The sequence below is a fragment of the Rhinichthys klamathensis genome, unplaced genomic scaffold (assembly GCF_029890125.1).
Source record: "Rhinichthys klamathensis goyatoka isolate OS25496 unplaced genomic scaffold, OSU_Roscu_1.1 h1tg000365l_1, whole genome shotgun sequence".
Classification (NCBI taxonomy): domain Eukaryota; kingdom Metazoa; phylum Chordata; class Actinopteri; order Cypriniformes; family Leuciscidae; genus Rhinichthys; species Rhinichthys klamathensis.
Window position 1 is genome coordinate 307,228 of NW_026606874.1, and position 72,089 is coordinate 379,316.

Consider the following 72,089-nt stretch of genomic DNA (forward strand, 5'->3'; position numbering starts at 1 on the left):
TCTAAGACTTGTATACAAAAGGCCTATTTCTCTCAAATATTGTCCACAAATCTGTCTAAATCTGTGTTAGTGAGCACTTCTCCTTTGCCGAGATAATCCATCCACCTCACAGGTGTGGCATATCAAGATGCGGATTAGACAGTATGATTATTGCACAGGTGTGTCTTAGGCTGGCCACAATAAAAGGCATCTCTGTATTTGGAAAAAAGAAAAAGGTTGTTGATTGTGGCCTGTGGAATGTTGGTCCACTCCACTTCAATGGCTGTGCGAAGTTGCTGGATGTTGGCAGTGTAGTGATTTTTAGCTCAAATAAAGGGAATATAATTTTAATAAATGGTCATGAATATGTCCAGTAATCGCATACATAGATTTAAAATTACCCGTAAAGGGAATAAGTTACCAATGGTCTGTATGGACAACTGAATACAACGAATTACAATCAGTTCTCCATACAGGTAGGCAAAATTAGATCAATTGTACTATCAATAATCAATCACAACAAATTATAATTAAATATTAATACGTCAATTGTCTAAAATAGATCGATTGTCAGGATAACCTTTCATGGGGTCAATTTATTATCGAATAATCTGCTTTTTCCAGCAAAACTGATCGTCCGATCTTCATCAAACCTCATGTAAGTTATTATAGACGTTCAAGAGAAGCTATTCCTCTGGCCATGAGGATAATAATAATCATACATTTTATTTGTATTGCACTTTACACGTGAAGGACACATCTCAAAGTGCTACAGGTGCACAGATAAAAACAGTAAAAACATAAAAACAGTCAAAGGCAGCAATAAATACAAATATATTAAGAAAATGCAATAATAAATTAATGGGTCTTTAATTTGTTTTTAAAAGCCTCTAAGGGCTGTAGCGACTACGAGAATGAACCAAACACAATTGAAGCTTTTAGGTGATTGTTCATACATAATCACACAAAAGAGGCTTCACATTCCAGATTCAAATCACCAAACCCAGAGCCATAAATCACCCCTAGGCTCCAGAGAGTCTGTAACCAAAAATACTTTTATTGTTTAACTAAAGGAAGAACGTTGTCAACGTTTTATAATTTGGCAAGACAGATCTGTTCAGAAATGGTGAAACAAGAGGCCCTAACAAGAGGTCACCTGACCCCTGTGACTAACAGACTACGTCTTTCTTAAGGACCAAGGTCCCATGAGAGATGAACAAAACAGACTTCAGCAGGAACTATCCCTGACCTCAGACTGGAATGGCTTGAACCCCATAAACTTTACACACTAACACACTTTACATATCAAAATCCATAAAACTCATCCCAGAACAATTCTCGATGGACTTATAATCAAACATCATGCAACTACATAATTCTATGTTGTTTCTACAATATATGTGTGTGTCTAATATGCTTAGATGCCATACAATTCATAATTGTTATAAATATTAGGTGTGTGAATGAAAGTGTGTCGCGCTTCCTGTCGGCAGGATCGTATGTTCTTCTTGGCTTGATTGAAATCTGGGTAAAATGTTTTGTATTCTTATAATAGTAATAATGGCTAAACTGTGGCCTCTTGTTCTCTCTGCTAGTGCTGGAGAGCAAGGAGATCACAGATAACGCATGATTTACGATAAGAAGAAAATAGAGCCACCTCCTAAATTAAGCCAGTGTCTAATTGGCCAGAACTCATCCTGGAGGTTGGACAAACTTTGAGTTTAAAATCTTAGACCCGAACACAGAAGCGTTCTCTCTTTTGCCCTCTCTCGCGCTCTCTCTCTCGGAAAAAGTCTCGGCAGAACAAGTCGGGTGGAGCAGACGATGGTCATAGTAACCATGTAGACGCATAGAGACAAATGACCCAAATCAAGATCAGGGTTTAAAACGGCTTCATTCAAGCCATCTAACTCGTCTCACTTTCCTTTCTTTTCTTTTCCGTTAAAAGTCTCGGTTCCAAGTTAAGTTTTGCTGCAAAGTTTCGTTTAAACGTTTTGACTGCAACGTGCTTCCAACTTCAAAGACTTTCATCCATCCGCCAACACACCACGTGATTGGCTGCCCAAGATCTAGCAGGCACGAGGAGACCGCCAGCCAAGCAACGGACCCGGGAAACCCCTTTACACCGACAAAAGGGAATCCCCAAAGCAAACCGAAGACAAGCAAGTAGCCTTCAGACTCTTAACTGAACTGGTGCATTAATATAAAATTGAATAACCTGCCTAAGAAACGATAGAAGGGTTAAATCGATGATTGATGGTTCGTTCAGGTCATGTCTTTTAAGTGCATATAGAAACTTGGGATCTCACCAACTGACTCCTAAAACTCATTCTAGGAGTGTGTGTGTGTGTGTTAGATATTAGTTTTATGTGTTAGTCATAGGCTTATAATCAATAAAGTATTGTTTGTATTTGAAAAGAGAAGCATTACTTGTGTTATGTGCTTACGAATTTATTGTCTTGAACTGCGATCTAAGCTACCTATGCTTGTACCCTTGAATTATTTCTTAATTTAGCTGTTAGCTGGGAATTAGTCTTTCTTGGCCAGGAAGATATTATATTTCCTAGAATTAATAATGTTTATGCTTTCCGTTCATTGGATAAACTGATAAAATGATCATACTATTGATTCTGCTACAGTAAGTTCTGAAAATAATTAAATTATGAATTATTGATCATAATTCGTTATGAATAATAATTAGTTATATTTATACGGGCGTATAAACGCTACAGGGCTGTGGCACCCTCAGGTGGTTAGGGAGGGCATTCCACGGTCGAGGCGCAGCCGCCTGGAAGGCCCTATCTCCCATAGTGCATAGTTTGGACTTGGGGACCTGGAGTTTTTTCTTAATATCCAGTTCTCCTGTTGCTCTGTTTACCATTTGTCAAGTAAGTAGGGCTATTTTCGATTCTTTGCTTCTTTGTCATTTTTATCTTCACTAAATATCTTTATTTTAATTAGTCGCGTTCCTATTTTGAATATCTGCCGTCTTAAGGGTTGTAGTGTGTTTGGTATTGTAGCACTTAAGTATTGCTGTTCATAACAGCTAGTTTCGATTTGGGCCATTGTCGGGATATTTGCTTTCGCTGTGCTAATTGCAAGGGCTGTTAAAGCAGATATAAATTAGAAGTAAATTCAGGTGAAAACCAGGACAAGCAGTCACTCGGCGAGAACGTCAAGAGCGCGTAAGTTGTTTTTTCTTAATATCCAGTTCTCCTGTTGCTCTGTTTACCATTTGTCAAGTAAGTAGGGCTATTTTCGATTCTTTGCTTCTTTGTAATTTTTATCTTCACTAAATATCTTTATTTTAATTAGTCCCGTTCCTATTTTGAAGATCTGCCGTCTTAAGGGTTGTAGTGTGTTTGTTATTGTAGCACTTAAGTATTGCTGTTCATAACAGCTAGTTTCGATTTGGGCCATTGTCGGGATATTTGCTTTCGCTGTGCTAATTGCAAGGACTACCACAGCTGTCCTCACTCAGACGATTGATAGCATTATTTCTATGTAGTGTGCGCGCTGTCGCGGAAGCGTCAGCGGAAGCATTCAGCTCTCGTGTTCAGCCTCCTCGTGTTAAGACCGACTCGGGTAAAGACCTGCGACTCTACCTGCGCGACTCCACCGAGCAAGGACACCTGCAAGGCACTTAAAGTATCTTCTACACCCTTCCCTTTCCTACCTTTATCTTATTTCCCATTATCATTATGTGCTTTCAACACATTCCTGTTGTCTCTCGACAACGCTCTCTCACCACGCACAGAAGGCAGCGCAATACTGCTTATCTGCGCCCTTTTCTCTCATCCTCACACTCACCTCTCACTCTTTCTATGGGTCTATGGAATTGTCAATCAGCAGTCAATAAAGCTGACTTCATTCCAGCCTTTGCATCTCATTCTACTCTTAATATCTTGGGCTTGACTGAGACCTGGATCCGTCCAGAAGACTCAGCAACCCCTGCTGCTCTCTCTAACAACTTCTCTTTCTCTCACACACCTCGCCAGTCGGGCAGGGGTGGGGGCACTGGTCTTCTCATTTCTAACAATTGGAAATATTCACCTCTCTCTTCTCTATGCAATAACAACTCATTTGAATATCATGCTATTACACTTACAACTCCCATGAAGATCCATATTGTAGTTATTTATCGCCCCCCAGGTCAACTGGGAAGCTTTGTAGAAGAGCTGGATGTGTTGCTGTCCTCTTTCCCTCAGGATGGCATCCCACTTGTAGTCTTTGGCGATTTCAACATTCACCTAGCGAAGCCGTATGCAACAGACTTCATCTCTCTCCTAGCCTCTTTCGATCTCAAACGGCTCATCACCACCGGTACTCACAAGTCAGGCAACCAACTGGACCTGGTTTACACACGCAACTGTATCACAGACAACATTTTGGTGAAACCTCTCCAAGTTTCAGATCATTTCCTCATTACTTTCAATCTACAACTCACTACCCATGCTCCACCAACCTCCCCACCATTTACTTTCAGACGAAACCTGCGCTCACTTTCTCCATCCCATCTTTCCTCTGCTGTGTCATCTTCTCTTCCCTCACCCTCACATTTCTCATCTCTGGATGTGAATACTGCAACGGATACTTTATGCTCCATCCTAACCTCTTCTTTAGACAATATCTGCCCTCTCTCCTCTAGGCCAGCACGCACCACTCCCTCTAACCCCTGGTTATCTGAGGTTCTTCGTGAACACCGGACCAAGCTCAGGGCAGCGGAGAGGAAATGGCGCAAATCAAAAGACACATCTGACCTCAGTAGGTATCAATCTCTGCTCTCTGCCTTCTCTGTTGATGTTCACGCCGCAAAATCTTCATATTTCCACAACAAGATCAACAGCGCCTCTAACACACGTTCACTGTTCAAGACATTCAATTCTCTCCTCTGTCCACCTCCACCACCACCCAACTCCTCTTTAACTGCTGATGATTTTGCTAACTTCTTCACTAACAAAACTACCACTATCAGCAGTCAGTTCTCAGCACAGGAACCCAGACTAACCTCTCCCACAGCCAATAACCTTCTCTCCTCCTTCACTCCACTAACCGAGGAAGAAGTATCTAAACTTCTCCTCTCCAGTCATCCTACCACCTGCCCTCTAGACCCCATCCCCTCACACCTTCTACAAGCCATCTCTCCCACACTTCTACCAGCTCTCACACACATTATCAACTCATCTCTCCACACTGGCATTTTCCCTACAGCATTTAAGCAGGCTCGGGTAACCCCTCTGCTTAAAAAATCAACATTAAACACATCACTTCTAGAGAACTACAGACCTGTCTCTCTCCTACCATTCATTGCGAAAACACTTGAACGAGTTACTTTTAACCAAGTATCATCCTTCCTGTCTCTGAACAACCAGCTGGATGTCAACCAATCTGGCTTCAAGAAAGGACATTCAACTGAGACTGCATTGCTGTCAGTCACGGAAGCCCTGCGGGTCGCAAAAGCTGCTTCCAAATCATCAGTTCTCATTCTACTGGACCTGTCTGCTGCCTTCGACACTGTGAATCATCAGATCCTCTTGTTCGCCCTCTCATCACTGGGCATCACTGGAACCTCCCTCAACTGGTTTAAGTCCTACCTCACAGGTAGGTCCTTCAAGGTCACATGGAGAGGTGAGGTATCCAAAGCACATCAACTGACCACAGGCGTTCCTCAGGGTTCAGTTCTCGGACCGCTCCTCTTCTCCATTTACACCACATCACTGGGACCTATCATACAGGCACATGGTTTCTCTTACCATTGCTATGCTGATGACACCCAGCTCTACCTCTCATTTCAACCAGATGACCCCACAGTAGCTGTACGGATCTCAAGCTGTCTGGCGGACATCTCTGCATGGATGAAGGAACATCACCTGCAGCTCAACCTGGCAAAGACTGAGCTTCTCGTCCTCCCTGCCAATCCGTCTCTACAGCACGACCTCACTATCCAGCTAGATTCATCCTCAATCACCCCATCAAGGTCGGTCAGAAATCTTGGAGTAATCTTTGATGATCAGCTGACCTTCACAGACCACATTACAAAGACAGCTCGATCATGCAGGTTTGCTATGCACAACATCAGGAAGATCAGGCCTTTCCTAACTGAGCATGCAACACAACTTCTCGTCCAGGCCCTGGTCATTTCTAGGCTTGATTACTGCAATGCTCTTCTGGCTGGACTTCCATCATGTGCAACTAAACCTCTACAAATGATCCAGAATGCTGCAGCTCGTCTGGTCTTCAACGAGCCCAAAAGGGCCCACGTCACTCCTCTGTTCATCTCTCTGCACTGGCTACCACTCGCTGCTCGCATCAAGTTCAAGGCTTTGACGCTTGCTTACAGATTGACCACAGGTTCAGCTCCCTCCTACTTCCACTCACTACTACAAGTCTACATCCCTACCAGAAGCCTACGATCGGTCTATGAGCGACGGCTCGTGTTACCATCACAGCGGGGCACAAAATCACTCTCCAGAACATTCTCATTCACAGTTCCATGCTGGTGGAATGATCTCCCCACCCTCATCCGGAATGCAGAATCCCTGACAACATTCAAAAGACAACTGAAAACTCATCTTTTCCGGGAGCACTTAACATAAAAAAAAAAAAAAATCCTTTCCTCTAAATCCTCGCTTGCCTGGCTTATGCTACTCCGAGCTATGTCTGAACTTTGTATTTTGAGCACTTCTTGCGTTGCTTTTGCCTCTTCACGATGACTCGCTTGGTTTAGTCCTCAGTTGTAAGTCGCTTTGGATAAAAGCGTCTGCTAAATGACTAAATGTCTGCTAAAAAATGACTAAATGAGTTTATGGCTGTCAGAGGAACGGAGATGGCGGGTTGGGTTATGCCTATTTAAGAGTTCTTTGAGGTACAGAGGTGTGTTGCCGTAAAGAAACACTGATAGGTCAGGAGACAGATCTTATAATCAATCCTGAACCTAACAGGAAGCCAGTGAAGTTTATGGAGGATGGGTGTGATATGTTCTGATTTGCGCACCCCCATCAGGCAATTCTGAATGTACTGCAGTCTCCTGCCAGGGATCCCGATGAGGAGTGAATTGCAGTAATCGAGCCTGGAGGAGACAAAGGCATGGACCAACTTCTCTGCATCAGAAAGAGAGAGGGAGGGACGCAGTTTGGAAATATTCCGGAGATGAAAGAATGCAGTCTTACAGATAAGTTGGATGTGGGTGTTAAATGATAAGTGCGGGTCAAATCGAACCCCTAAGTTTGTTATGGAAGATGTCAGAGGAATGTCATAGCCTGCAAATGAATAGACAGTCAGGGGGGAGGATCGGAGTTGGTGTGGGGTCCCAATGAGGAGACATTCAGTTTTAGAGCTGTTTAATTGAAGGAAGTTATCAGTCATCCATGCCCTTGTCTCCTCCAGGCAGGCAGTTAGAGTGGAGAGTGATGATGCGGAGGATGTGGGGTCCAACCTGACATAGAGCTGAGTATCGTCTGCATAGCAATGGAAAGCAACTCCATGCCTGCTGATGATGTGGCCCAAGGGGAGCATATAAATGGAAAAAAGAGTAGGGCCGAGAACCGAGCCCTGGGGCCCTCCACATGTAACTGTGTGGGGCCTCGACCTGGCTCCCCCCAGGGCCACATACGCAACTCTATCAGTCAGGTAGGACCGAAACCACTGAAGTGCTGTGTGTGAAATACCGATGAAGTGTTGCAGACGATGGAGTAGGATGGCGTGGTCAACAGTGTCGAAGGCGGCTGAGAGGTCCAAGAGCATGAGGAGAGATGGAGAGCCCTGGTCAGCAGCCACAAGCAGATCGTTTGTGACCCTGACCAGGGCTGTCTCTGTACTATGGCCGGATCGAAAACCAGACTGAAATTTTTCATAAAGACTGTGTGAATGAAGGTGGTTATTGATTTGGATGACAATAACTTTTTCGATGACTTTGGAGAGAAATGGGAGGTTAGAAATGGGCCGGTAATTTGATAGAATATCAGGATCAAGGGAGGGTTTTTTAAACCGAGGATTGATAAGTGCAGTTTTCAGAGAGATTGGAAAATGACCAGATTGCAGGGAGAGGTTTATGATGGTAGTGATGAAAGGGCTTAAAAAAATCGTATTTGATTTTATCAGGGCAGTGGGAAAAGGGTCCAATGAGCACGTCGAGGGTCTCATACTGTGTATGAGAGTCTCAACCTGTCTATGTGTAGGGAGAATGAAATGTGAGAATATTGGTGCTGAGGTTGGGGCGATGGATGGATTGACATTGCCGGGTATTAGGTTAGAGCGGATGGTAGTTATTTTTGTGGTGAATGAATCAAGGAATTTATTGCACTGGTCATCAGTACTGTGTTTTTGCCTCATAACAGGTGGACTCAGAAGATAATTTATTGTTTTAAAGAGCTGTTTTGAATTTCCCGAATTATTGTTAATGATGTTGGAATAGTATTGTGACCATGCCTGACTGATTAATTTGGAATATGATCTTTGGTGCTCTCTGTAAGCAGTTTTATGGACAGTCAGCCCAGAGGCAACATAGTGCCTCTCAAGGACCCTCCCAGCCGCCTTCTGTCTACGCAGCGCACCAGTGTACCACGGAGCAGAGCGTGTAAATGTTACAGTCCGTGTCTTGAGAGGCGCATGGGCGTCAAGTATCTCTTGTAGTCCAGTGTTGTAATGGTCGACGAGCACGTCAGTATCAGAGTGATGGGCGGATGTGGCCAGATTTTGTAGGTCATAAGACAGATGTTCAGGGTTAATTTCTTTTATTTTGCGAAAGCAAATTTTGTGTTTAGGCTTATTGAGTGAGGTCGAGAATGAAAAATCTAATGATATGGCATTGTGATCAGATATGCCTAAATCATGTACATGGACGAAAATTTGTTATAATAAGGTCCAATGTATGCCCTTTTGTATGGGTAGGGACAGTCACAAGTTGTCTAAGATTGAGTGTATCAAGAAGTTGTAATAGTTCTGTAGTATATAAACTTGTAGGAGAATTAACATGGATGTTAAAGGGTAACTAAACCCCTGGTCAGAGCCTGATTCCACCCTCTGGCAATATTTGAAAAATGCTGAAAAAATGGGCAGACTCCAGCGGAGATAGAGGGGACGAACCGAGGGCGGGGCTGAGCGGGGGGCGTGCACCTGAGACCCGCAGTGACAGCTGCTGTCAGACTCTAAAATGGAGAGTGACTGGAGTGACGCAAGTAGCTTTGCAACAGAGCGGTCATTTGAAGTCGAGGACCTTTCTCCCCCACCTTCACCTGAAGTGGAGGAGGGTGAATTGTCTGTGGACACAGGGACATATCAATTCGAGCCGCTGGCTCAAACTGCGGTCTTAACTCCCACATCACGATTGGCATCTGATGAGTTTTGTCGAGTTGATGTCAATAGCGCGCGCTCTCTGTAGGCATATATTCATATTAATATTTTGCCGCCATGTGAAAAAATCCATCAAAATGCGCCGGCGCGTTTGTCGACCCCAGAGGATTAACTTTAACCTAACCATAAATTGTGATTAAAATATACATGATCGCTCACATCAAGACGCCGCTGCGCGGTGGTGGAGTCCATGCAGGAGGAGCAGTGTTTGGCACTGCGTCGCTTTTCAGCGCGAGCTGTGTGGAGAAGCCCATTTCCACCTCTATTCCGTTACCATCCTGACCACTGTAGCCTACTAAATACAGATAAATCTACGTTAACTTGAAGCTATCCTAACTGTACTATGCTACTAACTAACTAACTAGGCTACACAAAATAATCGAAATAACTATATAAATGCTATGCTAAATAGATGCTAAAATACTCTACCATGATCGTTTTCAATTCTCGTAATTCCAACTCTTGACTCGCAGTGGTTTTGACGAAACAAGATGGTTTTTATACTGCCAAGGGCGTGGTGAGCTGGAACCTGCTTACGTCAGCTCTCACCGCTTACGTCAAGAAGCACCGCAAACATCCAATAGGAAAATTCAACTGCAGTAGCCACCGTTCAAACTGAAGAGGGCAGCACTCAGACGTTTTTACACCAAATATTGTAGAATTAAAACACTTTATACCCAAATGTCAAAAAAATTACTCGAATCAATGATCAGCACTAATAAAGCCCCATTCTTACAGATCATTAACAAAAAAAAGTTGGTTTAGGGTTTAGTTACCCTTTAAAGATTTCCACATTGTTTGATGTGGTACACACTGATAGAAGTAACTCGGTTAATTCTGAAATAAAACATGGGTGTGGCTTAGGTGGCCGGTATATGACAATGGTTGTAAGTGGGATGGGTTTTTTCACACACAAAAGCCAGACATTCAAATGATGACAGCTTTGGCAAGGTAACAGGGGATAGGTGAAAATCAGAACGATGAATAACCGCCAAACCCCCTCCACGTCCATTTCCCCTAGCTTTTTCCAAATATGTGTAGCCAGGGGGACACGCTTCATTAAGTGCAGAATACACTTCTAATTTGTGCCAGGTCTCAGTGAGGCACATACAATCAAGCTTCTGATCAAATATATGGTCGTGAATAAAAGATGCCTTATTGGTAAGTGATTGGCAGTTTAACAGTTCCATTTTAATTATTGAAGATGGAGTCCACTTTACCAGAGAGCGCAGCACAGTAGGGTCCACTCCGCATTTCTCAGGGCGCGCAGTGAGTAGTTCCTCCAGCAGGGGGCCTGGATGTGGTCGGTTGTAATTTGTTAGACCAGAACCACAGGTGCTCTGATGACCCATCCGGTGATGTCGTTGGTGTGCGCCGGTGCTAGCAACTGTCCACAAGCTTGGAATAGAGCTCTCGGTGAAGCTCTCGGATTAAACAAGACGCCGCCATGACCCTCTATGGACGTAGCGGGGTCGGCGAAGAATGCCCAGTTTCTTTAGAGCAGAGATGTTTAATGGGGCGAGGCGAGTATTAAGTTCCAAAAATTGGTTCGGCAGGTAACGGAGCATGGTGGATGTAGGAGTCGTTGTAATGCTACAATTAGCAGCTATCCATGGATCCGGCAAACGTGGATGAATGATGACTATGTACACCAGGACAAGTGGTAGTGCTCGTAAGGACCCAGGGGACAAGTGTGGCATACACTGGAGGTGAGGGAAGCCCATGTGGATTGCAGAAAACTTGGTTTCCAGGCAGTATCTGGTGGTAGCAGCCGATTAGACTAGCCGCGGGCCAGCGCAGCCTCGACGAGCGAGAAAGCTTCAGCTAACCACAGCAATGCAGCTGTCCGAGGATCAACACCAACGATGTGTTCGATTTGCTGGAAGCAGTCAGGTCGGCAAAATTCCCATATCCCAGGGCGACAAAACAGCTCCAGACCACTCACAACTCCAGCAACAAGGGCAGCTTCAAGTAAGAAATATCCGAGCCTAGATGTTTTAGTATCCAGCAAAGCTGGATAACGGGCTCAATATCTGCTATCCGTTGAACAGATCAGTAAAGCAGATACACAGAATAGTTGTAGCAGTTTTAGCAGGCTGAGAAGCGGCGAAACATACAACGCCAGTGTCCTCTCAACCCGCACTGTATATGTTTGAGAATCGGATTAACTTTCCTTTCTATAAAAATACCATTTAAGTATCGACAAGTTTGTAAAGCTCGTAGCTTGATCGAACATTTAAGGGACTTCGCAATATGAGCAACAGGCAGAGTCAATCAAATGAACATAATGTATTTAATAAAGGAAACTGCGTACCGGTGACTACAATTACATGGAATAAAATGACACAATCAAGCAACAAACAATGAGAGAAAATGAGAGATAGAAGAGGTAGAAAGTGGTCAACAGTATGGCAAAATCACAGACAAAGGAACCCTGAGAGAGAGACACCAAGATATCAAATCACCCTAAATGGGGTAAACAAATCTTAAACGCTTTGAAAGCTCGATAAAATGAATACTTGCACATATGGTTCTCTTGTGTGGCTGAATAAAGAAGGCGCGTGGGTGTCGTTCCTTCAGAGCGTTACGCGTTCTCCGTGGCTCTTTCGGGTGTATGGAGGCGCGGCAGATTTAAAGGTCCCTTGAAGGTGAAGTTACTCAAAGAAAAATAATTCAGGCTCTTCCACTCATCTGTGGAAATGAACAAAGTAGAATACGAAACGGGAAAACAAATGTAAAGTATTTGGGCCATTGGGGAATATGTATTCAATATTTAGTAATTACAAATTAATAACTATTGATACGGGTTTGACCCAGATAACAATACATGTTAAAAATCACCCGGCAAAGGGGTTACGTTGCCAATCTGTTATGAACGACCGAATATAATGGATGTATAATCAATTATTCATACAGATCGGCAAGATAGATCAATTGTATTTATCAATAATCAAATCATAACAAATTATAATTCAATATTCATATACAAATCGTCTGGAATATATAGATTCTCAGGATACTCCTCAATGGAATTAATTATTATCGAATAATCTGTTTGTCCAGCAAACTGGTCATGGATCTTCATCAATTTCCACAGAGAAATTACCTTTAAGAGACTCGCAGGAAGAGACGATCTTTACGGCCGTAAAAGATAGCTTTCCTGTTTTGTCACAATACTATTTAAAGTATTATACCATTTCAAAGCTTGTAGCTGATCGAAACATTTAAGTGATTTGAAGTATGAGCACAGGCAGAATCAATCAATGAATATATGTATTTAATAAAGGTGATTACGTATACGGTTAATAAACGTTACAAGGAATAAATGTATTTACAAACACAATAAAACATCGAGGAAGGAGAATGCATATAGAAAGAGAGAGAGAGAGAGCTGGTGAGTTTGGCAAAATTCATCAGACACAGAACCGTTAAGAGAGACAACTAGTCAAATCGTACCCTAATTAGGGCAGGCAATCTTAGCAGTATTTAGATCTCGGTAGGAAAACGAATACTTGCTGATCTCTCGTGTACGTGTGTGTGTGTTCCGAACCCGGTCAGAGGTCCTTTCCGGCGCGCCCGTGTGGCGGGATGTTCAAATCGTCCGTTGAAGGTGTTGCCAAAGAAATGATTCAAACTAAGTTCATTTCACTCGCCGGTGAGAATGAACAAAGGAGAATACAAAAAGGAAAATAAAACTGAACTAGACAAACAAAGGAAAGATGGGTCATCGCATGAACACGAGGTCCCGATGGACCAAGGAGTCACATGATGAAGGAAGGGAGAGTCCAGAGTATGAGCGAGCGAGAGAGTCAAGCGCGCGTCACATGTTGGAGGAAGAGCAGTCCAGGGTACCAGCCAGAGAGGGAAGAGAGAGCCAGGAAGAGCGAGTCCAGTTCTCTTTAAAGGAACTGGAGTCCACACCTCTGAGGTGCGAACTGGCCAATGACATTCAACGAAACTCTTGGCGGCAAAATTCTCTTTGTCTTGTCAAAGCTAAATTATGGCCGCATTCACAGGTTTTACGATCAGTCAGAATTTGTTCAGAATCATTTAAAAGATGGTAAAACATAGTAAAATACATTTTATGGCTTGTTCAATTACATAAATGACCTTGTCAGCTCACTAGGATCCTGGACATAGGAAGAAAGACATTTAAGGAGAGTTATATTGCAAAGTTACATTAAAAGCATAATTAACTGCCCTTTTTAGTTTGTTTTAAACTAACACACACTCATAGATCCCTTCATAGGACCTGGGCAATCGACAAACATAACAACATATCAAATATACCTCAGTAAATGTCTTTAAATGAGGAGAGTAGTAACAGTTCATATGTGTGTGTGTGTTTGTATCTGCGTGCATTGAGCACCCAACAGGGGGAGGGTTCTCTGGAATTCCTTTGAAGCTTGGACTAGTGAGTGGGAGAATGCAGGGTTAGTCTCTGGTGAGTGTCCCAGGGTCGTAAAAGTGTTAGGAGCAGACTTGTTGGCACCAAAGTCCAGTAATTTTCATTAATCCTAAAAACTTTGGGTTTTAGGAAGAATGTGCTTTATTTGCGTTCAGGACAGAGTCAATGATTTACCCCAGATACCTTACACAAAGAAAACAAAACTAAACTAACGGACTGAAGAGAAGATCTTGAAGAGGAAGTTGAGGAGAGTTGAAGAGAGGAGTTGAAGAGAGGGATGAAGAGGATGGATGAAGAGAGGAAGAGAGGGATGAAGAGGATGGATGAAGAGAGGGAGGAACTGGCGTTCCATCCTTTTGAGGACAATGGAGTTCACACCTCCTTTGGGGTGAACGGCCAATAACCTTCGAGAGTTGTGAGCGGGAAGATGTTCCTTTGTCCTGTCAAAGCGGCTCATCTGCATAGTTTACGGCCTTGTTAAAAGATGCAATTTCTAACCAGAAAGCTGTTGCACATAGAATCATACATTTTACTTTAATTTCCTGTATGTGTCTAACTCCGTGAGGCCGAGAGTATCAAGACGGTACCAAATAAGGCATATACGAATAATAGGAATACCAAGATACATCTCAATGCATAATTACAAGCACTTATAAGTCATTTAATACTATGATAACATCACAGATACCCCACTATGGCGTGGGCATGCAGGCAAGCCTAAAAACATATTGAATATATCTTAGTAATGTCTTATAGGATGAAGTTAAAGGACCGTCCGTGTATGTGTGTGTCTGACTCTGTGACATGCAGTGTCTGTATCCTCCTAGGAGGGCCGATTAAGATCTCTTTGAAGCTTGGGACCCAGAGCTGGGGGAAGGTGTGGGATGTTCTGGTATTGCTCTGAGGAGGACCCATGAAAAGTGTCAAAAAGGCAATCTACTCCAGACTTTCTGGTGTTGAGCTGGTGAATTATTAGACACCGGTCAATGGTTAGAACGGTTCCCAGTGTTGGAATGCATGAAACACCCTGACGCGGCCCAGATACGCTACAGCAGGAATTGGAACACGCTGTCGTATACGCCGATCCAGAGCATCCCAAACACATTCATTCATGCTGACTGCAAGAATGTCCACCAGAGCTGTTGCCCGTGAATTGAATGTTCATTTCTCTACCATAAGCCGTCTCCAAAGGCGTTTCAGAGAATTTGGCAGAACATCCGCAGACCACATGTAACCACACCAGCCCAGGACCTCCACATCCAGCATCTTCACCTCCAAGATCGCCTGAGACCAGCCACCCGGACAGCTGCTGCAACAATCGGTTTGCATAAACAAAGAATTTATGCACAAACTGTCAGAAACCGTCTCAGGGAAGGTCATCTGCATGCTCGTCGTCCTCATTGGGGTCTCGACCTGACTGCAGTTCGTCGTCGTAACCGACTTGAGTGGGCAAATTCTCACATTCAATGGCGTCTGGCACTTTGGAGAGGTGTTCTCTTCACAGATGAATCCCGGTTTTCACTGTACAGGGCAGATGGCAGAAAGCGTGTATGGCAATGTGTGGGTGAGCGGTTTGCTGATGCAGCGTTTTGGAGATATGTCACATTATTCATACTTAAAGTAGAAAAAAACAATGGCCAGTTCTTTTAGGGGACGTCCCATACTATATGCATACCTCATGTGAATACTTTATACACATACAAAAACCTCATTTCTAATAAGTAGAAAAATCTAATGGTCAGTTTTTATAGGGGACGTCCCATACAGTATGCACACATCATATCAAACCATTTTACTGCAGCATTTTGGAGAAATGTCACATTTTACTACTTCAGAGGCCCATAACAACCTAATTTCTAATAAGTAAAAAGTAATAGTCAGTTTCAATAGGGGACGTCCCATATAGTATGCACAACTCATATCAAACCATTTTACTGCAGCTTTTTGGATATGTCATATTGTTCTACTTCAGAGGCCTATAAAGACCTAATTTTTAATAAGTAGAAAAAAACGAATGGTCAGTTTTTATAGGGGACGTCCCATACAGTATGATCAACTCATATAAAACCATTTTACTGCAGCATTTTGGAGATATGTACGTCACATTTTACTGCGTCAGAGGCCTGAAAGAACAATGTGTAAGAACAATACTGTTTTAAATTAAAAAATGCTTCTAGCATGTCATTTGCACATTCATAAGAGCGTTGCAAGCATTACATTACCATGTTGCAAAGATCATACGAGAAGTAAGGGAAGCAGAGGACCACCATGTCATGTGCAAGCTTGACAACTTGTTGACGTTTATGTCAAGCGTGAACTCATGAACGTGCTTATGAAAGTTGGCCAGAAAAAAAATGGTTTATAGTTACAGAAGTTTAAAATATTATTTTCATCACACACTGATTGTTTTGCTTCAGAAGACATGAATTCATCCACTAGTGGTATGACTTACCATCATGATTGCTTTTAGTGGTTTCTGAAGCGACAACCTTTGAGTTACAATATCCACTTGCATTATATGGACTGACAGAGATGGGCTAATTTTCTGGAAAAAAAAAGTAATTTCTGAATAAAGTCATATATGAGAATTTTTATTTTGGGATGGATTATCTCTTTAAGACCAAAATTGTGTTAACAGGTTTATAGCGTATTTTCAACACATTTTCTCTACTCTTACATGGAAGACAGTGACAAATATGATTTCAAAAACAAGTTACCGGTTTTATTTTAGCAATGATGACTGTATGGCATTGTAAAGGAAAGATGTTTTTTTGTAAGGATCTAAGACACAATGGGTAACTTCATTTTACAGTGACCTTGTTACATGTTACATGTTCTTGCTGTATTAATAATAAATTGTGCATAATTACATGCAACTAACCCTAAACCAACCCCTTTTTCTAACTAATTAATATTACTCAGAACTTAAATGTATAATTACACTGTAACAAGGATACCTTAATATAAAGCGTAACCCAAAATTGCAAGTGTTAATGAAATTTGAATTTCCATTTTCAACATTTATCATTGAATCCTTTCATACAATATTGACTGCCTGATTGCATGTGCATGAAAGAAGGTTAAAGTCTGATTTTGTACAAATTTCTACAACTTTTTTTTGTGCAATTGCACATTACACAGCTTGAAAAGGACTAAATTCAGATAGGTATATTAAAAATAACTGTTATTACAATTTTCTTTTTTTTTAAACTTTATTTAAAACAATGCTAAAATGACACTAAAAATAATACATGCTATATTTGCTATATATGGGTTATATATAGAGGTTAATTGTAAAAAAAAAAAAAAAAAAAATACAAAATGATTTCTCCCTGCTGGATCAGATTAGGGGACAATACTGATGACGCCAAGACTACACAAATGCCTTCTCTAACGTTCTCATCTTTGCAGGATGCAGGTGGCACAATATATTCTCATGTATGCACATCCTAGTTGAACTGATTTTCCTCAGCAACGTCAATTGTCATCAGGCTCTCTGTGATGATGCTTGGCTGGAAACACCAGGGCCTTTGTCTGTGATAACAAAATAATTCCTTCCCCTCTGAGTGATGGCAGACAACAGCGGAGTGACAGGACCTTCAGCCATGCCTGCCAAAATAAATATTAAATAAATACTTTATTGATTGCAGTGAAGGAGAAAACAAGTAACTAGGTTCTAAAGTTTGTGTATGACTGAGAAGCATGGGCAATGCCAGACAATGCTTGTAACTACACCTTGGTGATGGACAATTTTCAAGTAACAGCTCGAAACGACTATCAAATGAGTTTTATGTTTATATTCTCCCTGTCCTCAAGAGACTTGATTTTGACTTCAGTCAAAGGAAAGGGTTTTGATTCCTCACCTGAAGCAACACAGTGGCGCAAGGACTCTAACAGACTGCTGCTTGAGAACCTGACCACCCCTCTGAAGAACTCCTCTTTGTCACTGAGGGTGTAGTTGCCATTTCCTTTGTACCTTGTCTCAAGCTGAGAGAAAACAGAGGATTCATGTACTAAAGCACATTTATAAATGTCAAAAAGCTTGTTTAGGTGTACATGTGGTTAAAGGTGCAGTAAGCGATTTCTGAAAAACGCTGTTGAAAGTGGATCAGACCGAGCACCAAAGGCACCACTTGTAGCCAATCAGCAGTTAGGGGGGTATACACTCATTAGAGGGGAGGTGCCTGTATTGCATAGCGTGTTTGTGAATTTGGGGGGCGGAGCTATGAAGATAGGGGTGTGTGTTTTGGTGATTTCAAATATCAACACCCTTTCTCAAAGGAATCGCTTACTGCACCTTTAATTTAAATGAAATATATGTAATTATATGATACAAACAACTGATATTCAATCTAAAGGTGGTTATGTGAGATCAGAGGTTTACACACTCACTCTATACACAGCGGTTTCTAGCTTTGGTGTAGCGCCGTGTCCAAACGCCTCACAGGCCATCTGATGTCTTATCTCTTCATGGTCCTTGTGTTCCTTTCCAATACAGGGGTCTGTAAAAAGACCAGCAAAAAAAATAACAAAACGGCATATAGATTATTTATAATTAAGTTGAAGGATATATCATGCTTATTCACTAGGGATGTGACAGTGAGAAAATGTTCAGCTTTTAACTGAAGTAAATGATTTTTTATTACTATTAAAAAAATCAAAACGATGGTGGGGGGCTGTGCCGCGGTGGGCAAGTAAGTCTACTATTCACCCATTGTACATATTTTACAACAGCATAGCATAGAACTGTTATGAATTCAAATGAAAATGTTTGCAACTCAACATTAAGAACACTACTGAAGTCGTAGGTGGTGGAAAAAAATTTGGGATGGGAGAATAAAAAATAAAACTTTTGCGTTCCCCCAAAAAACGTTTGCGTTCCCTCGCAAAACGTTTGTGTTCCCACGGAAAGACTGTTGTGAGCTCGGACAGACACTTCCTGTTTAATGTCGCTCAGTGGTGCACGTCACGATATATCGGCCGCTGATATAAAATAAATTTTTTACACATCGGTATCGTTCCTATGTCAAAATAGGGCCGATGTGAACAGGCCGATAATCATTCCTGTGTATTTGACGTGTGTGTAGATGTAAGTGTGGTGGCGGGGATGTTTGTTGTTTTTGCATGAGCGCATACATTACGAGCACAAGTCCTGTCAGTTTAAACATCAAGCGCAAAAAGACTGGAACTTGCGCGCTGTTTTCTGTCAGCCTTAAGGCTCGTACACACCGTGACGAATATCGGCGCGCGTTATTCGGCAGCGTTTTTCAACGCGTTTTTTGTGTTCACACCCAAGCGATTTTCGCTGACGATGAGCCGAGTGAACATGCAAATTCATTCCCTGACATTAGATGGCGCCCATTTGCTCTGCAATACCACTCCATAACATTCTCTTTTATCAAGATTTTTGTAGTCGCTGTCGCGTTTGTCATATAGTTCTTTATGTTCCGACACCAACAAGACCAGCAGCTCTACATTCATCTTGCCTTGCATCTTCCTCGTCTTATTTCTTCCCGGCAGTGTAGACGCTACTTGGCGTATATCTTCTTCGCCGTTACGTATGTGTGCTCGGCAAGACCGTTTTGTGTTTGAGCGCCCCCAAGTTGTGTTTTACTGTAACTTCAGAAGCTCCAGACACGTGAGCAAAAGCGCCAATCTCATTGGTCGGATAGTTTTTGACGCGGCGCGTCAAACTAAAAAAACGAACCCGAGGCGTTTTTAAAAAAATGACGCTTTTACACGTGGCGTTTTTCGTGTCGGTGTGCACACTCACATTGGCGCCCTTTGTTTAGTCACGAGGCGTTAAACGTCGGCGAATATCGCGCGCGAAATTCGTCCCGGTTTGAACAGGCCTTTAGGCATATTTTTGTCCCGCCAAAGCCTTATTTGACCGGTGAGTGATGTAGATGACTGACTGCTGCGCTTGTTTAACTGAGAGAACGAGCAGAGAGAGTGAAAGCCCTGGTCACGCGCCCGCACACTCTCACCGTCTTCAAACTTTTTTGCTCTCTCCCTCCCTCGCGCATATTAATGAATTGAGTTGACTGAATATCTTTTAGAATACACGATGGTAAAAGGTCGGAAGACCGAAGTTTTTTTTTTTTCTGAACTACCACTGGTTGTGAATTGTGTTAAAATAAAGGCAACGTTATTTTAGCACAATTCACAACTCTGAAAAGCTTTTCACACATTCAGATGACAAACCACACTTTCAATGAACAAAAAAAAAATCTATTTAGTGATGAAATGTTTTCTGCGTTGAGACAAATCTTGTGCGATGTCCTAAATTGCCTGGATAATCACACAACGTGTGCCGTGGTCCGTTAATGACACCTCCGATTCGCGAACTAATGACTCCTTTGAACCGATTCACTTTAATGAATGGTTAAAACAACTGATCTGTCCAACACTGAACTCAAGAGACATAAATCAGAAACACTTTGCAATAAGGTTCCATTTATTAAAGTCTAGTTAACTACATTAGTTAACATTCTATTAATATTAGTTTCTATGCAGATTTACTCAATGACAAAACCACCCCAGTCATTCTAGAATGATTCATTCTTTCCAAATAGAGCTATTCAAGTCATCTGGTGAAATTGTTTTTATATTGCAATATGTATCGATATCGACATCGGTAAATATCGGTATCGGCCATAACAGCAATATTAATATCGGTTATCAGTATCGCCCACAATTTTCACATCGGTACATCACTAGTCGCTGGCAGTGTTTCAGACTGCTCTGTATTCTAGGGCTGCAACTAACGATTATTTCGATAATCGATTAATCGGACGATTATTTTTTCGATTAATCGGATAAAAATTCAATTCGATTTTTTGTTTATTATAACTAAATAAAACCCTAAATCAGGGTTGTGGCGAGCAGGACGAGGCCGAGGGACGTGAGAGATGCGAGACCGGTGCGTCTCACAGGTGTCGTTCATTATCACTCACGCCACCGGCCTCGCGCCGTTCTCTCACGTCCCTCGGCCTCGTCCTGCTTGCCACAAGGGTATTTATGTGTAAAAGTGTACTTTAAAAAGTGCAAAAGCCACACATTGAGTTTTACTATTATCAATATTTGCTTTGTTTTTAATAATAATTGCTGATGGCAAGTTGACATCCATGATTAATGTAAAATTAATTAAAAATTATATCCAACATATGTTTTAACACAATTTTTGTTAAAACAAATTTACACAGACATGTTGTTCAGATGTGAAGATATAAACCAAAAACATCTCAAATATATAATTCATTTATTTTTTATTTAAAATTAATTGAATTTTAAGGATAATTGATAAAATATAGAAAGACTGAAAACAAACAGGCTTGATTAAAAGGACAGGAAAAATGATGCATTAGTGCACAAGCATTCGCTGAAAACCACTGAGTACAGTGACTAAAAAACAATCTTTTACTGCTGCTGTTATTAACTGCCTTTATATTTAGTGCTTCACTTTGTAAACACCGTTTTAATTTAAAGGGTTAGTTCACCCAAAAATGAAAATTAAGTAATTAATTACTCACCCCAATGCTGTACCAACCCCATAAGACCTTCGTTCATCTTCGGAACACAAATGAAGATATTTTTGATTAAATCTGAGAGGTGGATCACTGCTACATAGGCTGCCCAAGGGAATGAAACTTGACGGCCCAGAAAGTCATTAAAGAAAATGTTTAAATATTCCATGTGCCTACAGTGGCTCAACTATAAGTTTATCAAGCGACGAGACTACTTTTTGTGCGAAAAAACCCCCATAAATAACGACTTTATTCGACTATTCCATTACTTCCTTGTGGGCCTGAGACGAGAGTTCAAGAGATTTCCACGACGCATGCGCGAGAACTGAACAAGAAGTAGTAGAAGAAGAACGTCCTCTTCTCAGTTCTCGCGCATGCGTTCTGGAAATCTCTTCAACTCTCGTCTCAGGCCCACAAGGAAGTAATGGAATAGTCGAATAAAGTCGTTATTTATGTTTTTTTTTCGCACAAAAAGTAGTCTCGTCGCTTGATAAACTTATAGTTGAGCCACTGTAGGCACATGGAATATTTAAACATTTTCTTTAATGACTTTCTGGGCCGTCAAGTTTCATTCCCTTAGGCAGCCTATGTAGCAGTGATCCACCTCTCAGATTTAATAAAAAATATCTTCATTTGTGTTCCGAAGATGAACGAAGGTCTTACTGGTGTGTAAAATTAAAGTTAATGACTACTTTTGTAGTCAAGTTTTTTGGGCTATATTGCACTTTGCAGACGGTCGCTTCGGACTTGTCTCTAAGCCGCCTACTCATAGAGATCAATTTATATTATAAAGCTCGTTTTTAGGAAAATTGGGTTGCAGCTCATTGTCTGCATTACTATGATTGTAAATATGTGTCATTTGTGTTTTAACAACGTTTAGCTCACGAGTTATTGATCCGGGAAGTTCGAATCTGTGAATATATTGTCAACTTTACTGAACTCCTTGAAGCACTCTGACTGCATTTCTTTTGAGTCCAAGTTCAAACACTACGAAACGCTCCATTGTTAACATACACTCATGTCTGAAACACTGCCAGCGACATTAAACAGGAAGTGTCTGTCCGAGCTCACAACAGTTTTTGTGTGGGAACGCAAATATCTTTGTGAGGGAACTCAAAAGTTTTGCAGGGGAACGCAAAGTTTCTCGGGGGAATGCAAAAGTTTTGCGAGGGAAAGCAAAAGATTTTAAAAATATTAATAATCCTCCCATCCCAAATTGTTTCCACCACCACGTCCCTTTAGAGGCTCCGTACAAAACAGAGACTGAATTCATTCAGATTTAGCTACGGATTGATTGTATAGTCTCGCTGTTGTACATCTCACTAATGTAATTTTACATCTAATTTACATCGTCACACGCATCACACACATGACCAGCGTCAGCCAATAGTGAGCCTACGTGTGATGTACAACACAGAAGCGCTGCGCTGTTACACTACGTGAACTAACTCGAGGCCAACAGAGAAGGAAATTCATAGTTGAATAAAGTCGCTATTTTTTTATTTTTTTTTTGCGCACAAAAAGTATTCTCATCGCTTGATAAACATAAGATTGAGCCACTGTAGTCTTTTGGACTATTTTAACGATGTCTTTAAAAACTTTTCTGGGCTGGCAAGTTTCAATTCCTTAGAAGCCTATGGAGGAGTGATCCAGCTCTCACATTTAATCAAAAATATCTTAATTTGTGTTCCGAAGATGAACGAAAGTCTTACGGGGTTGGAACAACATGAGAGTGAGTAATTACTGACAGAATTTTCATTTTGGGGTGAACTATCCCTTTAATATGGATCATCAAGAAAATTAAAAAATGTAAGATTTAGATCTTTGACTAGATTATTACATTCTGGTTATAAACTAGTGTGCTTTTGGTGTATGCCTTGGTTCAATATCCTGTTAAGGTGAATCCTAAAGATCTCATTGCAAATTGCTGCATGTTTTCCCTAGCATTTTTGTTGATATCTCAATTCGTTGTTGCCTCGTCTCCAAAAAGCTCTACTGACCTGTAGGGAAGATGCCCATTTCTGGTCAGATAAAGCAAGGATGTCCCTATACACATTACTTTTTAATTTAGCAAAATATTTGGAATTCACAATTAAATGTTTTTTAAAAAGCACTGTCATTTATTTAACCTTGGCAAAACATAACATAAGTAACAAAACTGTATACATTGCCAGAGATTGTACATATGTATTGTTCTGATTTTTGTGCATGTAAAAGAAATAAACATAAAAACATGTACATACGTGATGGGAGAGTTTTTCTTTCTTGTAGGAGCCTTGAATGAGCATTTGGAAAAACCTATAAGTGTAAAAACAACAACAAAAATCAGTACTTATCAAATAAGTTTAGTCTTTATGTAAAAAAATATCACTCTTCAATCTGTAAGAAATGTCAATCTTACTTTGAAAAATCAAAAACAATATGATTCAAAATGTTTCATTTCAATTTGAGAACAAAATCCAATAGTGACATAATTGTTGTGTCCACCAGACAATGATATTGAGTGAGAGGGTCTCTTGATCCGAATGTAAATAGCATAGGAGGCACATGGTTATGCCAGGTGTGAATGCTGTCAGAGCTGCCCACTTATGATCGGAAACTATCACCCTCCATATGCATGCATGTGGTTAGAGCAGCACGATTCTGGATAATTTGAGAATCACCATTTTTTTGTTTCAAATAGAGATCATGATACTTAAACAAAATAACAATTTACTAGAGGTTCTGAAAATTTTTTTATTGCTGAAGTCTATTTAAAAATGAATGAATTTGAATGATTTTTATTTTATTTTTTAAATCAGTGAATGAATGATTGAATGACTCATTAAGACTTCACTTGTTTCATTGCTGGATGAACCTTTTTGAACTAATCTCTTGAATGATTTAATGACAAATAAATATTTTAAAAAGTCACTTGGTACCACCTAGTGATGTAACGATGTAATTCATACAAATCTATTTTGAAGCGCCAAGTTACTTTCAAAAGGTGATTTGCTCTTTTTTGATCACTACCGTAGATATCAGTGTTTATATCCGAACTATGAACTTTTATCCCAGTATTTATTTGATAATCACATGAGTTTTGAGCAGAGAATGCTCAGATTATATCGGATAATGCCTGATAAATCTAATCAATCTTTCAGAAAGACTGATATGCTGAATTTGCCCACAAGCTGCCAGTCGATAGGTTACCTGCTGATAACGTCTCAGAAGCAAGTCCCTCATTGCAGTGAGACTCTTGGTGCTCAGGAGGCCATCCTTTATAGAGCCATGTTTTGTGGCTATTACTAATGCCTAGGAAAATAAATAAACACAATTGAGATTTGACTTTTTTTTGGGTGGGAAAATTATAATTATCAAATCTTTCAAGTATCAAGTTGCATCGGCATCTGGTTATACACTATAAATTAAAATAAGTTATCCTAAAACAGTATCTCACACCAAATAAGACAGTAAAGGAAGCAAAATGGAGATAGATCAAAAGTCACCTGACATAGAAGGATCTTGTGTTTGGCCATGAGGTTGGATATAAACACATAGGAAGTGTGTAGGTGGTGCACAACATAAGTTGGCTTAAGGTGGTTGGGTTTGCTGAAGTTGTCTCCCCAGGCAATCCGAATCCATATAGCCTCATCCTCATGTTTCTTCATCTTAATGGAAATCTTGAAAAGTAAAATCAAAAGATTTTAGTCAATACGACTACTGAGTGTTATGTCATTTTGAATTGTTAAACTGAAAAAGTTGAGTTGGATTTGAAAGCTTAAATGCCAAGTGAAGTTGTGTAATTACATGTCGAATGACCCCATGCAAATGTGCTTTAAACTGCTCTTTAAACTGTGTCAGCTCTACACAAACTGCATCATCTGTAGAGAAAAGTAAGAGGAACTATTTCAGACAATGATTTATATATCTAAAGTAGTCAAAACAACCATATACTTAACATGTACCAAACTGGGCTCATTGTGCATTCCTTCAAAATCAAATCAATTTAACTACTTGGTCGGAAAGCGGCTAATGAAATGCATACATAAACCCCCCTTACCTTGTGCCTCAGTAAGCTGACATGCGTGCCAGATGCCTTGATCAGGATTTTCTATACGATCTAATGAGGGAATTCAAATTCAGATATGGGGCCTGGGATTATTTACATTTAAATTTTAATACACGTTTAAAGAAAACAAATAAAATAGGGCATTCCACTCACAGATCATTTCCAAATTAGTGACGTGCTTCAGGCTAAGTCTGCTCTCCTACGAGAGAGAGAGAGAGAGAGAGAGAGAGAGAGAGAGAGAGAGAGAGAGAGAGAGAGAGAGAGAGAGAGAGAGAGAGAGAGATTTACACAATCATTTATTTACGCTGATGTAAATCTACCTCTACGTTCTGTCCCAACAAGCCATATTTAATTAGAAACATAGTCCAAAGTGTTGTTGCATATCGCCCCCCCCCTCTTTCATTTTTTAATTCATGACAAGTTTCAAAATACCGTTATGCAAATTCTATAGTCTGCTGGATGACTATTTACCACTTACTAAATCCTTAACGTTACTATGCTGGATATTGAAAAAAACACACCTTTCTGGCCTTTATGATAAAACATTTGACCTAACTCAAACGCAGTAACTTAACGTAAGACAGATTTTATGAAAGGTGTAAATTACAGCTTTCATCAAATCTGTCTAAACGTTACTGCGTTTGGGTTAACTGTTGTTAGGTCAAATGGGTTACTTTGACATTTTAATCTTGAATCGTTGTTTTCTTCAAGTATGGAAAAATAAAGACGGTAACGGTAGTATCCCATTTAATGATTTTGAAATAAAATGTTTTAAATAATAAATTATTATTTAATGTTAATGATGTATCTCACCTCACAGAAGCTAATGACATGTTCCACTATCATCCATTTGGGTCTCGTGTAATCCAGAGCGCGCAGCTGATCTGCTGATAAACAATTCCATCTCTTCAGAAGGTTTTCTATATTTCTGTTTGGTATTCTCCGGATTATCCGATATAAAACAGATCTGGCTTGTGCGTCCATTGTGTGGACAAAAGTTTTTTTTTCCGTTAAAAGTTAATATAACTTATCATCATATATTTTGCGTTTTTAGACGTTCAAAACAAACCGCCAGAAATCAAACTGATATCTGAACCGGAAGTTCCGGTCAACAGCGGGCGGGTAGTGACATACAAGCATAGACAGTAAAGGCATAAAAGTCATGTGCAACAAAACTACGGAGTGCGTTCAAGTCATGTCTTAATGATCGTATTTACGAGTAATTGCGAATATTGACGAGACAGTTTAATTTGTGCGCATTTAGTGTTATGTTCAGAAAGAACAACGCTGAAGCTTGTCAGAAAACACTTTTTGTTTAACCAGATGATAGTGGAACATGTCATTAGCTTCTGTGAGGTGAGATACATCATTAACATTAAATAATAATTTATTATTTAAAACATTTTATTTCAAAATCATTAAATGGGATACTACCATTACCGTCTTTATTGTGCAACTAAACTAACGTTACATGTCCCGTCATTCTCTGCGGCACTACTAAAATATGAATGCATTTTGAACAGATAAAGCATAAGTTACATTATTTGGCTCATCGTTATGTTGCATTAACTGTTTTTGTTGGTAGGTTAAAATTTTAAATAAATATAAAATTGTCCACAGGTTATCGTTCTGATCAAACTGCCTAACAATTCATAGATTTGTTATTGAAGCAGTCTAAACGTTCAGATTTGTATTATTGACATTAGAAAGCATTTAAATATGTTAGTAATATTATTTTTATTGTAGCATTATCATTATTGTATCATTATATTGTATAGTTATATTATACAATAATTATATTTCTTAAAAACAATATATATATATATATATATATATATATATATATATATATATATATATATATATATATATAAATAAAAAACATTAACATTCATATATATATATATATATATATATATATATATATATATATATATATATATATATATATATGAATGTTAATGTTTTTTTATTTAAGACAAACATAGGTATGTTTGTATTAAGCTCATTACAACTTGGCAGCAGAGGTCGTGAGATTTTGGATTTTGCGCGTCCGCAAGGAAATAAAAGTCTTTTAGTTACTATTTATTTTGATTGGTCGGCAGGGATGAGAACGAAGTGCTTGATTGGTTTCCATGGCTGTAAGTCAAAATACTTTTTCCGGAGTAGGGAACGCAATGCAATGCATAACATAGGGCACCACATATATAACATAATGATTAGTTGAAAAGTGAGGGTTTTAAGGGTGTTTATTGCATTATCAAGTAAATATCTGACATCTCCGTGAGACCGCTGAGCAAAAAAATACATATCTGATTCTTTGTTATTTGAGTGTCGATCAATGTCACTGTAAACACTTGAACTGTGCTGCCCTTCACGATCTACAAACAACTGAATCGAAGTCATCATTGATTTGCAGAGCTATCAATTCAGCTTCTGTTGTCAGATGAACCGTCTGTAAGGCTATTGGTGAGTTTATATTATTTAATAATATTGTGTACACTGTTAGACAGTCAATTACTACAACGTGTAGGCTAGCTAACTGACTGTCTGCTTCTACCCATGTAGCGTTAACTAGTTGGCTCTTTTTTTTTTTAAATAACGGGGAACAATACAGAAAAACACATATGTAAAGATAACACCGTAAAGCACCAGGTATAAAAGTATAAAGTGAAACAACATTAAACAAAATAATTTAAAATGATGACTGTGTAAACTTTAATTAGCCTAACGTTACACTTCCCTTACGTTATTAGTTATCCCGATAAGAAAATGTATAAGACAACAATGTATACATGTATTATTATATGTACTGTATATTATAATATTATATTCTTATATGTATAAGTATAGGACAATGTCCACACCTTTTCCAGTCAAAAAGTTATCCCAATACAATAATGTACGACATATGTAATTGTTACAAGAGACCTAGAGGATTCAGGTGTTCAGATCCTTTTTCACGTTTTTTTTTGTTGCAGCCTTGTGCTACAGTGCTTTAAATTATTTATTTTCACATCAATCTATACACCATGCACCATCCGGATTTGTGAATTTAAAAATATTTTAAATAGCTTAAAGGCTATATAACATAGCAACACAATGTGAAAAAAGGAAGAGGTCTGAATACTTTCTGAATCAACTGTAACGCCAATGTTATTAAGGATGAGATAAAAATTGACTGGGATTTCAAACAGATCTAAAGGAACAGGTGAAGGTTTTGGTGTTTTAATAGTGTCCTGTAGAAGTATTACAAGCTCCCCTAAGAATAACATCTATAACAGTGGAGAATTCTTTGGGAGTTACAAGGAAACTGAAGTAGTGAAAAAAAAACCCAAACCAACTGGTAATAATAATGAAAAATAATAATAATTATTTTTATATAAAATGTTTTTGTTGTTCCAATGTACAGATGAGGAGAAAGTTGTTTAAAAATGTAACTTTATGAAAATTAGATATTTTATAAAAGATTTTAGCAGTATATAGTTACAAAACAATAGAACGGGCATCTGTGGCCATCTTGTGGTCATAATGATGAATAGCACGTCACAAACTGTTGTGTCCCATTACAGCCTCTTGCAGGGTTTTCCTGCATTGAAAATATTATGAATATGAAAATGAATGCATTTTGTCCCACCAAAGCTTTATTTGATAATTTAATGTGATTTCTGAGATGACTGCTGTGCTTATGGGAAATTAAAACTGAATTTAAGGAAATTAAAACTGATTAAAAATCCCTTATTTCTATGATCTAACTTCACATTCTTTGCCTTTGTATCAAATGCCCTTCCAATGAAGAAACATTCCAGTGATCTTAGTTTCAAAATTAGTAATAAAACATAATCGCTTATGGCAACAGGTGCTTAACCCTATATGGGACTAATTATGAAATCACACAGCTAGAAAAAATAAATGACTTTATATTTTACATATATTTAAGGCCAAAATTACTTTAGGGCTTCCGTTTGAAATGTGTTGTTGTTCAGAGCTTCTGTCGAACATGGCAGAAAGTGTAAAGTTTTAGTAACCAATGGTCCTGTGTATGCCACTTTTATCTTTTATTTTTATAATAAATGTAAAAAGAGTGTATAAAATAAACAAAAAGACTATTAAGTGGATTAATACTAATACATTGTTTCTCTTCTGTTGCAGGTAAGTGTCCCAGATTTCAGAGGATTTTAGAATGAGTGATGGGATGGGATGGGGAGGCTTTAGTATCCTTAATGTCATGTCAAATTGCTTTTCTGTTTTGATTTTATTTTATTTTATAATCAACCTATATACTATTTTTAGTGTATCAGCATTCGCAGATAACTGAGCCAGTTTGACTGATTTACAGAAGTTTGTCAGTTTTAGCCTTGTTAATGGATAATGCACAATACACATTTTCTGTTTTCAAATATGTTTGAGTGAATTTGGATTAATGGGATAACTCACCCAAAAAGACAAATTCTGTCAACTACTTGCATTCATGTTCTAAAACCCACATGATTTCCATTCAACTACAGAACACAAATGAGGATATATTTAATTTTCTCTGATCATTTTTGTCCGTCCATTGAAAGTCCATGCAACCAAAACGTTTACACATCAAAATGTACAAAGACATTGTAAAAGTTATCCGTATAAATTTAACTGATTAATCCAAGTCTTCTGAATTCATTTTGGGGGGAACTATTCTTTACATTTTGTTTGTATAGGCTAGTACTGTGAAAAAGTCTTAAAGGGAAAGTTCATCCAAAAATTAAAATGAGCCCATGATTTACTCACGAAGTGAAAGCGATGCGCTCGTGCAAGAAAAATATCCATATTTAAAACTTTATCGACTAAAATAACTAGCTTCCGGCAGGCGGCCTACTCAAGTCGACTTACGCCAAAAGAGTAACACTTGACGATGTATGACGTAGGAGTAGCGTAAGCTTTGACGCCTCTCGTGGTTCAAACAAACAGGGATGGGCAACAAACTCAAGCTCCTCCGACATTTCTCTTTAAAAATTGTCGTGATTCGTGACTGCTGTTTTGTTTTGCTCTATCCTCTGCGCTTCCGCATTCGTCATTACGTTGTGCGTCAGGTCAAGTGTTATTACTCTTGCTGTAAATCGATGCGTACGGCCGTCTGCCGGAAGCTAGTTATTTTAGTCGATAAAGTTTCAAATATGGATATTTTTCTTACACGAACGCATCGCTTCACTTCAGAAGGTCTTTATTAACCCACCAAAGCCATGTGGAGCACTTTTATCATGGATGGATGTGCTTTGATGGACTTCAAAAAATATAAAGCCATTCACTGCCATTATAGAGCTTGGAAGAGCCAGGACATTTTATATATAACTCCAATTGTATTCGTCTGAAAGAAGAATGTCATATACACCTAGGATGACTTGAGGGTGAGTAAATCATGGGCTAATTTTTGGGTGAACTATCCCTTGACCATTAGTCCCCACACCATCATAGAATCTGGGATTACATGAATGGACAGCATAAATCCATAGAAGGACTATGAAGAACTATGAGAACTTCTCCAAAATGCTTGAAATGCTTTAAATGCAGTACTGTGAAACGTTTTAGGCATTTACTCTTTATTTTTTCCTGTTCTTCACGGTGGCCTTGCTTTAACCATGATAGTCACCCACAGGGCAAGTGGTGTCACAGTTTAAGACATACAGCCTTAACTCAGGATGCATCCGGACCTGTCACCCCATCTGCATACTGACGAGTGCAATCAGTTTATAACACTTCTCAAACAGTGCCACAAAGAGGTTTGGAAATCTACTCATGCAAACATGCCTTTTCCTCAAATGTACAATCCACAGATGATTCAGTGATTAACTGTCATTTGAATAATAATTTTGTGAATGCAGACAACCAAAAAAAAAAGAAAAGAAATCTGTCATCATTTACCTTTAACCTCTTATCATTCCAAACCTGTATGATTTTCTTCTGTGGACTGAAAAAGGAGGACATCTGAAGAATTTCAACACCATAATAACTCCTTTTGTGTTCTTTGGAAGAAAGTCATACAGGTAAGATATGAGGGTAAGTAAACAATAGCATACCGGTAATATTGTTTTTTGTTGTTGTTGAGTAAACTACTTTTTTAAACCTGTATTATACTTTAAAAACACTTTTGCAAGTACACTTTAAACATTTAACATGTCTGTATGCATTTGTGGATTGTACCATTTATTCTGGGTATATCTCATGTTTTCTGTCTTCAGATAATCTGTTATAAAACCTGTGTACTAATTTAAAAAAAAGTCCAAAACATCTTTTTTTATTTGAAAACAGGCATGCAAGTAATTAATAAATTTCTCTGCCTTCAGCATAACGTCCTCAGGTTCTTTGGCACATGTAATGATATGGACCGTGCAATGCGTGATTGTCTCAAGAAAGAGGTGAGGACAGCATTGTGTTCATTATGAGTTCCTGTTGCTTTATTGTTTGAGCATAGATCATTGGTTTGAGAACACATACTGAAAACCTTCTATACACTAAAAATCACTTTAGATAAAATACCTCATTTACACCAGGTAATACACTGCATTACTAATTGCTAACAAAAATTAATTAATGAATGCGTTTCTATGTTTAGATGAGTGAATGTGTGTTAATCCTACCTCTTATGAAATTGTTTAGTCTGTATTGTTTACTGTATATTTTAGGTGATTTAAAAAGAGTTGAGTGAAAACTGAAAATTGTCTTCAATTATCATCATGCCGTCCTAAACTGGTTTTCTTTCTTCTGCAAAACACAAAAGAATATATTTGAAGAAAGAAACAGCTGTTTTTGTCAATAAGGTCAACAAGACACAAAAATGTCAAGCTCCAAAAAGGACATAAAGGCTTTGAAAAGACATCAAAATATAATCTTCTGATATGATCAGTTTGTGTGATGACCAGATCGCTATTTATGCCTTTATTCACATTCAAACTAACCAAAATCATTGATCAGTGCACGCATACAGACTAGATAAAATACGGTGACACAAACCTCTTGACACTACAGTCAAAGCAACCAAGATATTGCTTGGAGGTCTCCATCAAATGGCGGCTTCAAGCAATTCTTTGTTTTAAATGATTCAGTAAATCGTAATGTCAAGTGCCAAATTTTATGCAGAATGCACAAATGTACTGCAAATAGGAACAACACTGCAATAAATGTTGAAAATCGATTTTAATTAGCACTGTAATAGTTTTTTTTAGATGATTTTGTGGGGGCCCCAAAGGGTGGTTTTGCTTAGGGCCCCAAAATAAAAGCTTGTTTGGTAACACTTTACTTGAAGGGGTATGCATAAGACTGACATGACACCTTCATAATCATGACATGACACATGTCATGAATATGAAGGAGGGTTTATGCATGTTTATGACAACTGTCATTAAGTGTCATTCGCTCAATTATGACATTTTGAATGCAAATATGACATTGTTTGAGATGTCTTTGCTATGACAACTTGACATAAACCAATACATCATAACCTGTCAGTGTCTTGGTCATGACAACTTGACTTTACCAAGACAACATAAATTGTCATAAATATGTCATAAAAATGACCTTTCAGATTAATTATCAAACTTAAGAAACCACTTAGCTTTATGGGTTAACATTACATTAAACTGTCATGTGGTTGGATTTGACATTGGCTGTCATGAGGCTATTATAACTGTGTCGTGAATATTTTTCTTGACCTCAACTACAGTGGTAAATTGAATTTGTCATTAAAATGTTATAATGTCCTCATGACAGCCAATGTCAAAACCAACTACCGGACAATTTAATGTAATGTTAACCCATAAAGCTAAGTGGCTTATTAAGTTTGATAATTAATCTGCTATGTCATGTTTATGACATATTTATGACAGGTTGTGTTGTCTTAGTAATGTCAAGTTGTCTTGACAAAGAAACTGACAGGTTATGATGTATTGGTTTATGTCAAGGTGTCATTACCAAGACATCTCAAACAATGTCATATTTGCATTAAAAATGTCATAATTGAGCGAATGACGCTCAATAACAGTTGTCATAAACATGCATGAAACCTCCTTTATATTTATGACATGTCATGTCATGATTATGAAGGTGTCATGTCAGTCTTATGCACACCCCTTCAAGTAAAGTGTTACCGTTCGGGTATACATAATATATGTGTGTACTGTGTAGACTGTGTATAATTACTTTGTATATATAATTACACACATATGCATGTATATTTAAGAAATATTTCCATGTATACTGTATATATATTTGTATATGATTTATATTATATATACATATTTTATATATAAATAACACTTTTTTTTCTTAAATATGTATGCATGTTTGTGTATTCATATATACAAAATAATTATACAAAGTCTACACACATATTATGTAAAAACAAACTTTTATTTTGGATGCGATTAATCCCGATTAATCGTTTCACAGCCCTACAATATATTTATTTGTTTAAAAGCAGAGGCTTTTTTTTTTTATATGGACTTTACATTATAAACCCATACATAAATGGGTTTACATATTCACAAAATATTTGATGGGCCATGAATGTCTTGTGAAAATGATCAAAAATGCTGGTTCCGGCTTAGTCTGGGTTTCCCCATGCTGCCTTCCCGCAGCACGATTTTATTCACGCTGAAAGGCAGTATGGATACCATGGTCCAGATTTTCGCCTCATTTAGGGAACCAATCACAGAACGGGGAGGGAGCAGCAAGACGATGACGACCTCTATGCGAGACACCGAAGCAGTTTGTTTATACTTATGGATCCAACATGGCAGCAGACGCGAAGTTACCTTTCGATGCAGCCTGGTCGTTTCACACATAGGTTTCACACCGCAAGCGTGAGCGGCACTTGAGCAGCGCGTCAGCGTAACTACATCGTCACTGCAGCTGCACGAGAGTATTCACACTGGAAGCGTTTGTACAGTGTCACAGCAGCGGCTCCAAAGCTACATAATAAGCGAGCAATTCTTTACAAAGACAACTATACATTTGTTTTTAGAAGCTGGTCATTTTATAACATTGATAGTCTTGAAAGTTTGTAATGTTGTGGTGTACAACATTCGCATATAAGTTAAATGTTAAACAACAAAACAACTCAGAAAATGTCTCCAAACTAGTTTCACTCATACTTTCGATATGTTTACAAGACTGTAACTCCGCGGATAAAAAACAAAACACACAAATAAACCACACACTCGGGTTTGATTTGGGTTGTGCTAGCTGTAGCTGTGTTACATAAACTAAAAGAACGCTTATATATAATATTTTCTGGCTAGTTTACTTTAGTTTTTTATATATATATATATAATAGGCCTACACAACTTTCACCCAAACTGAATAATTAAAAACAAGTTTTTACCGGGTAGCCTAAATCTTCTATAAATATTTTAGAGTCTTTATTTTCTTTTATTTGCCTACTCAAGTTCTTGTTAAAACTCACTAGACATGCTTATTCTGTGCGTTTTGGGCACTTTTTGTGTGAAATCATATTTATTTTTGTCCATCAAAAGTGTGCTTTCACTTTAATTGAGCGTGGAGAAGTGCAGCAAAAACAGATTGGACGCCGAAACCCCCGCTTTACTGCTGCTCACGCGACGCTCCTGCTCAACGCTCACGCGCTCCTCCTGCTCCCGGTGTGAATGCACTCATTGATTAACATACGCACCGCTCACGGATGTGGTGTGAAACGGCCGTTAGATACACACCATCGTGTACACATAAATCTCTGACCCATCGGCCATCGTCTGCTTCATTGTCTAATTTCTGTCGCTCTGCATACGTCATCTGGTATAATTGAAACGATTGGCTATGAGCTACTGATGCGTTCAAGTCCTCCTGGGAAGTTTGTACGTACCAGGTGGGAAGTCGTGTTTACGACGGCATGCGCGTTCAAGTCACTTTCGTCGGAGTAAGATAGCGGAGTTCTTTCTCTTAATTAAAGGAGAACTCCGGCGCAAAATGAACCTTTGTTCTAATAAAACATTGGCACCTAGTCAACCGTTCTCTGAGATTTGTTTTCATGATAATCGAATGTAAAGAGTTTTATCTCTAAAAACTGTATAACGCTAGTAATGGGGGCATTTAACAAGTAAAAAGAAATCGCTAGTTAATACCACTAAAAAGGCTCAAAATAGCCCCACACGAACACAGTAACATATTTGAGGGTCCCTACATGCAAAACGAAGCATTGAGAACTTTGTAAGTGTACAGACCGTTTAATAAGAAAATAAAGATAAAGACAGTCCAATTCGTGTATACAGACAGGAGCCATCTTTGGAAAACGGTCTCGACTAATCAAACCACGAACGACGTGCTAAGTGAGCTGAACTGTATGAAGTTCAGTGAACTTCTGAACTGTATGAATGGCGTTTGTGGTTTGATTAGTTGAGACTGTTTTCCAAAGATGGCTCCTGTCTGTATACACGAAGTGGACTGTCTTTATCTTTATCTTCTTATTAAACGGTCTGTACACTTACAAAGTTCTCAATGCTTCGTTTTGCATGTAGGGACCCTCATTATGTTACTGTGTTCGTGTGGGGCTATTTTGAGCCTTGTTAGTGGTATTAACTAGCGATTTCTTTTTACTTATTATATGCCCCCATTACTAGCGTTTTACGCTAAACAGTTTTTAGAGATAAAACTCTTTACATTCGATTATCATGAAAACAAATCTCAGAGAACGGTTGACTAGGTACCAATGTTTTATTAGACCAAAGGTTCATTTTGCGCCGGAGTTCTCCTTTAATTACACAAAAATAGAGTAAGGTTCTTAAACTCTTGTTCTAGAAAATGAAGAACAAAGAAATGTGCATCAGATGTACTTTGTTTTTTAATGTTTTTAATTAATTTATGAAGCCACTGCCAACTTTATCGTTACATGTTGCATTGTTATATTATAATGCCATCATATTCTGTGCAAGCAATTAGCTTAACTGCGCTGTAAATAGAAAACCTTGACAATATCACTGCATAATATTTAAGTATTGTGGTGTTCCGCCATGTTTCTCAGTGACACGCCCACAACTCGGAAAGATCGGGGCTTAGAGAAAATCCCGAGCTCCCCACTGGTATTTACGACATTGTGGTGGCGTTCAAGTGCGTTCAACTCATAAATACGATCTATACGAGATGACTTGAACGCACCATACGTACAGGCGCATTTGATAGACATTCTTAGCACCCAATAAACGGCGCCGGGCATTCGTAAACCACGTCTCAAATACGAGAAAATGTACATGTGGTTCCCAGACCCAAGTCTCAACGAGAATTGGGTCTGGCGTTAGCCAGGCTAGTTCCGGCTAGCAACTTTAATAAAAGTAAAAAGAAATGCTGGAAGGGAAAGAGTTGATATTAGGTGTGAACAATTCAATAGGTATGCTTATCCATTCAGATCAGATTATCCATGATGGGAATGAATAAACATATGTTAATTTCCAACTGTAAATTAAACTATTTTCAGTGTACAAATAGAAATCATTTTACCTGAGGACTTAAAATCAATAGATTTGTGGAATTGTTCAAGTGAAGCTTGAAAAATGAATGCTCAGACTTATCTAGTTGTCTTGGGCTAAATAATTTGTCTTTCTATTTGTCCACACAGTATCACACAAAGAGGGAACGCAGCAAGGCCCATGCTGAAGAAATGAGACGCCGTTTAAATGAACAACCAAAAGAGCTTCCCTAATATCAAGATGGATTCCTTGGAGTACAGTCCTATGACCGACTGGAAATAGCTTCTGGTATTCTTAGTGTGCCTAGACGCTTTAAATCCGGAAGACTTTTCTCTGAGGATATGTAGATTAAATAAAATAAATGTATTTATTATACACCTTGCAGTTAATGAGGCAACAGAGCGATTTAATGGTTTAATTACAGGTGGCTAGTTTGATTTGTGAATTTACAGCTCCTACTTAAAATTTGAGCTGTATGTTCCAAAAATGTGGCCTACTTATCTGGAAAGTGGGTCTGAAATTATGTCAAAATTGTGATTTAAATTCCAATTAAAAAGTTACATTTTTTTTAAACAATTAACATTGTCACTTGCGCATTTATTGGCAACTTGTCTACATTAAAGCTGCAGTCTGTAGCTTTTTTGGGTCAAAAATTATCCAAAATAAATTTGAGCAAGTACATATCCAGCCAGTGTTCAAAACTATCTGCTTGCCTTAGCTCGATTCAGAACGGTAAGCTTGTTTAATAATGTTTTTAAATCCAGTGGTACTGGTGGATTTCCGCGGGAAATTTGAGCTTGTCTTTGCGTCATTACGTCACATCTGTACACATAAAGAAGTCTCGGCTATTAGGCTATATTGTGTGTGAGGATGTTGGAGGTGGATCCAGAAAGGTTCAAACGACAATCACCAGCGACAACTGGAGATTCACCCGTTGCAAAATGCAAAAGACTTTGGACTTCGGAGTGGCTACAGACTGCAAGTGACTGCAACCGGGCCCATGCGAAAACAAGGATAATATCGGAAGGCCATTAAAGGTGCAGTGTGTATTTTTTAGCGACATCTTGCGGTTCGGTTGCGAGTTGCACTAAGGGCTCAGCCCACTGCTCACATAGACATAATAAATACATAGACGCCCTATTGGCCGCTGGAGCGTACGTCAACGGCAGTAGTCTTTATGAGAGAGCTTCTGTCAAAAATGATTTATGACCCTTGAAAATATGATTTTTATGACAGGTTATGATTTATGATTATGAACTATTTATGACAGGATGTGTAGTAGGGAGGGGGTTTTATGACCACCAGATGGTATGTGAACTTTTGACCCCGACCATGTGTTTCCGGAGTTTATGGCTATGTGTGTGTGTGTGTGTGTGTGTGTGTGTGTGTGTATGTGTTTATGACGGGGCAATTTGCTTGGTGTGACTGAGAGGAATGTTTTTTCAGGGAAAGTTTTTATTATATCAGGATAATGTTCACAGAACGCCGAAATTATGAACATGAAGAGGTCTGACACGGATTTTCAGCCGGCACTGCATCATCCATATTGTCTGCTGGGGAGAATGAAACAAAATGAGTTTAAAGAAATAGCATTGATGACAAATAAAAGCTTATAAAATAAAACTTCATTATATATTTTAAAGCAAAGTTTTAAAACAACTCTTGAAATTAATGAGGAGGTATTTATGCGTCTATCTGGTTAGTCACAGACTCTTAAACCTTTCTGATCAGATGAAATGTCACAAAAATGAGTTTAAAGAAATAGCATTGTGCTTGAATAAAGCACATAAATAGTGATTAATTTTATTAAACATTTAAAGTAAGTTTTAACATGTGCTGAACTTAATTAGATATCCTTTATGCGTCTGAATATTGTTGCGGATTCTTAAGTCTTTCTGAGCAGATGAAATATCACAAACAGTTTTAAGAAATGAAAAGCACTGTGCTCGAATAAAATACATGAATAGTTATTAAATGAAGTAAGATGTTGAATTGACTATAAGCATTTTAATCAAATACACCCCAATATACTGTCTTAAATAAAACGGTGAATAACAGTTCATTATTTGAAACAATATGTCGAATTGACTATAAGCATTTTAATATATACATCAGTGGTATAGGGTCTTACGCAGATCAATAAAATAGTGAATAATAGTTTATATTATTTTAAATAAGATGTTAAATTATCATGTATTTTAATCTAATACAACACAATATAATACATCACAATATGCTGTTTTACACCAATAAATAAAATAGTGAATAATAGTTGATATTATATGAAATAAAGTTAAATTATCAAGTATTTTAATCTAATACACCACAAAATACTGGCTTACACAGATCAATAATAGTGGTGAATAATAGTTATATAATATTAGTTATATAATAGTAATGAATTATAGTTCACATTATTATGGTTATATAATATATAATAAGAGGTTAAATTATCCACAATATATGGTTTTACAAAGGTAAATAAAACATAAAATAGTGAAAATAGTTTGTACTATTTGAAATAAGATGCTAATTATCAGGTATATATGCATTTTAATATAATACGCACAATATACTTTCTTATACACCGATAAATAAAATAGTGAATAATAGTTGATATATTATATTAAATAAGTTGTTAAATTACCAAGTATACACATTTTAATCTAATACAGGTTCCTAGGTTCCAATATTCTATTGCATCTTCACTTCACTGACCACTATGTTGTCTGTTGTCTGCAATATACTGACTTGCATAGATAAATAAAACATATAAATTAGTGAAACATATTATTTTAAACAAACTGTTAAATTACCAAGTATACAAACTTGAATCTAATACACACGAAATACGACCTTACACAGATAAATAAAACATATAATATAGTGAATAAGAGTTCATATTATTTGAAATAAGATATTAAATTATAAAGTATAAGCATTTTAATCTAATGCACAACAATATACTGCCTTACACAGATAAATAAATATATAAAACAGTGTTTATACGAAATAAGATGACATTTTATTAAGTATTTAAAACTAGTTTTAAACGTATGTTGAAGTGTACCTACCATTGGTGAAATTAGGAGGTCTTTTTGGCTCTGGTTAAAATCACAGATCCTTGAATTTCTGAGGTGTTTGCTCTCCGTTTGCTAAATTGAAAATGAAGATCGCTTCCATCATGTCCGGGGCAAGGGTCCGCCCCAAGGGGGTAATCCATCGACCGGAAGTTGAAGCCGGCCGGGTGCCGCCATGTTGTAGCAGAACTTCACTTGCGTTAGCATTTCCAATGACTTCCAGTCATTTTGGCGTCACTTTGACAGCGAATAACTTTACATCTGAGGCGTTTAAAGACTTCATTTGTCCATTATTTATTTCTAAAGAAACACGACAATGTATAAAGGGCTCCATTACCTTCTATGTTACATTATGGCCCCGTAGAAACAGATTTAGTAAAAATAGGCTAACGATTGCGTCATAACCACTCGACTCTCTGTCGCGCTGTACAGAAATGACCGTACAGACAGGAGGAGAAGCTCGCAGGCAATCGGGGGGACGTCCCGTCAAGGGAGAAGCCCATAGATAATGAGTCCATAAAAGCAACGGAATACTTACTCCTGCTCACTCACGCCAAATAACTCTTTGCTCAAGTTCCCCGTCTCTGCAAGATTAACATTGGCAGTTTTCACGCACAGCTACTAGAAGATTAACGTCTGTCAGACAGGTTGCTCACGTCATCAAGCTTAGTTTGAGTCGGTCTGAGTCTGCGCGTCAGGAACGGAAGTTTCAAAAATCGCTAAAAGTGGGCTTCAACTGTCTCAACTGAGTTCCAATGAGATCGCTCTGTCCATTTCTTTTACTGTCTATGGTCCGCCCAGAGAAAGTCTAATATGGGGAGAACTCCCACTCACATTAAACTTCCGGGTTCTGAACTGTTGCAGTTCCACTCTGGGTCCATATGAGGGCGCTCACAGGCGGAGTGCAGAATGAATGGAGGTCTATGGAGCAATACCCCTAAAAATCCACTTTTCTCAGGATATAATTTTTTGTCTAGTAATTCGAATGTTGTATTCGAAAGAAGATGCAAAGAAATTACACATTGCTGGGTGTTAGATTTTTTAGAGTCACTTATTTGCTTTAAAAAGTCTTTTAAAATGTCAATGACGTCATACACATTGTACGACCAGAGACCTGCTTTACGGCAATCCTTCAGTCACTGGTGCTTACGCGCATAGACAGACTAGAGAAGCCGCGAAATTTAAAAATACTACTGTTATTGTGTCACGAAATGTAGTTTTAATAGTTTTTCAGTCGACAATGTAGTTGTTGAAAGCTCAAATATGTGGTTTATTTGAAGAGTTCAGATGCAAAAGCCTCTAAACGCCACCTCCGTCAAAAATGAGATAATGACATTGAGTGAAAGCTATCTGAACACAGTACACGTTCAACAAATATATTTGCTTCAAATCCTCGAAATCTCAGCCTCAGCCCATTCAGAAATATCAGTTTGTCGGCAAAAGCCTCTAGACGCCACTTCCCTTTGGCAGCAAAAGCCACTACATCCCGAGAACCAATCAGAAGGCGCGAGCCGCGCGAATCAGTACAGGCTGTTTCAATAGAGCGGTGCGCTGAGGAGACGGATTTTTTGAGACGGCTGAGGAGATTGTTTTGTTTTTGGATTCAGATTTTTTACATTTTTAAGATGGAGTACGATGAAATGGAGGAGCCTGTCCTACTGACATCAAAAGGCAGAAGAGAACGTCGTTTATCTACCTCAAAACTCTTCCCGTTAATTTACAAGGCAAAAGAAAATCGGTAACTTTACAGTGAAAATAGCTTGGTCGCAAGTGTAGCATGCACTCATAACAGTTCTTGGTGCAGTGCTGTAACTTTGAAGGAATTGGATTTATTATACTTGAGATATAAACTCACCGGCCACTTTATTAGGTACCCCATGCTAGTAACGGGTTGGACCCCCTTTTGCCTTCAGAACTGCCTCAATTCTTCGTGGCATAGATTCAACAAGGTGCTGGAAGCATTCCTCAGGGAGTTTGGTCCATATTGACATGATGGCATCACACAGTTGCCGCAGATTTGTCGGCTGCACATCCATGATGCGAATCTCCCATTCCACCACATCCCAAAGATGCTCTATTGGGTTGAGATCTGGTGACTGTGGAGGCCATTTTAGTACAGTGAACTCATTGTCATGTTCAAGAAACCAATTTGAAATGATTAGAGCTTTGTGACATGGTGGAAGTAGCCATCAGAGGATGGGTACATGGTGGCCATAAAGGGATGGACATGGTCAGAAACAATGCTCAGGTAGGCCGTGGCATTTAAACGATGCCCAATTGGCACTAAGGGGCCTAAAGTGTGCCAGGAAAACATCCCCCACACCATTACACCACCACCACCACCAGCCTGCACAGTGGTAACAAGGCATGATGGTTCCATGTTCTCATTCTGTTTACGCCAAATTCTGACTCTAACATCTGAATGTCTCAACAGAAATCGAGACTCATCAGACCAGGCAACATTTTTCCAGTCTTCAACTGTTCAATTTTGGTGAGCTCTTGCAAATTGTAGCCTCTTTTTCCTATTTGTAGTGGAGATGAGTGGTACCCGGTGGAGTCTTCTGCTGTTGTAGCCCATCCGCCTCAAGGTTGTGCGTGTTGTGGCTTCACAAATGCTTTGCTGCATACCTCGGTTGTAACGAGTGGTTATTTCAGTCACTGTTGCCCTTCTATCAGCTCGAACCAGTCTGGCCATTCTCCTCTGACCTCTGGCATCAACAAGGCATTTCCGCCCACAGAACTGCCGCTCACTGGATGTTTTTTCTTTTTCGGACCATTCTCTGTAAACCCTAGAGATGGTTGTGCGTGAAAATCCCAGTAGATTAGCAGTTTCTGAAATACTCAGACCAGCCCTTCTGGCACCAACAATCATGCCACGTTCAAAGTCACTCAAATCAACTTTCTTCCCCATACTGATGCTCGGTTTGAACTGCAGGAGATTGTCTTGACCATGTCTACATGCCTAAATGCACTGAGTTGCCGCCATGTGATTGGCTGCTTAGAAATTAAGTGTTAACGAGCAGTTGGACAGGTGTACCTAATAAAGTGGCCGGTGAGTGTACATTATAATATTACTTTACATTATTTAAGTCTTATAAGCTTCTTATACAAAATGCACAGATATTGATGTTTAAGAATGTTGCTCTGTTCTACTTGATTATACAAACTAAAACTATTAAACTATTTTAATCGCCAATTCTTTTTGCCAATGTGGTTGTACTGTGTGAATCGGGGGGGCTTTTGTCTTTATTCAGACAGGGCAGAAAGGTGACTGCAGAGAAATGGGGTGGGATTTGCAAATAATCGCAGATCTCATTCAGCCCCCCTGTAAAGAGGTGTGTCTACTGTTTAGTTTTGAAATGAATGTGCTCTAATCTTTTTCAGTGTTTCTAGTTACATTTTTATTGATTTTTCAGCTATTTACTATGTCTTGTCCCAAAGAGGTGGATTTAGAGGTTTTTGCGAAAAAAGCACAAGTGGATTTAGCTGTTTTTGACGCAAAAGAAAATCGAATTTGTTAAAAATCACTGAATTGACTCAAGTGACATTTTTGAAAAAAAGTTATTTTATTCAATGACTAATAACCTTATCAGTACCTTTAAAATGAAACTACTGGATGTGAACATAGGAGCCTGATAAAAAATGCTCATTTAAAGAAAATAAGTCTGACGGATTTAGAGGGTTTTGCATCTGAACTCTTCATTTATAAAGATAGCACTTATTTAAAAATTTGATCTGACGTTTTCGGAGTTGTGATATCCAAGCCTTTACCGGGGTCTCAGCGCTCTGCACCCCGCCTGGAACAGCCTTTACTCGGTTAGTGCTTCTGACGTTTGTGGTTAAACATGACATATAATTCGTCTTGTGTATATCTAACGGGCGATCTTTGGTCTCATTAATCTTGTTCCCTGGCAAATCGTTTTGGCTGACGGCAAAGTGAAGTTTCATAACTTTATATTGTGGCTATTTTAACGTTGTATCCTGCTGTGTCTGAATCGTTTACTTTATTTATTGTCTTGTATAACTCTTCTTATACCTTTTAGGCTACTTATACTGTTATAATGTCTCTTACTGATCAATAAAACTGAAAAATAGACAGGGTTGTGTCATTTCTTTTTATATAGCCTATATTTTATATAGCCTTTTCATTACTATTTTATTTGCTGTACTGTTTGTTTGTTTATTTTATTGACTAAACTATTTACTATTACTTCTCACTTTATCTTATATTTACTATTTGCACTGCACTATAGTTGTACCATATCGTATTACCATAGATAAAGGATCCATCAGTTATCTTTGTTATTGCTAAAATCGGGTCAATCACAGAAAATGCTTTTTCCACAATAAGAAAACTATCGCAGCAACGCTCCAAAGCGGCCAATAGGGCGTCTATGTATTTATTATGTCTATGCTTTTGCGTTCTGCACTTTCTTTTCTCTCGAGGCATCTACTACACAACTGACACAGGTAAATACATGTGTGGTCCCGCTTCGGATGCCACGATGCCATCAAGCGGTATCTCTGGTCGTAATCAGTCCTTCACTGACCAATCAGCGTCCATTAGCAGAATGCTAGCGTGTTATGGGCAACAACATCTCAACCTGTAAGAAATCGAAAGGACATAAGAACTCGTTCATTCAACTTTCGACCTATAACCCATGTTGGACTTGCAAAACCTACATTCAAATCTAAAATTTCTCAATGACAATCGGGTGAAAAAGACCAATTTAGCCGTTTAGCCCCATAGACTCCCATTCATTTTGCACTCGGACTATTGCCCCCAGTGGAACTCTGGTGGAACTACAACCAAAAAGTCGGTACAATAGGACTTAATAGGGAGTGGCCAGGCTTTCCGTAGACGGGCTTTGGTCCGCCCCTTCCTCTCTGTGTAGCTGCTATCTTATGCTAGGTAATAGCATTAGCAGTTTGTTTCAGAAAACATCAAGCAATTAAAAGATAGTGCGGCCACATGGTGTTTTACAATCAAAGACCACAACTGTCTCCAACCATAAAATCTTCTGATCTGAAGCATTCCTGTCTGGCGGGGAGACCCCAAAATGGGGCCATTTTGACACTTCACACGGACCAGGCTGTAAGATCAATATAATTAGATGTTTATACCGGCGTCTTCAGGAAAAAGTCAAAACAAAATGGTCGCAAAGTTACATATTATATAGCCTACTCTTATCCATTGATTGTGATGATAAGATAAATTGTCCTTATTTCCTGGGGAGTTGTCCCCATCCTGTTTTTCTTGACACCTCAATGACTCCTTTTGAAGAGCAGGTTTATTTTTCTAACATTTAAACTTACACATTACAACACCCTCTGACTTTATGAATACACATAAATGACATCTTAATGATTTTTTATATTTTTGTGCATTTATTTAAAGTATGCATGCGGGCATACCATTCTGACACTAGTGATACCTTACTTCTTTGATAATATTAAAGGTTTTATGAAATATTATTTCTAATTTTTTCAGCACATGTAGTCAGAGTCACAGAAAATAATATCAGTGCAACAAATAAGGAGATTATGTTTTATTTATTTTGATCAGGTTTGTTAAAAGTATGCCTGAATGATGTTAGTTAATCTGCACTGATGATGCATTCCTTTAAATCTTAACTTTGAGAACATCAGAATTAAATGGATGTAAAATTATTATCATGTCACATGTGACATTAACATGACAGAAAAGACAGTAACACCAATGACACAACGAATCACCAATGCCACACATAAGACCATAATTAGATGAGACTAAATTGTTACATTTGGTATACAATCTAAATGAATAGCTATGAATAAAGTTTATCTTTAAATGGGGATTTTACTTAACAGTATCTGCTCAAAAACTTTACAATTTTAATGCAAAACTGTGCTTTGTCGTCTTACTGTACGTTCACACCGCCGCCGACTTGAGCGTCAAAGAAGCTCTGGCCGACCTGTCAAGGACGCTTGTCAAAAAGTACGGGGAAGCTTGTTGACGCTTTGGACGCTTTGAACACTCTGACGTTGCAGGGAGAATAGAAGTGTTGTCACGGGTGACAAAATCGCTCGGCAAGCGGAACCCCCTTGAGAGTCCTAAGTTTCCCAGGGGAAGGTATTGTGTGCAACACGCCCCACTCCGGTGATGTAAACATGCCCGCACTGATTAGCGCTAATGCATTGCAGGTGTGAGAGAGAGAGAAGCGGTGCTCACACAGGCTTCCTGTTACGCAAGCCAGGATAAAAAGGGACCATTCAGAGAGTGTTGGTCGTTGATGTTCAGTGGGTTCTTGTTGTTCAGTGGGTTCGTCGTTGTTCAGTGGGTCCGCGTTGCTCAGTGAGTGGAAGTGTTGAAGAGCCTAAAGGGTTGACTTGGAGCAGAGTTGGATACAAGCTTCCTCAGGAAAACCGTTGTGGTGTGGAGATCGCCCAGTTGAGTTTGCTGGATCAGAGTGATCGTTTGTGGGAAGTCTGCTGGACTGAGCTATCGTCTGGATTGGTGCTGTGGAAGGAGAGAGAAGAGATAAGTGAACTGATTTCATCTTATGAGTGTTCAAAATGCTGGAAGAGGATGCAGTAAATGTGGATCTGATTGTCGGAAGAGCTATGTGTTTCAGAGTGTGTTGAGGAGGAATTGAGAGAGAAATCCCTCGTGGAGCGAGCGCAACAAACGGAGTGGGGCCTCTGACCAGCCTTAATGTGTGAGTGAATTGCAGTGCTTTTGCCTTATTGATACACATTGATTTGTGGCTGTGGAATTGAAGTGAACACAAGTGTGCAGTGCCTTTGCTGAGAAGTGGCCCTAGCCCCATTTACACGTTTGTGGAAAGTTACTATATCTGCTCCCCATTGGAAGTCCAGTGTGATACAGCTGCACTGAAGAGGGTACTCTGTACTGTGAAGGTCCTTAATTGTTATTTACTGTTTTGAGCCCAGAAACCTACTGCATCACTGGAGAAACGATCTTTTAACCCACTGTCTCCTTACTGTGAATTGAAGAAGAGTACTGTGCAGATCCTTACCTGTTCCACTTACTGTTGAGTCCAGACGCATGCAGCATCACTGGTAACGTACCCTTTTAACCCACTGTCTCCTTACTGTGAATTGAAGAAGAGTACTGTGCAGATCCTTACCTGTTCCACTTACTATTGAGTCCAGACGCATGCAGCATCACTGGTAACGTACCCTTTTAATCCATTGTCTCCTTGCTGTGCACTGAAGAGAGTACATTGTACTGTGAAGATTTTTACCCGTTCTACTTACTGTTTGAGCTCAGCAGCCTACAGCATCACTGGAACGTACCATTTTAATTAATTGTCTTCCTGCTGTGTACCGAAGAGAGTACGTTGTACTGCGAAGATCCTTATCTGCTCTACTTGCTGTTGAGTCCAGAAGCACACTGCATCATTTGGGAAGCAACCTTTTAATTCACTGTCTCCTTACTGTGAGCTGAAGAGAGTACTGTGTACTGTGAAGATCCTTACCTGCTCTACTTGCTGCCCGAGTCCAGAGGTATACAGCATCACTGAAGGACGCAGCATCATGGGCGAAGTAAATCTTTAACTCACTGTCTCCCTCCTGTGGACCGAAGAGTACCGCGCACTGCGACGGATCCTTACCTGCTATACTTACTGCCCGAGTTCGGAAGTCTGCAGCACTGCTGGGAAAAAGTAAGCTTTCAAACCATTGTTCCATTATGGTGTGCCGATGAGAGTTCTCGGTACTGTGAATATCCTTACCTGTTCTACTTACTGTTTGAGTCCAGAAGCATGCAGCACCGCTGGTGAACGGAGTCCCTAAATTGTCGCCCAGGGGACACCGTGACAGTTGCGACACGCCCGCCCGTGACAGAAGGATATCTAGAGGACAGTGAAGGCTATCCAATTGATGCCCCTTGTTTTATCGTTCAATAAAGATTGTTCCTCCTTTGAAACTTACCTGTGTCTCCGTAGTCCTCTGTTGTGTGCCTGTGGTGTCGGCTCCTCACGGTGGTGACTCAGTAAGAGAGGGGGGGGGGCGGTTGGCCATCCGAGCATTCCTCCCCTCGACCTGTGTGACATCAAGTGGCGCAGTCGGCAGGGTACACACCGTGAGTTGTAGCGGCCACAGGTACGCGATGGCGGACGAAGAGGCACCCGCGGCTCGTCCACAAGTCATGCCGATCTTCATGGGAGCTCCTTGGGCGCAGCGCTATGGAGGACCGGGGTCGGAGTTAAGTTTGCAGGATTGGAGGGCGCAGACGGAGTACCTGGCTGGACTACAGGGATTGAGTGCCGCGCAGAGAGTACAGTTTGTGTTGGGGTCATTGGAAGGAGAAGCAAAAAGGGAAGTACTGGCTGCACCGGAAGCCGCACGGGCTACTGCGAAAACTATCTTTGATTTCTTGTTTGGATTGTATGGAGACTCTACCCCAGTGGCCACTCTTCGTGCCCAGTTCTTCAGCTATCAACAAGGACCTACGCAGACACTTCGGGCATACTCCTTGAAGTTACGGGAGCAGTTCGGCCGGCTGAAGGGGCGACCGGATCATGGACTGGGTGAAGGGGATGCCTTGCTACGAGACCAATTAGTCTTGGGGCTGCGTGAAGGGCCGGTACGCCAGGGCATACGACTCCAGCTTCGACGAGACCCCACTATGACCTTTGAGGCTCTGCGACAAGAGGCCTTGGCGTTGGAAATAGACCAGGGAGAGGTAACTCGTACCCCAGTTTGTGTGGCAGCAAGTAGTGCTAGTGGACCTGCTCCTGTCGAACCGGACGACTGGAAGCAGAAACTGAGGACCGAGCTGCTAGAGGATGTCAAGGGACAGATGGCGGAATTATCGCGGAACCTGCTGGGTGAACTTCGTCGAGGACGAGTCGAGGGCGGAGCAGTGGTGAGAGGGAGGTCGTATTCAGAGGAGGGGCGAGGCCCTGTGCGCCGCCCCCTACGTCCTGTGGGCCCCCGGTTCCAGTGGGATGATCAAGGAAGGCCCATCTGTATCAATTGCGGAGATCCGGGACATATCAGCCGCCAGTGTGGGCTTCGCCGGGGTTCTCAAGGGGGTTTTTAGTCCCACCGGCCACTGTGGGTCAAGTGGCCGGGACCCCTTTGTGTGACCCTCCTTTTCCTGCTGCACGAGATAACTGGGTGAGATATTGCCCCACCGTGGAGGTTCAAGCTAATGGAGTCACGATAGACTGTCTGGTTGATACAGGGTCTCAAGTTACGTTATTCTCAGAGAGCCTGGCCCAGGAGTTGTTTGCAGATCATCGGCTCCAAGCAACAGAAGCTTCCAAGCTGACCTTACGGGGGGCAAATGGTCTGGACATCCCTTATACTGGGTACATCGTGGTAGACTTTCTTGTCCGAGGGGTCCCCGTCCCACAAAAAGGGGTAGTTATCGTCCGAGATCATTGCTTGGGCATTCATCGAGCACTGTTAGGGATGAACGTTATACTGGATTGCTGGGAAGAATTGTTTCGGGACCGGCCGGCTCGGACGTCTCCGTCACCGGCGAAACAGGACTGGGACCGAATTCTGGCCGATTGCCGAAGAGTGCACACAGCTAATCACATGGAAGAAAGGGAAGACATCGGTCGAGTTACCTGTCGGTATGCTCTGTCTATCCCAGCCCAGAGTGAGACCGTTCTTTGGGTCCGTGTACCTGCGGGACCCCGTGGGTCAGGTACCTGTGTCCTGGTAGAGCCTCATGAAGATTGTCAGCCAGTTGAAGTGGCTCACGGGCTGGCGGTTGTTCGCCTAGGCGAGTCGCAGTCAAAGTACGGAATACCAATCCTTACCCTGTGCTCCTTCGTCGACACCAACGTCTGGCCCGAGTTTCCTCAGTACGTCCTGTCCAGGTGCATGAGCACCAAGATGTCTGCTTCAGACAGGTGAGCCCTGCGGTGGTGGAAGTTGCTGTCCGTCCCGTCGAGGTAGAACTGGGTTCGGTTGGAAGAGGAGTGCCGGCCCATTTGATGGGAGAGTCCCTGAAGGGTGAGAACCTGGAAGAGGAACAAGTGGTACAGCTTCAGGAGCTGCTGAAGAAGTGGCAACATGTGTTTTCAACACACAAAGAGGATTATGGCTGCACAGGGGTGGTGAAGCATCAAATACCCACTGGTGGGGCGACACCTAGTCGGGAGCGCTACCGTCCGGTGCCCCCCACTCTTTATACCGAGGTCCGCACCCTGTTGAAAGGGATGCTGGAGGGAGGAATCATCCGAGAAAGCAGTAGTCCGTGGGCTGCGCCCATCGTTCTGGTGCAGAAGAAGACGGGAGCTTTGAGGTTCTGCGTTGACTATCGCAAACTCAACAGCGTAACGAAGAAAGATGCATTTCCATTGCCACGGATTGAGGACTCGCTCACCAGTCTCACCCAAGCGGCGTGGTATTCAACATTGGACCTGGCGAGTGGATACTGGCAGGTGCAGGTGGACGACCGAGATAGGGAGAAGACAGCTTTCACCACCCCGTTTGGGTTATTTGAATGGGACCGTATGCCATTCGGTCTGTGCAATGCTCCTGCGACCTTTCAACGCCTGATGCAGCGCTGCCTAGGAGGACAATTAGTCGACTCAACGCTGGTCTACCTAGACGATGTGATCGTTTTCTCCCCTGATTTCCGCACCCATCTGCATCACCTGGAGGAAGTGTTCAGGGCCATGGAGAGATATGGGCTGAAGCTTAGGCCAGACAAGTGCCAGTTGCTGCGGAAGGAGGGGCAGTTCTTGGGACATCGCGTCAGTGCTGCAGGGATCTCCCCTGACCCGGAGAAGGTGGCGGCGGTCCAAGGATGGGAGCCACCCCGGACAGTGAGACAGGTGCGGTCATTCCTGGGGTTCGTGGGATATTATCGGCGCTTCATAAAGGGATTCTCTGGGCTTGCGAAGCCATTGAACCAACTCTTGGCTGGTACTGGACGTGCCCGTGGTAAAGGCTCCCCCTCAGTACACTGGGATTCCACCTGTGAGGCCGCCTTCCAGAACCTTAAGCAGGAACTTCTGAAGGCCCCTATCTTAGCCTATGCAGACTTCACCCGGCCGTTCCTCTTGTATACCGACGCCAGCAACGCAGGGTTGGGGGCCGTGTTGGCCCAAGAGCAGCAAGGAGTGGAGAAAGTAATAGCCTACGCAAGTCGAAGTTTACACCCCGCCGAACGAAACACGTCAAATTATAGCTCCTTTAAAATCGAACTGCTGGCGATGAAGTGGGCCATGATGGAGAAGTTTAAAGACTACTTGTGGGGAGCCAAGGTAACGGTGATTACAGACAACAACCCCTTAGTACACTTGCAGACCGCTAAGTTGGGGGCAGTAGAGCAGCGCTGGGTGGCACAGCTAGCAAATTATGATTACCAGCTTAAATATCGTCCCGGCAGAGAACACGTGAACGCAGATGCCCTGTCTAGACTCCCAGCCACCCGGAGAGACGATCAAACACCCCTCTGTACCCCTGGTACTGAAGACGAGTTGTTGGTGGCAGTGGTGGAAGCCCCTGGGGCCCCGGAGCCTGTTCCGTCCAGTTGGGGGTGGGACCCCGGACGGTGGAGAGGGCTGCAGCAGAGAGATGCAGATCTGGGTCAGCTCCTGTTGTACCTCAGACAGGGAAACATGCCGAGGGCAGAGGAAAGGCGGGCTCAGACGGTGGGGGTACGACAGCTTCTGGGGCAGTGGAAGAGGCTGCAACTCCGAGAAGGAGTAATCTGTCGTTCAAGACGGGATCCCCGCACACAGGAGATCATACATCAGGTTGCTGTACCGGAGGGCCAAGTTTCGGAGCTATTGACTGCATATCACACCCATACGGGCCATCAGGGCCAAGAGAGGACAATGTCCCTGCTGAGGAGGTATTTCTACTGGCCTAGGATGGAAAAGAAGGTTGAGGAGTTTGTTCAGAGTTGCCCACAGTGTACGTTGTTCAAGCGCAGGAAGGAAGTCCGAGCTCCATTGGTCCTCCTACGACCTAAAGCACCTCTGCATATTGTAGGGATAGATTTCCTGACTCTGGGTCGGCCGACGGACCGATTCCAAAATATTCTGGTCATGACCGACTTATTCACCAAATATGCTTGGGCTGTCCCCACCGTTGATCAAACGGCAGTTACCACGGCCAGCGCTCTTTGGAGAGCAGTGATACAACCTTTTGGCTGCCCAGAAACTCTACACTCAGACCAAGGTTCAAATTTCGAGTCCCGGGTCATCCAAGAGCTGAGCCACCTTTATGGGTGCCGAAAAACCCATACGACCTCATACCACCCTCAGGGTAACGGGGGGTGTGAAAGATTTAACCAGACCTTGTTGGGGTTATTGGGGACCTTAGAGAGTGAACAACAGGGCCAATGGGCCGAGAATCTTCCCTCGCTGTTACAAGCCTATAACAATAGTGTGCACAGTGTCACCGGCTATGCTCCTTCCTACCTTATGTTTGGGCGCCATCTCCGTTTGCCTGTGGACTTGCTCCTGGGGACCGAGACTGCAGAAAGAGGGTATAGTACCACTGACTGGGTGAATCGGCACCACCACCAACTGCTCAATGCCTACCGACGAGTCTCAGACCATCTGAGTGCAGCAGCCGCCAAGAATAAGCGGTTATATGACCGGACTGCCCGAGAGGCCCCGTTGTTACCTGGGGAGCGAGTGCTGGTAAGGGACAACCGGCGCCCCGGGAAGGGGAAGCTCAGCGATCGCTGGGAGTCGACGCCATATGTGGTGGAACAACGACAAGGGCCCGATGCTCCCGTTTACTCTGTACGCCCCGAAGGGAAGTCAGGACCAATAAGGGTGCTCCATCGAAACCTGCTCCGTCCATGTCCGAACTATCCGCAGCTAGAGGCTGAGGCTCCAGGCGCGCCACCCACCCCAGAGGTGCCCATGATAGGGTGGGCTGTGGTCCCGAGGGACCCTGGAGTTGAAGCCAGAGCGGCTCCGCCCTCGCCACCCCGACGATCTCAGCGGGACACCCGAGGACAGCCACCTGCGAGGTATGGCGAATGGGATTGAGGAAACGCCGGTTCTAGGGACTAGAACCGATTGGCAGGGGGGGATGTCACGGGTGACAAAATCGCTCGGCAAGCGGAACCCCCTTGAGAGTCCTAAGTTTCCCAGGGGAAGGTATTGTGTGCAACACGCCCCACTCCGGTGATGTAAACATGCCCGCACTGATTAGCGCTAATGCATTGCAGGTGTGAGAGAGAGAGAAGCGGTGCTCACACAGGCTTCCTGTTACGCAAGCCAGGATAAAAAGGGACCATTCAGAGAGTGTTGGTCGTTGATGTTCAGTGGGTTCTTGTTGTTCAGTGGGTTCGTCGTTGTTCAGTGGGTCCGCGTTGCTCAGTGAGTGGAAGTGTTGAAGAGCCTAAAGGGTTGACTTGGAGCAGAGTTGGATACAAGCTTCCTCAGGAAAACCGTTGTGGTGTGGAGATCGCCCAGTTGAGTTTGCTGGATCAGAGTGATCGTTTGTGGGAAGTCTGCTGGACTGAGCTATCGTCTGGATTGGTGCTGTGGAAGGAGAGAGAAGAGATAAGTGAACTGATTTCATCTTATGAGTGTTCAAAATGCTGGAAGAGGATGCAGTAAATGTGGATCTGATTGTCGGAAGAGCTATGTGTTTCAGAGTGTGTTGAGGAGGAATTGAGAGAGAAATCCCTCGTGGAGCGAGCGCAACAAACGGAGTGGGGCCTCTGACCAGCCTTAATGTGTGAGTGAATTGCAGTGCTTTTGCCTTATTGATACACATTGATTTGTGGCTGTGGAATTGAAGTGAACACAAGTGTGCAGTGCCTTTGCTGAGAAGTGGCCCTAGCCCCATTTACACGTTTGTGGAAAGTTACTATATCTGCTCCCCATTGGAAGTCCAGTGTGATACAGCTGCACTGAAGAGGGTACTCTGTACTGTGAAGGTCCTTAATTGTTATTTACTGTTTTGAGCCCAGAAACCTACTGCATCACTGGAGAAACGATCTTTTAACCCACTGTCTCCTTACTGTGAATTGAAGAAGAGTACTGTGCAGATCCTTACCTGTTCCACTTACTGTTGAGTCCAGACGCATGCAGCATCACTGGTAACGTACCCTTTTAACCCACTGTCTCCTTACTGTGAATTGAAGAAGAGTACTGTGCAGATCCTTACCTGTTCCACTTACTATTGAGTCCAGACGCATGCAGCATCACTGGTAACGTACCCTTTTAATCCATTGTCTCCTTGCTGTGCACTGAAGAGAGTACATTGTACTGTGAAGATTTTTACCCGTTCTACTTACTGTTTGAGCTCAGCAGCCTACAGCATCACTGGAACGTACCATTTTAATTCATTGTCTTCCTGCTGTGTACCGAAGAGAGTACGTTGTACTGCGAAGATCCTTATCTGCTCTACTTGCTGTTGAGTCCAGAAGCACACTGCATCATTTGGGAAGCAACCTTTTAATTCACTGTCTCCTTACTGTGAGCTGAAGAGAGTACTGTGTACTGTGAAGATCCTTACCTGCTCTACTTGCTGCCCGAGTCCAGAGGTATACAGCATTACTGAAGGACGCAGCATCATGGGCGAAGTAAATCTTTAACTCACTGTCTCCCTCCTGTGGACCGAAGAGTACCGCGCACTGCGACGGATCCTTACCTGCTATACTTACTGCCCGAGTTCGGAAGTCTGCAGCACTGCTGGGAAAAAGTAAGCTTTCAAACCATTGTTCCATTATGGTGTGCCGATGAGAGTTCTCGGTACTGTGAATATCCTTACCTGTTCTACTTACTGTTTGAGTCCAGAAGCATGCAGCACCGCTGGTGAACGGAGTCCCTAAATTGTCGCCCAGGGGACACCGTGACAGTTGCAACACGCCCGCCCGTGACAGAAGGATATCTAGAGGACAGTGAAGGCTATCCAATTGATGCCCCTTGTTTTATCGTTCAATAAAGATTGTTCCTCCTTTGAAACTTACCTGTGTCTCCGTAGTCCTCTGTTGTGTGCCTGTGGTGTCGGCTCCTCACGGTGGTGACTCAGTAAGAGAGGGGGGGGCGGTTGGCCATCCGAGCATTCCTCCCCTCGACCTGTGTGACAGTGTCACAACATAAAATGTAATAAACAGAAAAAAACTAGCAATACATTAAAGAAACCTTTTATAATGACAGCATTTTTATAACCGTTTTGGTCACATTTGGTCGGGGAAAAAATAATAGAACTATTATTATTATTATTATTATTTGCGGTCAAATCGGTGTCACCGTGAACAAATGAATTGCATTCCCGCTTTAAAACGAGCGATCGTAAATATTTCAAATAAAAGTTGCGCTCTCATGGTCCCTGTAAGCAAACAACGTCATGTCATAAATGATAGGAAACCCAGCAACGGCGATTATTGGCTTCTCTTCCATTTTCTCGGAACTAATGTTTTGGTAGGAACGAAAGTTTACATCGTGTGTTTCTCCGGAATCAGCCAGCGCGAGGGACGTCTATATTCCGATTGGTTGCTGGCGTTTTGCCGCTGCTTGCCGCTGAACCGCGTCACAGCTCATTACCATAAAGTTGAGCTTCTTTCAACTTTCTGATTGACGCTCAAGACGCTCAAAACGCCCAAAACGCGACGCCGAGGGATTTGACGCTCCTTGCAGCTGAGAGAAGCCAGCTTCCATTGAAAATGAATGACTTCCGGCCGCTTTGGAAGCTCAAGTCGGCGGCGGTGTGAACGTACAGTTAGATCTAACCCAGCCGGCATTTCAACGTTGATTCACCGTTGAAACAACGTCAGGTACCATGGTTGAATCAACGGTGAATTACCTGTCGGTTTTGCAAAACGGATCGTTGATATTGTGACGTCGTTTCACCGCGGAAGAAACACCGTTGATTCACCGTTAAAATCGCGACGTCGTTTCACTCTTACCTTTCGGCTTATGGTCTTCTGTCGACGTTGAATCACCTTTCGATTTTGCAAAACGAATCAACGTTGAAATCGTGACGTTGTTTCACAGTCTCTTCTTTCAATATGGGTGAATAAAGGTTGTATGTCGACATTGAACCAATTTAGAATTATGCTTCGGTTTTGCAAACTGAATCAACAGTCTTACCTTTCATCATGGGATAATACAATTGTACATTCAATTACAACCTAGTTTGCAGTTGGAACATAGTCATGACAATGCTGACTGAATTTGTGATTAACTGTAGGCCTACACTAAAAAAATTTTAACTTTCAAATTACTTGCAGCAGCTTAATTAAACACATTTAATAAAGAAATAACAAATGCTCAAATTGTAAAACAAGTTTTATTCTGAAAAAACAAGTCTAAAAATACTTTCTAAAACAAATGAAAAACATCTCAAACTTTAAATTGCAGCGTTTTCGAAGTAATGTTAAAAACCTGTAGAAGTAGAAATCTAAATGGGATATTTAAAGATAGTTTTTGTTCAATTACAGTAACCCTTAAATTAAACATTTAATATTTAAAATGTACAGTACAAAAGTTTTTAAATTCTCAATAAAATGTGAGTGCAGTGCTCCGACAGGGTCCCAGCTCGAGGTCCATTCCGATGCCATCTCTCCCTCTTCACTTCTTGCCCACTGTCTGTACTAGCCTGTATAAATAAAAGCATTTTAAATGAATAAAAAAATAAGACATGTACAAGATTTTCACTTTACAGTTCAATTAGAGTTAGAAAACAAATACAACACTATCCATGCTAAACACATATTTGATGTATTCAGATGAAAATTTACACAAGCAATTCTTCAGAGCCCCAAGGTGGAATTGTAAAAATTTTAATATTACTCATGTGTCAGTTACGGTAACTATAATCATAAGGTCATGATTTCATCCTTAAAACAGATGAAGAAATCAACAAATTTTGGTGTTGAGCTGAGAGGGTTGTGGTCTGTTGCTCTTTGACTTATATCTTTCAATGCAGGTTTATATTGTTTCAACAATTTCCGTATATTTCTGATAATATTTGTGGAGAAACATTACACTGTTTTAATTCAGAATCCTAACCATACATTGCACTAATTAAAAGTCATTTATTAAATTAAGTAAAATAAAAAAATAACACAAAAGGTCAATGAATCCGTACCAGAAGTGATAGTGCAATGTAGCAGCTAAAGAATAATCCTCCACCAAATTACCAGTAATCAGCGGGATCCTTGGCAAATCTGAAGGGGGGAAAGAAGAAATTTTTTAATAAAAAGTCCTTAAAGCAGTATATATATATATATATTTTTTTTTTTTTACCATTCCTTTAAACAATTTTAAAATTGATTTAAATTGTAAAAACGTTTGCCATTATAACATTCCCACAACATGAACGGAGTAATGTCATCTTTGAGACTGTTAGTTATTACATGATTAAAAATGTAAACATACACTTAAAGCATGGCAATCACATCAGAAATGTGTATCATAGCAAGGGAAGCACACAAAAAAAAAGCTGTTTGGTACACCAAAATCAAACCATAAAATAATTTTACCTGCAGCCGCATTTATCCTATTATGACACATCTGAGGGTCTTCCTCTTAATGGTTTCCAGTAATTAAAGAAAGAACTGATGAAGGTGACATGAATCCCCTTTCAGTGCCCCACTTCAGCAGAAGAAAGACAAAAGGACAAAAAGTTACTCAGACTTTCTATCTGTAACGTTAAATGTCTTACTTTAAAGATGAAAATCATACTTAATACTATATATTAATCCCAGTGTAGGTTTTCGAACAGTGGGTAAAATTGACTTACTTTAGTTGTGAATGGGTCTTTCTGTTGGGTGTTCTCCCCCGATAAAAATCGTATTCCAATGCTTGATCTAGAAAAAAAAATGTAAACAAAATTATTTTCAATATCGTGTTTGAATAGGTTATGTAAACATACTTCTAACGAATAAAATGACGGTTTGATCACATTACTCATTCTTTAGCTGACAACATTAACGTTACCAATAACAAAACACAGCAATGTCAGATGGTAACTTACTAATGTTACATTGAAATACGTGCTAATATCGCTACGCTAATGGTGAAGCAGTACAAAAACACACACAGAGATAACTTATTTATGAGGTTGCAGTAAGCCTATGACCATTAAGTTAACGTTACCCGTGTCCCTAAACGTTAACGTAAGACTGAAAATGTTTTCTTACCTGATATCACCAGTATCCCTCTGTTCACATTCCAGCTTTTGTTCTTCATTGACATATCAACTCAAATTCGCTCAAAATGTAAGAATTCAACAGGCAGATATAATAATCCAGGTCTGACCGAGTAATCAACGCAAGCAGCAGCTGTTTGCCGACTGAGAGTAACGGACGTATTTTCAAACTTAAAATAGGCGCGCAGAGCCACGCAAATTCTCATTGGACGGTTTCCTGGAAGACAGACATATCAACCAATCATGCTCAAAGTAAAAATGCGAAACATCCAATAACAGTTTGCGCGAGTTAACATTGCGGTGCTGTCACCGTCCCGCTAGCGGGACGCCTAACTTTACTTCACTATATTTCTATTAAATCCTAATCTAATTATGACAAATTATATATCGTTGGAAAGGTCTAAGACTTCTAAATAGTTATTCTACCCCTGTTTTGTGTTACAAAGTATGTAGGAAGAGTAATTTATGAATTTATGACAAGAGTGCACCTCAAAAAATCTGCATCATAACAGGAGGTCTGACCTTTGTGACAAAAAGTCGATGCACCCACTTTTAATCATTGAAACTTCTGTTTTTATGCTAAAATTTCATAATAAAACATACATTCTAGTTTTTGTCCATTACAATTGATAAAATAATATTATAAAAATAGAGAATATCCATCTATATATTCATAGTTCATGTATATTGTCTTGGATGAGAATAATGTTAGTATAATATAGTTACACTTATAATGTTCATTTTGTAATAAAATATTTTTTGTGTGTGTTGATTTGCAACAATATACTAATTGCTATATTGGTAGAGTCTTCTGACCAGCAACAGCCCACCTTCACAATCAATGTTATGTCCAATAACAGCAAGGTAAGACAGTCTCAGTAGCCAAACAGAGCTGTCATACCTGTTACTAAGGCTCCTTTGCTTTCAGCATATCAGTTGGCAAATCACCTCTTTGAAAGCACCAGTGTTATCCAATAGAAACTTTGTTTAGGTCTAATTGCGAACACGTGCCAATCACAATCAACCACCTGTTTTGAAATGCTGCTGAATGTTTATAAACGTGCAGAGCAGAAAGCAGGAGCACACAAACTGCACTCTCATTCTCCACTGCCACACTCACAAGATGGATCCACAGAGGCCTAAAAAGCGTTTTACACTGCTAGAAGTGGTTGAAGAGCTTTTTATGTCGTCAAGTGATGATGAGCAAAATCATCCTTCAAGCAATGATGAGCCAAATCATCATTCAAGTGATGATGAACCAGACGTGCTTTTGCCAGAAGAAATGTCCGATTCAACCCTAGAACGGTGAGTGATTTTTTTTTCTTCTATTCTATTTCACATTCTTTACTAATTTTACTGGGTTATATGTAAATATGATGTAAACATATAATTGTATGATAATTATACATTTATATCTATATATAATTGAATTATGCATGTATGTACTATGTTAGGTTTATGCTTTATTCAGTTTGTACTATATTGTTGCATGTACCATATTAGTTGAATGCTTTATTCAATTTGTACTATTTTGTTGTATGTACCATATTAGTTTTTACTATATTCAGTTTGTAATGCTGCACATAATATGTAAGTTTTATGCTATATTCAGTTTGTACTGTATTGTTGCAATAGGTATTCGGATGATGATGGTGATGACTTGTCTGAATCTTCAACCTCATCCGCATCAGCTACATCCATGTTCAGTGGGTTTAGTGAAGAAGGCAGAAAGAGAGGCAGAGGAAGAGGGCAAAGCAGAGGAAGAGGGCAAAGCAGAGGAAGAGGGCAAAGCAGAGGAAGAGGGAGAGGTACTCAACCTGCTGTTTCTTCAGGTACCACTGAGGCAAGATGGCACGGCTCAGATGAACCTGACATCCCACCACCTGAGGTTGTGTTTCGACCAGCTCGAACTCCTGGCCCTCAGCTTCTAACTACCGAGATATACAGCGCTCTGGAACTGTTTCGGCAGTTCTTTTCTTCTACGGTGTGTCAGACGATAATCCGAAACTCAAATGCTTATGCAGCCGAGCACCAAGACACAACCAGGAAGCCATGGCAGGACATGTCCCTAAAGGATCTCTACGCTTACATGTCAGTGGTCATCTACATGGGTCTGGTAAAAGTACCACAAATTTCGAATTACTGGAGTGGGTCCAGGCTATACAAATTTGGCTTTCCTGCCACTGTCATGTCTGGCAGCAAATTTCAGGCCATTTCAGGGGCACTGCATCTCAGCGATCCTAAGATGGATGCTGAGAATGCGAAAATGAAGGGGACTCCGGCCTATGATCGCCTGGGCAAATTGAAGCCGGTATACCAGGAAATAAGAGATGCCTGCAAGAGCTATTTTCACCCTCATCAAAATATCGCCGTAGATGAGAGGATGGTAGCATCCAAAGCAAGAATTGGGCTGAAACAGTACCAAAAAGAGAAGCCAACGAAGTAGGGGTACAAACTTTTCGTTTTGGCTGATTCAGCCCATTGGCTACACATGGGATTTTTTTATTTATGAAGGGAAATCTCCTGAAGCTCAAAATGGAACAAGTAAGGGGCTAAGTTATGAATCCGTGATGGCGCTGGTGGATGAGAGGATGCTGGGAACCGGCTACTAGCTGTTTGTAGACAATTTCTACACCAGCCCATCACTTTTCAATGACCTCCTCCAGAAGGGCATCTGGGCCTGTGGGACCATTCGGAGCAACCGGGTGGGCTTCCCAAAAACTACGGAAAACAAGTTGCCCAGAAATGCTCCCCGTGGGAGTATGCGGTGGATCCGTGACAACAGGCTCCTCTTTGTTGAATGGAAGGACACCAGGGAGGTGCTCATGTGCTCCTCCTTCCATTCAGCAGATGGAGATCACACTGTACGGAGGAGGGTGAAGGCGAGAGCTGGAGGATGGACAGAACTCACGGTACCTATACCTACTGCAGTGCATGACTGGGTCAATATCACCATAGAGTGCCTTTCAACCCTCACAATACTCACACATTTTGATTTTAATTTACCATTTGCTTAATGTCATGTCATAATAGTAGACACTCAAATACTATAATAAATATATTATCTGAGCTCCCACAATTTTTTTTTTTTAATTATGGGCCATTTTTTAGAGCATAAAGCATAGATATGTCCACCCTGTCGTGGACATATAAATTACGGTTAAATATGTTTTCATTGCATTATTAAGATACAAATGATACTTTATGAAAGGTATGATGTCCCTTTCCTAAACAGGGTTATTTGTTTGCTTTCAAATTATAAATACATAAAAGATTTTATGTAAACCATGTGTTTTTAAAGAAACTCATACAATTCGCACATGTATTTTTTCTTATTTGGAGAAATATTTGATTATCTGGATGCAGTTTTTTGTTTGCATGTTATTGCCCCCACACCTAGCACAATGGATTATATAGGTATGATTAAATTATTTTTTTAAATATTATTTAAAAATACCGAAATGACAGGGTGGACGAGCCCACGACAGGGTGGACAAGCACACGACGGAGTGGACACATAAAGCAGAACACGAAAAGCATGACAAAATATGACAATGAAACATTTATTCAACTTAAAAAAATAAATATATAATTACATTCTCAATCACATTGATATAACTGAGAATTTAGAATGGCCTCTCTGGTTGAGATGAAACAGGCAGGGAGTTCAAAAACCTGCCCGTCTTTTCAGCAAAATGTAAAACATAAGGAAAATTATAATGAAACATGAAAAAGCAAGTACATTAAATGTAACAATTAGTTTTATATTTGTGGCCAAGAAATATTGTAGTAAATAAATTCTGTCAATTTGTAACATTTACAACACGTGGAACAACTTGCCCCAAACTGATATTTAGAAAAAAAATTATACATTTGTGTTCAGAACACGATTTGATCTTTCAGTTGACCCTTGCCTGAATGTATTCCAGTGTGGTTCTATTGGGTTTTACATTAACTAAAAACCTAATGTAAACACCACATAACAGAGAAACACACTTCTGAAAAGAAATCTGGATATACATTAACAAACAATAACACGAACAATAAGTCATTTTAAAGAATAGATTCCTGTTCATCTAAACTCCGCTCATCTAAACTGCTCTTCGATATACCTCCATGAAGCCTTGTCTATCTGTACAGAGCGTTTATTGAGACCCTGTGGCTCTGTAATCAGACAGAGAATCTGTTGGTCTGCATACCAGGTAATATCTTCTCTGGGACTAGGCCAGAAGAACTTATTTATCCCATTCCGGTGCATGCACTTAACCATAATGTTGTGCTCCTCCACTTTAATGATAATGCCAGGATAGGCTTCATGGTCATAATTCACCACACACCATTCTCCAATGTGTTTCGCCTCAATGAATTGTGGACGCCATCTGGTTTCAGTTGTGCCATCAAATGCAGGGGCATGGTTATGTTCTTTACTTACAGTTGCCTCCATTAACTGGTAACAGGGACAATCCAACATACCTGCCTCTCTCTTGCAGAGACATGTGATGTCCCGGTATTTCAGTTTGCCTGGTGAAACACTTAGCACCTGATGCACCCTCATTGTTCCTTTTATTGGAGCAATGGCAGGTATCTGATGAGAAGAGAGATGGAATGAACTTGAGAATTCAATGACATAATACTTTTAACAATAATGTTGTATGTATGATGTATATACCATCTAAGCTGTTCTACAACCAATACTTTGAATCCTGGCTCTGTTCATTTTATCCACTATTAATTTTGTATGTATACATACTCTGAATTTTCTTTCAGCAGATACGTTTGAATAAGTACATGTATATATATGTTGGTAATTGTAAAAAAGTAAGGTATACATAAGGTTATTTTCTTACCTCTGGCTTTGATTCAACATCATCTTCACTGATGTAAAATAACTCCACTGAAGAGTTGTTTGATTTCAGTCTTTCATACAGGATTAAGGCATTTGGGATGTCCTCTCCATGTTTGATGGCTCTGTCTGCTGATCTCTTCAGTGCCCCACCAACACCATCTGGTGCCCCCTTGCCGTGTCCTGCCTCAAAGTAATTCCAGTTGATATTTTCAAACCCTAGTTTATATGGTTCTGTGGAAAGTAGGTAGAAATTCCCTTTCTGCCGATATTGAGTGGCTGGCCCGTCACTGAAGAAGTGAAGTTTTTTAACTTCAGGGAACCTTTGCCTTATCATACCAAGTACTGGGTCAAGGTGGGCCCAAATAGCTGTAGGGTCATGTCGTCGACTTGGAGAAATGGAGCAGAAGGCGAGAGGTGACTGGTCTTCAGCAGTGTAAAGTACGCCTGTATGGAGAGTTGCCTGTTGGTGCGATCCTCCAAAGTGGACTGCTTGAATTTCTTGGCTGTATTTGCACAAGTAATTTTCACTAAAATCAATGTGCAGCATGCACTCATCTGTTTTTAGGGTCTCCCTGATTTGCCTGTAGGCTGCGTATTGCCATCTGATGTTGAAGATGTGTTGCTTAAATCTGCTGAGCCTTTCTTGAAATTGGCTAACCAGGTCAGACTCGGTTGTTACGAGATCTCTTTTGACTGTAATCATGGAGGATTTGTCTTCTCTATGGATCCTTTCTGTAGTCCATTGGGCTACACAAACCTCTGCTTCCCCAGGTTGTTTAATGGTTTGATATGCATTGAGGAGGCACTCCCTACACTCACTGTAAGCACATTCCTTTCTCTTTGAAGCACACACAATTGAATCTGCCATATCTTCTATACTTTTGGTAGACAATATACCACGACTGTGGAGGACATTTGCCATGAGTTGTGTGTTCTCATGTGTTTTGCACAAACACGTGTTGCGGTCAGCCTCTGTGGGTGTAACAACCCAAAATGGCCTAAACCGGCAAAACGTGCTGTATGACAGTTGGCCATGCTCCTCAGACAAAAATTTTCTGTGTAGAATTTTCAATGTGTCTGTGAGTAATCTTTTTTGCATTTTTTTCTTTTGTCGTGTGATTGTTTGTTTACAGCCTGGTGTCATACAGCTAACATCATCACGGAGATAAAAAGCCCTCACTTTCCTCTTGATCTCCAGAGCTGCACTACTTTCTTTTCTCTTCACGGTTGCACAAAGATCCACACTGAGGGTTGAATTTCTTTTTTTGGAGTAGCCAAATGCCATTTGTGTGTACTTCTGGAGTTTGTACTTATTTAAAATACGTCCAGAAGTCACCCTGGCAATCAGTTGTCTTTCTCTTTCAGTTTTTGCGTTTCTGTATTTTTGCCTGATGTTCTCAACCAGGGTGGTGTGAAATAGCAGGGCTCTCTTATTGGGTGACCTAACGTTTTGGCCTCTTACCAATTCCCTGACTTTTGAGTGAGGAGACACTGAGGGTTCTTGTCTCTTCATTCTCTGGTACCTCTTTTTGTATTTTTCTCCTTTTCTCTTCTCCTTTGCCAGTTTTGCTTTCAACTCTTTCATTTCTTTCATAATTTTCTTCTTTCTACTTTCTCGAATCCTTTTTCCTTGAATGTGTTGCCTAGAATACATAAATTACTGTTAGGTTTTTAGGCCAATCACTGTTGATTAGGCCTATTTCATCCCTAACTAAATGATTCAACTATAACCAGGGAAGCTATATAATAGGTATTAGGTGACTATAATTAATACATTATTTGGCTAAGAGTTATGTTTCTTTTATATTATTCCCATACTACATTTATACTAACCTTGAGGGACCTAGCTGTGGTGGACAGTCCAGCTCCAGTGGTTCTGGAGTTGGAGTCTGCAACTCCACTATTGTCCTGGCTTTTGCTCTGGCAGCTTTCTTTGCCTCCTTCCATTTTTTCCTTTGTAAACGTTTTCCTCTCTCTGTGAGGTCATTAATAACTTTCTTCTTCCCTGTATCTCTATCTTTCCTCCATCTATCCCTTTCTTTCTTAAGGTACGCATCTCTTTGTTCAGGGTTTGCATCCCGGCGTTTTCTGTATTGCCGTGCACTTTCTGCCGCACTCAGAGGCATGTCCTGAGAACAGCAATGATTTTGTTTTTTTATATAACAAAATATTATCTTGTTATATTATATTAAATGTTTCCATAAAATGTAATATAAGATTTCTATAAATTGCAATATTAACTACAAAGGAATGCTATGTCCACCCTGTCATGTGTATGTCCACCCTATCGAGTCTAAGTGGCCGACAGGGTGGACATTTTGGAACAACGACAGGGTGGACATTTTGAGCTTCAATTAGCATATTAGCTAACAACAAACTGTCACTAGGTAAATAGTTAGTCTGGTTGTTTAAGAGAATTTGGTATATTAAAACGTACATATTTGTAAATGATTGTATTTGAATCACTTCCAGTATATTTTATGCCGACAGGGTGGACATGTTAAGCTTTGGCAAAACAAGTAAGCAAACTCATATGAAGAAAATTTGTTAGTTGTAAAATCAGCAGCTGCTCACCTCAGCAGTTGAATTTCCCGCCACTGAAGAGATACAAAAATCTGTTGTCCTGATGTCACTAATGGGTGTGGCCTATTCTTAAAGGGGCAGATTCCACAATACGACAGGGTGGACAACCATTTAAGGGACATGGACAAACTCTTCTTTTTTATTAAATAAAAATATTGTTTTTATTATAAACTGATCAATACACTCAATTTGAGTAATATCTTATTAAACAAAATATTAATAGGAAAAAAATAAATAAAAAATAAATATGATTTGACTATTTTACTCTCATTCAAATTTGATGAGCAGTGCCTGGGACATAGCAAAATAACATGCATCCTCTTATACAAAACTATAGAAAATCTTGAAAATGTATCTAAAGAGCCAAATAATGCTACTGCTATGAATAAAAAAACTTAGCCTTATATAACACACCCTTTCATAGTCATTTGTAAGTTAAGTTTTATTTGCAGTCTGTATTATTATTTAATTAATTGGTCAAATGACATGACAGTGTATGAATACAAATGTAATAATGTAATGTTAGGAATGCAGACAAAATTGTAAATTCACACAAATTCACATAAAGCATAATGTTTCTGCTGCACTGCTCTCTTGAAAGTGAAACTAGTATTGTTAATAATGATAATAATTATATTTTAACATATACACTGAAGAGCTGTTATGATCAAAAAATCATTAAATGCTAATTAATTATCATAATGATACGTTAAAAGGCAGATATTTCTGTTGTATGTTGTTGAAAACATTACGTTGTTTCAACGTACAGATCTTGTAAAAATTTCAACGTTGATTTAGAAGTGTTTTTGTTAACCTTTTTCAACCATTTAGCATTAAACGTTATTTCAACGTTGTTTCAACGTTGAAACAACAACTGTCATTATTTCAACCATATTTCAACGTTGAAGGTTGGTCATGTACCGGTTGGTTTTCAACCATTTAGCATTAAACGTTATATCAACGTTGTTTCAACGTTGAAACAACAACTGACATTATTTCGACCATATTTCAACGTTGAAGGTCGGTCGTGTGCCGGCTGGGAATTTATACAAAGATATGTAAGCAGTATTTTGTCCATCGACACACAACAGCAAGCAGTATTCCTGCTACCGTAACGGTTTAGCCTTTTCCACTATCAAAACATTTCAAATGGATGCATTCGACAATATACGGCTTATTACGGTAATTTCAGGCTTTCCGCCAGCAAATGACGCCAGCTTTCTGGCAGAGCGGGGTCGCGGAAGGATTTGAATGTTGAACAGAGAGATACGGAGCGCAACAGGACAGGGGGTGCTTCTCAATATCCCTCCTCGTCTCCTCGCTCCTCCGTCCTCCATCCTATGACCCGGAAACCAATCGAGCTCAGCCATCTTGAAGGACATCTCAATTCTCTGATTGCACCGCGAGGAGTCGAGGATCGAGGAGTGAGGAGGCTTCCAGAGGAGCTATGAGCGAGGATACACAGGTGTACCCTTTGCGGAAGAGTTTTATCGACTAAACATGACGCACTATCAATTCTCCTCCCCCTTCACATCTGTCACAATCATTTGAATTTATACTTTACTTTTGTAGTTTACATAAACCACACAACTCACAAATTTCAACAAGGTATCTTGCTGTATTATTATTTATTATGAATTTCTTAAATAAACAAACTTTAACAACATAAGGGCAGATCCTTTGAGCACTGCTGATGACGCAGTGAAGTGACGCTCGAGTGATCAAGTATTCCAATGTATAAAAAAGCTTTCATTCGATTCCTCCGTCCTCATTTTTTTTCCTTGCAGCCTTCCCTCGCGTCCTACAGGGGGTGGAGCTGAGACGCGAGGATAGGAAACGAGGAAAGGAAACGAGGATGCACAAATAAGAAATGAGAAGCACCCAGGGTGTTTTGGACAGCGTAAATAATAAAAGAAAGAACGAACAAAAACATAGTGATTCAAGCGGTAGACAACAGGTGAGGTGTTTGGGATGATTTTTTAGGAAACTTGGGAGGTGGATGGCCGAATACTCTTTCAAGTATCTTAGCATGCGGTGTATGTAAAGTTATGTATACGTAGGCTATTTGTATATGAGTGCGTCGCGTATGAAAAAAGTATCCTAAATGAAAACTATGCAACTCCATGTCACGCACAAAAATACTTGTATATGTGCATTATAGTTAATTTTCAACTTAAACGTGTTAGTTTTATTTATTTATTACGATTTTTTTCTCAATAAAATCAGTAATTTATTCAAGTTTCTATCATTTGTCTATTTAAATTAAACAATTTTATACATTTACAAACACACCGCACACACACACACACAGACTAATGGCCAATAACTGTAATTTATTGAAAGTCATCTTTTTCTGAAAAGATAATTCCTAGCACTTGAAGATAGCACAATGGTTTATACATTTACAGTCAAAACAAAATATGTGAAAATCACCCATTTTAGTTCTTCAAGTTCTAAAGGGGTATGTTGTATCTTTTAGAAATTTGCACACATTTTCAGAGACAAGATGTGTACTTTCACAAAGCCATTGGTTCTTTTGAACAAGAGCATAATGATAGCAAATACGTCTGACACAATGTTTTGAGAAAAGCGGTGTTTAAATACAGATGATTTTTCTTTTGACAAACATACATTTTAAATTATATCCCGTGGTGTTTAACATCAAGAAGTATTTTTATGCAAAGACGAATTAATTAAAAACAATACAAATAGTTTAAGTCGACATAAAACGATAATGAACAAAACACTTCCAGATCCTTCCATAGATGTAGTAAACATTTACAATATGTAAATAGATTCTGACAGATTTGTTAAGAGCGCCTGTACCACATTATTGTAATGCAATCACATCTGAGGACTAACGTTACCCGTCCCTTGCAAAGGCTATGGATAAAATTCAAGCATAATCTTTATGCAACAATCACGCGTGCTCAATTTACTACAACAGTGTGTACGGGGTATAAGAATAGAGGGTTGAAAAGCTCTTTTTTATTACACCGATAGATTTAGTCATCTTGTTCAGACAGCAGATGATACTGTTTCACATTATGTATGTTGGACTGTATGTGTTTTAGGTGAAGACTTTTCTGTCAACATTCTGCGTTTTATAGGAATAAATGACAATTCATTTAAGTAATTGTCTTTCTGTTTGAGAATATTTGACTAAGCTGATACTTTGTTTAGGTCAACTTTCCCTCTATCTATGATGTGGAACATCACACACAGTATTAACACAAAAAGTAAGTGCATGCTGTTTTACACTTAAACTATACGGTAGAGTCACATCTGACTATTGCCCTGAGAGATGCATATTCATTAAAGCATGAGGTTGCAAAACAAAGTTCCACACTTCGGTAAAACCTGCAGATAAAATTGCAAAAAAAGCAAATTCTAGAGTTTCTAAAAAAAAAAAGTCAAAACATAAAATAAAAAAATAAAAAAAGTAAATACAACATGAGCCATTTAAAACAAATACAGAAACCCATTCTCCCGATTTACTGAAAAAGTTTGTAACCATGATTCTATGTTATTTTCCCCCACTAGCGGATGACGCTGTATACATCTTGTTTCTTTGTACAGTTTTGACAAAGACTACTCTTTGAGCAGTGTCAAGGATGTTCATATAGTAATTAATGAACAAATACAGCATAAGAAAATTACAAAATTTAAACTGATATTATTTTAGGTCTGTCTACGAAGAGGTCACAAGACACATAATAGGCCCGACATCAAAAGTGAGGCTTGATGTTTTTCTGTAACATACTGTATATACAACTGTTACACTTAAAACAAACCTATCGATTAGCTATACACATTATGAGTCAAGGTGTCACAGGCACACAATTTGTCATGTTTGTCTTCACAATCGGGGCTTTCTTTAAGAAAAACAGTTTGTGTCCATCATCAGTGAATACCAAATTTGTTTAATATAGCTCAATCTCACAAATAAATATTTACATTTGTAAAAATTAAGATATGTTTCTTTGATTTTGTTCTCATTTTTCTAAAACAGTCTGTTTGAAACTTTTACCACGGTATCATGCTTAACAGCAGTATTCTTATTGTAATGCTTGTGTGGTGTTTTTCTTTACACTTGCCCCATGGATATCTGTTTCCTATGTCATGTTAGTGAACTCCAGGTCTTCTAGCCTTTTATTCATATACGACAGTATTCACATGAATTTGCGTGATTTAATAACTACGAACGCAGGGTATTAAATCCATATGTGTCACACAACATCTTTTCAACAATAGACAAGCTGTTTAAGCATCGGTAAGTGTCAACATGTATCGAAAAGACCATTGTGTTACAGCAAAACCACTATTGGTAGAATGATATTGTAACGTATAGAGTTTTGCATCTGTTCTCGTGTTACTCGACATTATCGCAGAGTTTCTTGCTATATGATCCAATTTTCAAAGAATCTTACTGACGTAATATGTTTATTCAGAATTTAAACTACTTTTTAAAAGTCGACGTTTAGGGTTATATACAATCGGTACATTGTGTTTTAATTTCACTATAGAGTATAATAAACGCTACAGGGACTGAACATTTTAATCTTTGGTTAAAGTTAACTTAAAGTCTGCAAAAAAAGAAATTGCATCCTAACTATCCTTTCTAAATGCACGCTACGAATCTATTGAGAACAATTCACCCTGCATATGTTTGACCTTGTAATGTTTAATCAAAATTTTGTTGGAAAATCTAAAATATATGGTGGATTTACTTAACTTTTTATGTCAACAGGTTCTACGTAACTGGGTTATGTCGCATTTATTAACATTGTTTATTCAGTTCAGTAAACTTAAGTTTCTTACATAAGATTAATGCAATGCCATTTAGTGGAAGCAGGTTAACATTCTTAATTTTGTCCAAAACTATTAAGTTCGATAATCTCAAAATTAATATCAAAACAAATAATCCATTTGTTTAATTGATTCGGTTATTTAGTGATTGTGTTCAACAATTTTATAACCTTTACAAATATTATCTAATAAGATAACCTTTTACAAAATCTTTCCGCAGTAAAGACTCTTATTGTTAGGCAATTGCTAGAAGATGGTTTTGTTACATCCAAGGCATGCCCAAAGTAGTTGTTTTTATTATTATTAAAACCACTTTAATTATTGTTAGCACGTCCTCACCACAGTCTACACTTTACCACAATTGTAATCTCCAAAAACACTAACATATCAGAAACTCTTTTAATATAAAAATTAACAAGTAGCCAATTTTTTATCTTGATGAAAAAACACCCATAAATAACGTTTTATTTCAAAATGTACACCCCTATCCAGCATGATGGGAAGGGGAAAATCCTGGTCCTAGTTTTCTATATTACTATTTTAACTCAACTAAACTAATTTATGTAATCTCAAATGGCTTAAGTAAAAAGGTTGAAAAGAATCGTGTTGGATTAACGTAAGTAAACTGAACAATTTAACAGTCTACTGTCTACAGTCTACTTAACTGAAACATGAAAATATTGAGTTAAGTCAAACGCAACTGTTTCAAGTCAGATTAACGCAATGTATTGTGTTTGAATGAGAAAGCTAATAGGGGAATTATCACACTACGTCACACTGACGTCACCCAGGTGCAACTGCGCATGTCGGATGCAGAAGCTGGCCGCTGAAACAAACCCGGGAAAATGTCGTGTTGTGCAGTGGGTTGCCAGAATCGAAAATCTGTAAACAAAGGTCTGAGGTTTTACCGAATACCATCAACTCACACTCCTTTTAACGCCAACCGCAGACGTCTTTGGTTACAAGCCCTCAGAAGAATCGACTGGAACGACAACCTAATTAAAAACGCCCGACTCTGCAGTTCTCACTTCATATCAGGTAAGCTGCGCTAAATCACCCACATCATCACTCGATTTAGTTTACAACAAAAACTCTGATGTATTAAGTACACTTATCTAACAATAGAATAACGAACAATGTATGAGTTTGAGACTAGCTAGCTTAAATTACTAGCTAATTTAACGTTACCTTTGTTCAGTTGCGTTACGTTGTCTTGCTAGGTAACGTTAGTTAACCTGACAGTTAGCTAGCTGGTCTAGTATCTAGCAAATGTACTTAGTATTTGGCTAATAACGCGGTTATAGCGAACTCAGACTAAATTTAACTGTAACACTAACAGACCTAACTTTTTTGTACAGGAGAGGTGTCCATGGACTTCAGTAGTCCTGACTTTGTCCCGTCTGTTTTTTCCTACTCAACCCAGTGTGAAGCAAACAAAGGCGATGCAAAACTTGAGAGGTAAATATTGTCACTTTCACCTCATTTAGTTGCTCACTGGGATCACATCATTACTCACCATCCATTCTCTGCATGCATTGAAGAGCAGGGAATTTATGGCCAGTAATTTAATGTCACATTATTTTTGCCAAGAGGATTTATTGGACCAGATCGTTTCTGTTATGTCTGCATTTTCTTGTTAAGTCCTTTGAGGGATTCTATGTGATTTACACTTGACTTCATTTGGGGAACTGATAGCCTCTGTGATCTACCAAGCAACTAAACTATTTTGGCCTGACTGCTTGCTCTCTTCTCTGAGTATCAGATTTAAGAGGAAAAGAACAAGAGAGGAAACCACACACAGACCAACAGATCACATCCACCTGTCCACAGAAGTTACAGATGAGGTTGCATCCGAATCCTCTGCCGCTTGCCTGTCCTCAGATGACTGCAGAATGGAGCCTGGTGCT

General features: G+C 40.0%; 3 protein-coding genes across 4 annotated transcripts in view; 2 read left to right on the top strand and 1 right to left on the bottom strand.

The window, feature by feature from the left end:
- Positions 1-16,317: 16,317 nt before the first annotated feature.
- Positions 16,318-26,404, bottom strand: cenpn (centromere protein N). Its single transcript, XM_056233269.1, has 10 exons — positions 26,129-26,404; positions 25,469-25,514; positions 25,307-25,366; positions 25,054-25,127; positions 24,753-24,926; positions 24,457-24,558; positions 23,508-23,562; positions 18,131-18,240; positions 17,602-17,725; positions 16,318-17,347 (listed from the first exon to the last, which is right to left on the bottom strand). The coding sequence occupies exons 1-10, from the start codon at positions 26,297-26,299 to the stop codon at positions 17,226-17,228; spliced, it is 1,038 nt and encodes a 345-aa protein (XP_056089244.1). The 5' UTR covers positions 26,300-26,404; the 3' UTR covers positions 16,318-17,225.
- A 1,068-nt stretch (positions 26,405-27,472) lies between these two features.
- Positions 27,473-37,333, top strand: cmc2 (C-x(9)-C motif containing 2). 2 transcript variants are annotated; one of them, XM_056233271.1, is made up of 4 exons: positions 27,473-27,784; positions 30,941-31,074; positions 31,639-31,710; positions 36,915-37,333. In XM_056233271.1, the coding sequence occupies exons 2-4, from the start codon at positions 30,994-30,996 to the stop codon at positions 36,996-36,998; spliced, it is 237 nt and encodes a 78-aa protein (XP_056089246.1). In that variant the 5' UTR covers positions 27,473-27,784; positions 30,941-30,993; the 3' UTR covers positions 36,999-37,333. The 2 variants fall into 2 exon arrangements, with proteins under 2 accessions (XP_056089246.1, XP_056089247.1); XM_056233272.1 differs by having other exon boundaries at positions 30,951-31,074.
- Positions 37,334-71,004: 33,671 nt separating this feature from the next.
- Positions 71,005-72,089, top strand: part of LOC130069394 (uncharacterized) — a 2,423-nt gene continuing 1,338 nt past the window's right edge. The window contains exons 1-3 of the mRNA XM_056233255.1: positions 71,005-71,220; positions 71,541-71,640; positions 71,945-72,089. The exon at positions 71,945-72,089 is cut by the window's right edge and continues 13 nt beyond it. Coding sequence (XP_056089230.1) covers positions 71,028-71,220; positions 71,541-71,640; positions 71,945-72,089 — 438 coding nt within the window. The 5' untranslated portion in view covers positions 71,005-71,027. The remainder of the gene's footprint in view (positions 71,221-71,540; positions 71,641-71,944) is intronic.

Excerpts from the sequence above, each read along its gene's own strand:
- cenpn (XM_056233269.1), bottom strand. The coding sequence starts at position 26,299 with ATGGACGCACAAGCCAGATCTGTTTTATATCGGATAATCCGGAGAATA. Across the intron at positions 25,515-26,128 it reads ATGTCATTAGCTTCTGTGAG|GAGAGCAGACTTAGCCTGAA; the intron begins GTGAGATACATC and ends TCTCTCTCGTAG. Across the intron at positions 25,367-25,468 it reads CACTAATTTGGAAATGATCT|ATCGTATAGAAAATCCTGAT; the intron begins GTGAGTGGAATG and ends TTCCCTCATTAG.
- cmc2 (XM_056233271.1), top strand. The coding sequence starts at position 30,994 with ATGCATCCGGACCTGTCACCCCATCTGCATACTGACGAGTGCAATCAG. Across the intron at positions 31,075-31,638 it reads TCAAACAGTGCCACAAAGAG|CATAACGTCCTCAGGTTCTT; the intron begins GTTTGGAAATCT and ends CTCTGCCTTCAG. Across the intron at positions 31,711-36,914 it reads GTGATTGTCTCAAGAAAGAG|TATCACACAAAGAGGGAACG; the intron begins GTGAGGACAGCA and ends TTGTCCACACAG.